The 68,034-nt window shown below is 53.6% G+C and overlaps 3 protein-coding genes, 1 long non-coding RNA gene, 7 other non-coding genes and 2 pseudogenes across 11 annotated transcripts; 8 read left to right on the plus strand and 5 right to left on the minus strand.

Moving 5' to 3' along the window:
• The first annotated feature begins 403 nt into the window (after positions 1 to 403).
• Positions 404 to 522, plus strand: LOC129556049 (5S ribosomal RNA). The gene has a single exon (XR_008685889.1). It is a non-coding gene; the product is annotated as a 5S ribosomal RNA (ribosomal RNA).
• A 1,923-nt stretch (positions 523 to 2,445) lies between these two features.
• LOC129536191 (5S ribosomal RNA) lies at positions 2,446 to 2,564 on the plus strand. Its single transcript, XR_008681773.1, has one exon. It is a non-coding gene; the product is annotated as a 5S ribosomal RNA (ribosomal RNA).
• A 1,925-nt stretch (positions 2,565 to 4,489) lies between these two features.
• Positions 4,490 to 4,608, plus strand: LOC129556083 (5S ribosomal RNA). The gene has a single exon (XR_008685917.1). It is a non-coding gene; the product is annotated as a 5S ribosomal RNA (ribosomal RNA).
• A 1,938-nt stretch (positions 4,609 to 6,546) lies between these two features.
• On the plus strand, positions 6,547 to 6,665 carry LOC129536091 (5S ribosomal RNA). Its single transcript, XR_008681759.2, has one exon. It is a non-coding gene; the product is annotated as a 5S ribosomal RNA (ribosomal RNA).
• A 1,938-nt stretch (positions 6,666 to 8,603) lies between these two features.
• On the plus strand, positions 8,604 to 8,722 carry LOC129536099 (5S ribosomal RNA). Its single transcript, XR_008681760.2, has one exon. It is a non-coding gene; the product is annotated as a 5S ribosomal RNA (ribosomal RNA).
• Positions 8,723 to 10,639: 1,917 nt separating this feature from the next.
• On the plus strand, positions 10,640 to 10,758 carry LOC129536107 (5S ribosomal RNA). Its single transcript, XR_008681761.2, has one exon. It is a non-coding gene; the product is annotated as a 5S ribosomal RNA (ribosomal RNA).
• A 109-nt stretch (positions 10,759 to 10,867) lies between these two features.
• On the plus strand, positions 10,868 to 12,665 carry LOC148775904 (uncharacterized; annotated as a pseudogene).
• Positions 12,666 to 12,688: 23 nt separating this feature from the next.
• Positions 12,689 to 12,807, plus strand: LOC129536053 (5S ribosomal RNA). Its single transcript, XR_016038840.1, has one exon. It is a non-coding gene; the product is annotated as a 5S ribosomal RNA (ribosomal RNA).
• Positions 12,808 to 13,763: 956 nt separating this feature from the next.
• Positions 13,764 to 15,607, minus strand: LOC148775905 (uncharacterized). Its single transcript, XR_016038711.1, has 2 exons — positions 15,193 to 15,607; positions 13,764 to 14,105 (listed from the first exon to the last, which is right to left on the minus strand). It is a non-coding gene; the product is annotated as an uncharacterized LOC148775905 (long non-coding RNA).
• LOC129555918 (protein tweety homolog 2-like) lies at positions 15,513 to 17,914 on the minus strand. The gene is made up of 4 exons (XM_088842466.1): positions 16,906 to 17,914; positions 16,459 to 16,646; positions 15,901 to 15,993; positions 15,513 to 15,710 (listed from the first exon to the last, which is right to left on the minus strand). Exons 2-4 carry the CDS (start codon positions 16,570 to 16,572, stop codon positions 15,513 to 15,515), a joined length of 405 nt encoding a protein of 134 aa, XP_088698592.1. The 5' UTR covers positions 16,573 to 16,646; positions 16,906 to 17,914.
• Positions 17,915 to 23,129: 5,215 nt separating this feature from the next.
• On the minus strand, positions 23,130 to 29,532 carry LOC129555911 (kinesin-like protein KIF19). The gene is made up of 11 exons (XM_088841804.1): positions 29,367 to 29,532; positions 28,557 to 28,731; positions 28,250 to 28,448; positions 26,891 to 27,161; positions 26,683 to 26,804; positions 26,077 to 26,213; positions 25,721 to 25,826; positions 25,468 to 25,555; positions 24,407 to 24,801; positions 24,046 to 24,253; positions 23,130 to 23,797 (listed from the first exon to the last, which is right to left on the minus strand). Exons 2-11 carry the CDS (start codon positions 28,688 to 28,690, stop codon positions 23,667 to 23,669), a joined length of 1,791 nt encoding a protein of 596 aa, XP_088697930.1. The 5' UTR covers positions 28,691 to 28,731; positions 29,367 to 29,532; the 3' UTR covers positions 23,130 to 23,666.
• LOC148775906 (kinesin-like protein KIF19) lies at positions 29,396 to 35,454 on the minus strand. Its single transcript, XM_088841805.1, has 4 exons — positions 34,931 to 35,454; positions 33,045 to 33,190; positions 31,221 to 31,408; positions 29,396 to 29,532 (listed from the first exon to the last, which is right to left on the minus strand). The coding sequence occupies exons 1-2, from the start codon at positions 35,168 to 35,170 to the stop codon at positions 33,047 to 33,049; spliced, it is 384 nt and encodes a 127-aa protein (XP_088697931.1). The 5' UTR covers positions 35,171 to 35,454; the 3' UTR covers positions 29,396 to 29,532; positions 31,221 to 31,408; positions 33,045 to 33,046.
• A 5,171-nt stretch (positions 35,455 to 40,625) lies between these two features.
• Positions 40,626 to 47,294, minus strand: LOC129555216 (dolichyl-diphosphooligosaccharide--protein glycosyltransferase subunit STT3B-like; annotated as a pseudogene).
• Between the last annotated feature and the right edge of the window lie 20,740 nt (positions 47,295 to 68,034).

The raw sequence follows: 68,034 nt of genomic DNA on the forward strand, positions 1-68,034 counted from the left end.
GGGGCACTTGGCCCTGAGCAGCGAAGGCGATGGGGGTTGGGGCGGGGGCGGCAGCCGCCGGGCTGGGGCGGGAGTGGAGGGTCCCAGGGTGGGATGGCGACGAGACATCCCACAGCCCACACCCCCACCCCACCCCACGCCCCTGTCCCGCACGCCCCGCTGGCCGCTCCGGGTCCCTGAAGCCCTGTGGGCCCCGGGCCGGGCCGGGCGGGTGCTGGCCGGGGGTGGGGGTGTGCGTGGGGGCGGGGCGGCCTCGGCCGGCCCGGAGTCCGGTCGCGGGGGGTGCGGCCCGCGTGCAGCGCGCGCTCGGTGGAGAGCTGTGAGCGGCTGGCCCCACCGGCGGGTCAGAGCGCAAGGCAGGCGCAGCGCAGGCTTCTTAGGGCGCCTGGCGGCAGCCGCCTCCGTCTACGGCCATACCACCCTGAACGCGCCCGATCTCGTCTGATCTCGGAAGCTAAGCAGGGTCGGGCCTGGTTAGTACTTGGATGGGAGACCGCCTGGGAATACCGGGTGCTGTAGGCTTTTTTTTCCTCCCCTCTCCTTCAGCCCCCGGGCCCCTCCCCCGCCCCCACCCCCGCAAGCCCCACCTGCCTCGGGCCCCTGGCATCCCACCGCGCTCAGAGCGGGTCGCATGCCTTCCAGCCCCTCCCCTCCCGGCCTGGGTGGCCGGCGCCCCGACTCCCGCTGCAGACCGGGATTGCCTCCGCGGGGCCGGCGAGCCCCTCCACATTCGCCTGCCAGGAAACCAGAAGACCCGTCGTGGGGGGTTGGGGGGCGCGGGCTCGGTCTGGGGCTCGTTGGCAGGCCTCAGGCAATCCCGGGCGCGGCCCCGCCCCAGCCCCAGCCCCAGCCCCAGCCCCAGCCCCACCCCCACCCCCACCCCCACCCCCCCAGCCCCATCCTCGCAGGCGACCGCGCGGACTCCCGCACGAGCGCTGGCGCGTGCGTCACACACACACACACCCACCCCCCCCACACACACACACACCCGCACCCACACGCAGACACACCCCGCCGCCTACACGGTTCAAGAGCCCGAAACCACAGGTAACGGAGCCGGACGGACAATGAGGGAGAGAGAGACAGCTAGAGGACCACACGGGCTTCCCAACCCCCGGCCCCCACACCCTCCCCCCTCCCTTCCGGGGATCCACCCGGGCCCCAGTCGACCCACCCCACCCTCGCCCACCGAACACTCACACACACCCTCTCCCACTCGCAACCTCTGGCCTGGGGGCGGGGGCTGGGTCTCGCCTTAGGTAGCCAAGGCCAAGGGGACCTCTGAGACCTAGGCTGCGAGGAAGTCTTGGGGACCCACGGGTGACCGCCAGCCCCAGGGCACCGCGTCCAGCCGGGGCCCGCCCCCTCCCTGGGGAAGCACTGCTTCCGCGCGGCCTCTCTCTGGGGTGTGTCAGGGTCTGGGCCAGGGTGTCTGTCTCGGGTCGGATGCCATCCTCTCTCCGCCAGGGTGTCTGTCTCCCGTCTTCCGCCTCTCTGTCCGTCGCTCCGTGGCTCCCTGTCACCGTTGGTGCCTCCCGGTGTGTGCCTGCGCGCGTGTCTGTCAGTCTGTCTGCATCTGCCTCTGGCCGTCTGGCGTCTGTCTCCTTAGCTCCGTCTCTCTTTCTCTGTCTCTCCTGACCCCGGCCTCCCGTCCCTAGCCTTCCTCTGGCGCCGGCCTCTCACGGGTGCTGTGGCTGTGGCTGTGGCTCTGGCTGAGGAACTTGCGCCGGCCGGCTGTCTCACTTGGCGTGGGTGCGTGCGAGGAGGGTCTGTGTGTCTGTCCGTGTGTCTGCCTGTGGCTCGTCTGCTCTCTCGGGAAGGTCGTGGTGGGCTTGGCGGGCGGCGGGTGCGGGGCGACGCGGGCCTGGGGAGGGCGAAGGGGCGGGGCTGAGGCGCTCCGGTCAAGCGCGCCGGGGGCTCCCGGTGGGGTTTGGCACGGGGCAGGTGCAGGGCAGGATGGGCGCTCAGGGCCACGGCTGGGCTGCGCGCCTAGGCCCGCAGGAGGCTCGGAGGACCTCGGGCCGCGGAGCCAGAGACCTCCGGGGCACTTGGCCCTGAGCAGCGAAGGCGATGGGGGTTGGGGCGGGGGCGGCAGCCGCCGGGCTGGGGCGGGAGTGGAGGGTCCCAGGGTGGGATGGCGACGAGACATCCCACAGCCCACACCCCCACCCCACCCCACGCCCCTGTCCCGCACGCCCCGCTGGCCGCTCCGGGTCCCTGAAGCCCTGTGGGCCCCCGGGCCGGGCCGGGCGGGTGCTGGCCGGGGGTGGGGGTGTGCGTGGGGGCGGGGCGGCCTCGGCCGGCCCGGAGTCCGGTCGCGGGGGGTGCGGCCCGCGTGCAGCGCGCGCTCGGTGGAGAGCTGTGAGCGGCTGGCCCCACCGGCGGGTCAGAGCGCAAGGCAGGCGCAGCGCAGGCTTCTTAGGGCGCCTGGCGGCAGCCGCCTCCGTCTACGGCCATACCACCCTGAACGCGCCCGATCTCGTCTGATCTCGGAAGCTAAGCAGGGTCGGGCCTGGTTAGTACTTGGATGGGAGACCGCCTGGGAATACCGGGTGCTGTAGGCTTTTTTTTCCTCCCCTCTCCTTCAGCCCCCGGGCCCCTCCCCCGCCCCCACCCCCGCAAGCCCCACCTGCCTCGGGCCCCTGGCATCCCACCGCGCTCAGAGCGGGTCGCATGCCTTCCAGCCCCTCCCCTCCCGGCCTGGGTGGCCGGCGCCCCGACTCCCGCTGCAGACCGGGATTGCCTCCGCGGGGCCGGCGAGCCCCTCCACATTCGCCTGCCAGGAAACCAGAAGACCCGTCGTGGGGGGTTGGGGGGCGCGGGCTCGGTCTGGGGCTCGTTGGCAGGCCTCAGGCAATCCCGGGCGCGGCCCCGCCCCAGCCCCAGCCCCAGCCCCAGCCCCAGCCCCACCCCCACCCCCACCCCCACCCCCCCAGCCCCATCCTCGCAGGCGACCGCGCGGACTCCCGCACGAGCGCTGGCGCGTGCGTCACACACACACACACCCACCCCCCCCCCCACACACACACACCCGCACCCACACGCAGACACACCCCGCCGCCTACACGGTTCAAGAGCCCGAAACCACAGGTAACGGAGCCGGACGGACAATGAGGGAGAGAGAGACAGCTAGAGGACCACACGGGCTTCCCAACCCCCGGCCCCCACACCCTCCCCCCTCCCTTCCGGGGATCCACCCGGGCCCCAGTCGACCCACCCCACCCTCGCCCACCGAACACTCACACACACCCTCTCCCACTCGCAACCTCTGGCCTGGGGGCGGGGGCTGGGTCTCGCCTTAGGTAGCCAAGGCCAAGGGGACCTCTGAGACCTAGGCTGCGAGGAAGTCTTGGGGACCCACGGGTGACCGCCAGCCCCAGGGCACCGCGTCCAGCCGGGGCCCGCCCCCTCCCCTGGGGAAGCACTGCTTCCGCGCGGCCTCTCTCTGGGGTGTGTCAGGGTCTGGGCCAGGGTGTCTGTCTCGGGTCGGATGCCATCCTCTCTCCGCCAGGGTGTCTGTCTCCCGTCTTCCGCCTCTCTGTCCGTCGCTCCGTGGCTCCCTGTCACCGTTGGTGCCTCCCGGTGTGTGCCTGCGCGCGTGTCTGTCAGTCTGTCTGCATCTGCCTCTGGCCGTCTGGCGTCTGTCTCCTTAGCTCCGTCTCTCTTTCTCTGTCTCTCCTGACCCCGGCCTCCCGTCCCTAGCCTTCCTCTGGCGCCGGCCTCTCACGGGTGCTGTGGCTGTGGCTGTGGCTCTGGCTGAGGAACTTGCGCCGGCCGGCTGTCTCACTTGGCGTGGGTGCGTGCGAGGAGGGTCTGTGTGTCTGTCCGTGTGTCTGCCTGTGGCTCGTCTGCTCTCTCGGGAAGGTCGTGGTGGGCTTGGCGGGCGGCGGGTGCGGGGCGACGCGGGCCTGGGGAGGGCGAAGGGGCGGGGCTGAGGCGCTCCGGTCAAGCGCGCCGGGGGCTCCCGGTGGGGTTTGGCACGGGGCAGGTGCAGGGCAGGATGGGCGCTCAGGGCCACGGCTGGGCTGCGCGCCTAGGCCCGCAGGAGGCTCGGAGGACCTCGGGCCGCGGAGCCAGAGACCTCCGGGGCACTTGGCCCTGAGCAGCGAAGGCGATGGGGGTTGGGGCGGGGGCGGCAGCCGCCGGGCTGGGGCGGGAGTGGAGGGTCCCAGGGTGGGATGGCGACGAGACATCCCACAGCCCACACCCCCACCCCACCCCACGCCCCTGTCCCGCACGCCCCGCTGGCCGCTCCGGGTCCCTGAAGCCCTGTGGGCCCCCGGGCCGGGCCGGGCGGGTGCTGGCCGGGGGTGGGGGTGTGCGTGGGGGCGGGGCGGCCTCGGCCGGCCCGGAGTCCGGTCGCGGGGGGTGCGGCCCGCGTGCAGCGCGCGCTCGGTGGAGAGCTGTGAGCGGCTGGCCCCACCGGCGGGTCAGAGCGCAAGGCAGGCGCAGCGCAGGCTTCTTAGGGCGCCTGGCGGCAGCCGCCTCCGTCTACGGCCATACCACCCTGAACGCGCCCGATCTCGTCTGATCTCGGAAGCTAAGCAGGGTCGGGCCTGGTTAGTACTTGGATGGGAGACCGCCTGGGAATACCGGGTGCTGTAGGCTTTTTTTTCCTCCCCTCTCCTTCAGCCCCCGGGCCCCTCCCCCGCCCCCACCCCCGCAAGCCCCACCTGCCTCGGGCCCCTGGCATCCCACCGCGCTCAGAGCGGGTCGCATGCCTTCCAGCCCCTCCCCTCCCGGCCTGGGTGGCCGGCGCCCCGACTCCCGCTGCAGACCGGGATTGCCTCCGCGGGGCCGGCGAGCCCCTCCACATTCGCCTTCCAGGAAACCAGAAGACCCGTCGTGGGGGGTTGGGGGGCGCGGGCTCGGTCTGGGGCTCGTTGGCAGGCCTCAGGCAATCCCGGGCGCGGCCCCGCCCCAGCCCCAGCCCCAGCCCCAGCCCCAGCCCCACCCCCACCCCCACCCCCACCCCCCCAGCCCTATCCTCGCAGGCGACCGCGCGGACTCCCGCACGAGCGCTGGCGCGTGCGTCACACACACACACACCCACCCCCCCCCCACACACACACACACCCGCACCCACACGCAGACACACCCCGCCGCCTACACGGTTCAAGAGCCCGAAACCACAGGTAACGGAGCCGGACGGACAATGAGGGAGAGAGAGACAGCTAGAGGACCACACGGGCTTCCCAACCCCCGGCCCCCACACCCTCCCCCCTCCCTTCCGGGGATCCACCCGGGCCCCAGTCGACCCACCCCACCCTCGCCCACCGAACACTCACACACACCCTCTCCCACTCGCAACCTCTGGCCTGGGGGCGGGGGCTGGGTCTCGCCTTAGGTAGCCAAGGCCAAGGGGACCTCTGAGACCTAGGCTGCGAGGAAGTCTTGGGGACCCACGGGTGACCGCCAGCCCCAGGGCACCGCGTCCAGCCGGGGCCCGCCCCCTCCCCTGGGGAAGCACTGCTTCCGCGCGGCCTCTCTCTGGGGTGTGTCAGGGTCTGGGCCAGGGTGTCTGTCTCGGGTCGGATGCCATCCTCTCTCCGCCAGGGTGTCTGTCTCCCGTCTTCCGCCTCTCTGTCCGTCGCTCCGTGGCTCCCTGTCACCGTTGGTGCCTCCCGGTGTGTGCCTGCGCGCGTGTCTGTCAGTCTGTCTGCATCTGCCTCTGGCCGTCTGGCGTCTGTCTCCTTAGCTCCGTCTCTCTTTCTCTGTCTCTCCTGACCCCGGCCTCCCGTCCCTAGCCTTCCTCTGGCGCCGGCCTCTCACGGGTGCTGTGGCTGTGGTTGTGGCTGTGGCTGTGGCTCTGGCTGAGGAACTTGCGCCGGCCGGCTGTCTCACTTGGCGTGGGTGCGTGCGAGGAGGGTCTGTGTGTCTGTCCGTGTGTCTGCCTGTGGCTCGTCTGCTCTCTCGGGAAGGTCGTGGTGGGCTTGGCGGGCGGCGGGTGCGGGGCGACGCGGGCCTGGGGAGGGCGAAGGGGCGGGGCTGAGGCGCTCCGGTCAAGCGCGCCGGGGGCTCCCGGTGGGGTTTGGCACGGGGCAGGTGCAGGGCAGGATGGGCGCTCAGGGCCACGGCTGGGCTGCGCGCCTAGGCCCGCAGGAGGCTCGGAGGACCTCGGGCCGCGGAGCCAGAGACCTCCGGGGCACTTGGCCCTGAGCAGCGAAGGCGATGGGGGTTGGGGCGGGGGCGGCAGCCGCCGGGCTGGGGCGGGAGTGGAGGGTCCCAGGGTGGGATGGCGACGAGACATCCCACAGCCCACACCCCCACCCCACCCCACGCCCCTGTCCCGCACGCCCCGCTGGCCGCTCCGGGTCCCTGAAGCCCTGTGGGCCCCCGGGCCGGGCCGGGCGGGTGCTGGCCGGGGGTGGGGGTGTGCGTGGGGGCGGGGCGGCCTCGGCCGGCCCGGAGTCCGGTCGCGGGGGGTGCGGCCCGCGTGCAGCGCGCGCTCGGTGGAGAGCTGTGAGCGGCTGGCCCCACCGGCGGGTCAGAGCGCAAGGCAGGCGCAGCGCAGGCTTCTTAGGGCGCCTGGCGGCAGCCGCCTCCGTCTACGGCCATACCACCCTGAACGCGCCCGATCTCGTCTGATCTCGGAAGCTAAGCAGGGTCGGGCCTGGTTAGTACTTGGATGGGAGACCGCCTGGGAATACCGGGTGCTGTAGGCTTTTTTTTTCCTCCCCTCTCCTTCAGCCCCCGGGCCCCTCCCCCGCCCCCACCCCCGCAAGCCCCACCTGCCTCGGGCCCCTGGCATCCCACCGCGCTCAGAGCGGGTCGCATGCCTTCCAGCCCCTCCCCTCCCGGCCTGGGTGGCCGGCGCCCCGACTCCCGCTGCAGACCGGGATTGCCTCCGCGGGGCCGGCGAGCCCCTCCACATTCGCCTTCCAGGAAACCAGAAGACCCGTCGTGGGGGGTTGGGGGGCGCGGGCTCGGTCTGGGGCTCGTTGGCAGGCCTCAGGCAATCCCGGGCGCGGCCCCGCCCCAGCCCCAGCCCCAGCCCCAGCCCCAGCCCCACCCCCACCCCCACCCCCACCCCCCCAGCCCCATCCTCGCAGGCGACCGCGCGGACTCCCGCACGAGCGCTGGCGCGTGCGTCACACACACACACACCCACCCCCCCCCACACACACACACACCCGCACCCACACGCAGACACACCCCGCCGCCTACACGGTTCAAGAGCCCGAAACCACAGGTAACGGAGCCGGACGGACAATGAGGGAGAGAGAGACAGCTAGAGGACCACACGGGCTTCCCAACCCCCGGCCCCCACACCCTCCCCCCTCCCTTCCGGGGATCCACCCGGGCCCCAGTCGACCCACCCCACCCTCGCCCACCGAACACTCACACACACCCTCTCCCACTCGCAACCTCTGGCCTGGGGGCGGGGGCTGGGTCTCGCCTTAGGTAGCCAAGGCCAAGGGGACCTCTGAGACCTAGGCTGCGAGGAAGTCTTGGGGACCCACGGGTGACCGCCAGCCCCAGGGCACCGCGTCCAGCCGGGGCCCGCCCCCTCCCCTGGGGAAGCACTGCTTCCGCGCGGCCTCTCTCTGGGGTGTGTCAGGGTCTGGGCCAGGGTGTCTGTCTCGGGTCGGATGCCATCCTCTCTCCGCCAAGGTGTCTGTCTCCCGTCTTCCGCCTCTCTGTCCGTCGCTCCGTGGCTCCCTGTCACCGTTGGTGCCTCCCGGTGTGTGCCTGCGCGCGTGTCTGTCAGTCTGTCTGCATCTGCCTCTGGCCGTCTGGCGTCTGTCTCCTTAGCTCCGTCTCTCTTTCTCTGTCTCTCCTGACCCCGGCCTCCCGTCCCTAGCCTTCCTCTGGCGCCGGCCTCTCACGGGTGCTGTGGCTGTGGTTGTGGCTGTGGCTGTGGCTCTGGCTGAGGAACTTGCGCCGGCCGGCTGTCTCACTTGGCGTGGGTGCGTGCGAGGAGGGTCTGTGTGTCTGTCCGTGTGTCTGCCTGTGGCTCGTCTGCTCTCTCGGGAAGGTCGTGGTGGGCTTGGCGGGCGGCGGGTGCGGGGCGACGCGGGCCTGGGGAGGGCGAAGGGGCGGGGCTGAGGCGCTCCGGTCAAGCGCGCCGGGGGCTCCCGGTGGGGTTTGGCACGGGGCAGGTGCAGGGCAGGATGGGCGCTCAGGGCCACGGCTGGGCTGCGCGCCTAGGCCCGCAGGAGGCTCGGAGGACCTCGGGCCGCGGAGCCAGAGACCTCCGGGGCACTTGGCCCTGAGCAGCGAAGGCGATGGGGGTTGGGGCGGGGGCGGCAGCCGCCGGGCTGGGGCGGGAGTGGAGGGTCCCAGGGTGGGATGGCGACGAGACATCCCACAGCCCACACCCCCACCCCACCCCACGCCCCTGTCCCGCACGCCCCGCTGGCCGCTCCGGGTCCCTGAAGCCCTGTGGGCCCCCGGGCCGGGCCGGGCGGGTGCTGGCCGGGGGTGGGGGTGTGCGTGGGGGCGGGGCGGCCTCGGCCGGCCCGGAGTCCGGTCGCGGGGGGTGCGGCCCGCGTGCAGCGCGCGCTCGGTGGAGAGCTGTGAGCGGCTGGCCCCACCGGCGGGTCAGAGCGCAAGGCAGGCGCAGCGCAGGCTTCTTAGGGCGCCTGGCGGCAGCCGCCTCCGTCTACGGCCATACCACCCTGAACGCGCCCGATCTCGTCTGATCTCGGAAGCTAAGCAGGGTCGGGCCTGGTTAGTACTTGGATGGGAGACCGCCTGGGAATACCGGGTGCTGTAGGCTTTTTTTTCCTCCCCTCTCCTTCAGCCCCCGGGCCCCTCCCCCGCCCCCACCCCCGCAAGCCCCACCTGCCTCGGGCCCCTGGCATCCCACCGCGCTCAGAGCGGGTCGCATGCCTTCCAGCCCCTCCCCTCCCGGCCTGGGTGGCCGGCGCCCCGACTCCCGCTGCAGACCGGGATTGCCTCCGCGGGGCCGGCGAGCCCCTCCACATTCGCCTTCCAGGAAACCAGAAGACCCGTCGTGGGGGGTTGGGGGGCGCGGGCTCGGTCTGGGGCTCGTTGGCAGGCCTCAGGCAATCCCGGGCGCGGCCCCGCCCCAGCCCCAGCCCCAGCCCCACCCCCACCCCCACCCCCCCAGCCCCATCCTCGCAGGCGACCGCGCGGACTCCCGCACGAGCGCTGGCGCGTGCGTCACACACACACACACCCACCCCCCCACACACACACACACCCGCACCCACACGCAGACACACCCCGCCGCCTACACGGTTCAAGAGCCCGAAACCACAGGTAACGGAGCCGGACGGACAATGAGGGAGAGAGAGACAGCTAGAGGACCACACGGGCTTCCCAACCCCCGGCCCCCACACCCTCCCCCCTCCCTTCCGGGGATCCACCCGGGCCCCAGTCGACCCACCCCACCCTCGCCCACCGAACACTCACACACACCCTCTCCCACTCGCAACCTCTGGCCTGGGGGCGGGGGCTGGGTCTCGCCTTAGGTAGCCAAGGCCAAGGGGACCTCTGAGACCTAGGCTGCGAGGAAGTCTTGGGGACCCACGGGTGACCGCCAGCCCCAGGGCACCGCGTCCAGCCGGGGCCCGCCCCCTCCCCTGGGGAAGCACTGCTTCCGCGCGGCCTCTCTCTGGGGTGTGTCAGGGTCTGGGCCAGGGTGTCTGTCTCGGGTCGGATGCCATCCTCTCTCCGCCAGGGTGTCTGTCTCCCGTCTTCCGCCTCTCTGTCCGTCGCTCCGTGGCTCCCTGTCACCGTTGGTGCCTCCCGGTGTGTGCCTGCGCGCGTGTCTGTCAGTCTGTCTGCATCTGCCTCTGGCCGTCTGGCGTCTGTCTCCTTAGCTCCGTCTCTCTTTCTCTGTCTCTCCTGACCCCGGCCTCCCGTCCCTAGCCTTCCTCTGGCGCCGGCCTCTCACGGGTGCTGTGGCTGTGGTTGTGGCTGTGGCTGTGGCTCTGGCTGAGGAACTTGCGCCGGCCGGCTGTCTCACTTGGCGTGGGTGCGTGCGAGGAGGGTCTGTGTGTCTGTCCGTGTGTCTGCCTGTGGCTCGTCTGCTCTCTCGGGAAGGTCGTGGTGGGCTTGGCGGGCGGCGGGTGCGGGGCGACGCGGGCCTGGGGAGGGCGAAGGGGCGGGGCTGAGGCGCTCCGGTCAAGCGCGCCGGGGGCTCCCGGTGGGGTTTGGCACGGGGCAGGTGCAGGGCAGGATGGGCGCTCAGGGCCACGGCTGGGCTGCGCGCCTAGGCCCGCAGGAGGCTCGGAGGACCTCGGGCCGCGGAGCCAGAGACCTCCGGGGCACTTGGCCCTGAGCAGCGAAGGCGATGGGGGTTGGGGCGGGGGCGGCAGCCGCCGGGCTGGGGCGGGAGTGGAGGGTCCCAGGGTGGGATGGCGACGAGACATCCCACAGCCCACACCCCCACCCCACCCCACGCCCCTGTCCCGCACGCCCCGCTGGCCGCTCCGGGTCCCTGAAGCCCTGTGGGCCCCCGGGCCGGGCCGGGCGGGTGCTGGCCGGGGGTGGGGGTGTGCGTGGGGGCGGGGCGGCCTCGGCCGGCCCGGAGTCCGGTCGCGGGGGGTGCGGCCCGCGTGCAGCGCGCGCTCGGTGGAGAGCTGTGAGCGGCTGGCCCCACCGGCGGGTCAGAGCGCAAGGCAGGCGCAGCGCAGGCTTCTTAGGGCGCCTGGCGGCAGCCGCCTCCGTCTACGGCCATACCACCCTGAACGCGCCCGATCTCGTCTGATCTCGGAAGCTAAGCAGGGTCGGGCCTGGTTAGTACTTGGATGGGAGACCGCCTGGGAATACCGGGTGCTGTAGGCTTTTTTTTCCTCCCCTCTCCTTCAGCCCCCGGGCCCCTCCCCCGCCCCCACCCCCGCAAGCCCCACCTGCCTCGGGCCCCTGGCATCCCACCGCGCTCAGAGCGGGTCGCATGCCTTCCAGCCCCTCCCCTCCCGGCCTGGGTGGCCGGCGCCCCGACTCCCGCTGCAGACCGGGATTGCCTCCGCGGGGCCGGCGAGCCCCTCCACATTCGCCTTCCAGGAAACCAGAAGACCCGTCGTGGGGGGTTGGGGGGCGCGGGCTCGGTCTGGGGCTCGTTGGCAGGCCTCAGGCAATCCCGGGCGCGGCCCCGCCCCAGCCCCAGCCCCAGCCCCAGCCCCAGCCCCACCCCCACCCCCACCCCCCCAGCCCCATCCTCGCAGGCGACCGCGCGGACTCCCGCACGAGCGCTGGCGCGTGCGTCACACACACACACACCCACCCCCCCCACACACACACACACCCGCACCCACACGCAGACACACCCCGCCGCCTACACGGTTCAAGAGCCCGAAACCACAGGTAACGGAGCCGGACGGACAATGAGGGAGAGAGAGACAGCTAGAGGACCACACGGGCTTCCCAACCCCCGGCCCCCACACCCTCCCCCCTCCCTTCCGGGGATCCACCCGGGCCCCAGTCGACCCACCCCACCCTCGCCCACCGAACACTCACACACACCCTCTCCCACTCGCAACCTCTGGCCTGGGGGCGGGGGCTGGGTCTCGCCTTAGGTAGCCAAGGCCAAGGGGACCTCTGAGACCTAGGCTGCGAGGAAGTCTTGGGGACCCACGGGTGACCGCCAGCCCCAGGGCGCCGCGTCCAGCCGGGGCCCGCCCCCTCCCCTGGGGAAGCACTGCTTCCGCGCGGCCTCTCTCTGGGGTGTGTCAGGGTCTGGGCCAGGGTGTCTGTCTCGGGTCGGATGCCATCCTCTCTCCGCCAGGGTGTCTGTCTCCCGTCTTCCGCCTCTCTGTCCGTCGCTCCGTGGCTCCCTGTCACCGTTGGTGCCTCCCGGTGTGTGCCTGCGCGCGTGTCTGTCAGTCTGTCTGCATCTGCCTCTGGCCGTCTGGCGTCTGTCTCCTTAGCTCCGTCTCTCTTTCTCTGTCTCTCCTGACCCCGGCCTCCCGTCCCTAGCCTTCCTCTGGCGCCGGCCTCTCACGGGTGCTGTGGCTGTGGTTGTGGCTGTGGCTGTGGCTCTGGCTGAGGAACTTGCGCCGGCCGGCTGTCTCACTTGGCGTGGGTGCGTGCGAGGAGGGTCTGTGTGTCTGTCCGTGTGTCTGCCTGTGGCTCGTCTGCTCTCTCGGGAAGGTCGTGGTGGGCTTGGCGGGCGGCGGGTGCGGGGCGACGCGGGCCTGGGGAGGGCGAAGGGGCGGGGCTGAGGCGCTCCGGTCAAGCGCGCCGGGGGCTCCCGGTGGGGTTTGGCACGGGGCAGGTGCAGGGCAGGATGGGCGCTCAGGGCCACGGCTGGGCTGCGCGCCTAGGCCCGCAGGAGGCTCGGAGGACCTCGGGCCGCGGAGCCAGAGACCTCCGGGGCACTTGGCCCTGAGCAGCGAAGGCGATGGGGGTTGGGGCGGGGGCGGCAGCCGCCGGGCTGGGGCGGGAGTGGAGGGTCCCAGGGTGGGATGGCGACGAGACATCCCACAGCCCACACCCCCACCCCACCCCACGCCCCTGTCCCGCACGCCCCGCTGGCCGCTCCGGGTCCCTGAAGCCCTGTGGGCCCCCGGGCCGGGCCGGGCGGGTGCTGGCCGGGGGTGGGGGTGTGCGTGGGGGCGGGGCGGCCTCGGCCGGCCCGGAGTCCGGTCGCGGGGGGTGCGGCCCGCGTGCAGCGCGCGCTCGGTGGAGAGCTGTGAGCGGCTGGCCCCACCGGCGGGTCAGAGCGCAAGGCAGGCGCAGCGCAGGCTTCTTAGGGCGCCTGGCGGCAGCCGCCTGCGTCTACGGCCATACCACCCTGAACGCGCCCGATCTCGTCTGATCTCGGAAGCTAAGCAGGGTCGGGCCTGGTTAGTACTTGGATGGGAGACCGCCTGGGAATACCGGGTGCTGTAGGCTTTTTTTTCCTCCCCTCTCCTTCAGCCCCCGGGCCCCTCCCCCGCCCCCACCCCCGCAAGCCCCACCTGCCTCGGGCCCCTGGCATCCCACCGCGCTCAGAGCGGGTCGCATGCCTTCCAGCCCCTCCCCTCCCGGCCTGGGTGGCCGGCGCCCCGACTCCCGCTGCAGACCGGGATTGCCTCCGCGGGGCCGGCGAGCCCCTCCACATTCGCCTTCCAGGAAACCAGAAGACCCGTCGTGGGGGGTTGGGGGGCGCGGGCTCGGTCTGGGGCTCGTTGGCAGGCCTCAGGCAATCCCGGGCGCGGCCCCGCCCCAGCCCCAGCCCCAGCCCCAGCCCCAGCCCCACCCCCACCCCCACCCCCACCCCCCCAGCCCCATCCTCGCAGGCGACCGCGCGGACTCCCGCACGAGCGCTGGCGCGTGCGTCACACACACACACCCACCCCCCCCCCACACACACACACCCGCACCCACACGCAGACACACCCTGCCGCCTACACGGTTCAAGAGCCCGAAACCACAGGTAACGGAGACGGACGGACAACGAGGGAGAGAGAGACAGCAAGAGGACCACACGGGCTTCCCAACCCCCGGCCCCCACACCCTCCCCCGTCCCTTCCGGGGATCCACCCGGGCCCCAGTCGACCCACCCCACCCTCGCCCACCGAACACTCATACACACCCTCTCCCACTCGCAACCTCTGGCCTTCGGGCGGGGGCTGTGTCTCGCCTTAGGTAGCCAATGTGAAGGGGACCTCTGAGACCTAGGCTGCGAGGAAGTTTGGGGTCTCATGTCTGTCTCCTCTGTGAGACTATAGGTGCCCTGGCAACAGCGCTACAATCTGTTCCTTCCGGTATTCTGGGGGCACCCCTCAATACAGCAGCATCACCCCGCGAACTCCTGCAGAGGAAGAGAGGACAAGCTAAGGAGGTCAGGCTGTGGCACGATGCCCTCATCATCCTTGGCCCTGCTCTGGGCCTCTCCAACCTCCTTCTGGAGTCCTGCCTGGACTTTCAGGGACACTGCAGCAGAAACCCAGCCAGCCTGTTGGGGTTGAATGCCCGGTCCCCCTGCTGCCCTTCTCCACCCCAGGCTTTCAGTTCTCAGCTCAGCCGGAGAGCAGAGCCTCCCGCCTCCTTCCCCAGGAAGCCCACCTGGTGGCACAGTGCTTCCGTGCCCCCAGTCCCAGGCAGATCATGATGGAAAAGGCCAGGGCAGCCAGGAGGGAGAAGAGGCCGAGGTACAGCAGGCCCTCGAGGCCGTCGTAGCAGATGCCGGCGAGGGCGTCCAGGTAGTCCTGGAGGAGGAAGAGGGACACGCAGCTGCAGGGGGAGAGCGGCAGTGCCGGGGGTCCCAGCTGGTCTCTGGAAGCCCCTCTCTCCCAGCCTGGGCTCCCCTCCCCCATCCCAGGCACAGTGTATACCCACGAAGGGCCCACGTTCGGGACCCCAACACAACGGGGCGCTTCTTGGTTCTCTCTCTACGCATTTGCTGAAAATACCGACTGTGTGCTGGGCTCGGAACAGGACAGATGACGAGCTTGCGGGTGGGGGAGTCAGACGGCAGAGGGCATTTAATCTGAGGCCAGGACAGCAGGGAAGCGGAGCGAGCCTGCAGCCTCTGAGGCAAAGGGGCCAGGCTCGGCGTGTTCAGGAAGGACGGAGAGGTCAGGTGAAGACACACAAGACGGCGCCAGGTCATGCTGGACCTCACAGTGCAGGCGAGGAGAAGCTTGAATATAACGCAAGGTGATGGGAAGGCATGGGTGGACTTGGGGACGGAACGCTGTGATCCAATCCGGTTTTTAAAAGGCTGCTCTGGCTGCCGTGTATGAAAGGTGGTGAGAGGGTGGGAGACAGTGGGGAGTGGTTAGGAGGCCACGGCTGTCACCCAGGGGAGCAGGGAGGTGCTTGGACCAAGGCGGGGGCTGTGGAGGGGACAGAAGTGGATGGAGCAGGGTGGATCCGAGGGTACAGTTGTGAGCACTCGCTGAGGGATGGGGAGTGGAGATGGGGGAGGAAGGAAGGGTACTGGGGCCACCCCCTGCTCTCAGCTCTCAAGTCAGGCTGCCGGGGTTGGAAACCCAAGGCCTCGACTCGACAGCTCTGGAATCTTCGGTAAGCTACTTCATAGATAAAAAGATATATACATCTGTCCATCTGTCTATCCATCCATCCATCCAAATTCACACACAAATTGCTACCTATAACATTTCTCATGAAATATCAGGTATTTCACCGTCTGACAGTGAGGACTAAACGACATATCGGATGTACAGTGCGCAGAACGAGGTGGAAGACAGGGACCCAGTAAATTGCAGCCGTGATCTTTATCATGACTGTTCGCGCGAAATCCACGTGGGATGTGAGAGCTTGTCCACATACACTGGCTTCCTGCTTTGGAGGCGAGGAGGGCTCACGTGCGCCCAGCATGCTCCCGGCATGGATGTCTGATACTGCAGATTCCTAGAGACGACCCTGGCAATGAGAGCGGTGTGTCCACTGGTGACTCAGGAACGGGATGGGCTGACCAGATGGCTGGGGGTCTGTGCGCCAGGGAACAGCCCTCCTCATGCAGCTCAGGGTGCCCCGAAACAGACCCAACTCTCCGTATCCCCACCCCCTGGTACCGTTCTCTGCGTCTCCCCGGCTCAGCCACTGGAGAGAATCTAGAAGCCAGACACTCTCCCACCCCATCCCCTGAGTCAGGCAATCACTCTCCCAGCCTCTGCTGGCTTCTCCCTGGGACGATGTGGCCTGCTGGGGTGAGCCCTCTCGCCCTCCGCCTGCCCCCCAGGGCCACCCCCCACCTTGTGCCACCCCCGGCAGTCCAACAAGACGGTCAGCTGGTGGAGGCCGGACTCGGATGAGTTGAGCAGGAGCTGGATTTCAAGCGGATCTTTCTGAAGCAGGAAGAGGCGGACATGCGGACAGACCGAGAGGCAGAGAGTGAGCGCGGGCAGCGGGGAGGTCTCAGGAGGAAACCGCATAAGGCAGCTTCGGCAGAGAGGCCTCTAAAGCCACAGGGAGGGGCTAGACGGCACAGGGAGGGGACCCGCTTTCCCTCCCCAGCCCGCCCCGAGGCCGCCTCACCTCTGCGGTGGGGAAGCGCGGCACGGCAAACAGCGGCACTCCTGCCACCTGGATCTGCATGGCGCTCAGCGAGCGCTGGAAGACGGCCAGGGCCTGGGGCCTGCGCCGGGAGAGACCGCAGCCCCACATGAGGTTTACTCCCAGGAGCCCCCTGCTGCCTGCTTCCCCTGCGGCCCCCCGATCGTCTGCAGCTGCAGTCACATCCCTGATCGGGGACGGCCCTTCCTGCTGGCAGGAGACTTTCCCTCAGCCCTCAGCCTTCCTGAGAGCTACACCGTCCACCTGCTTCCTGCTACTCGCAGAGTCCTGCTGGGACAGCCTGGTCGGGAAGCTTGTGAGAAATGTAGAATCTGGGGCCCGCCCCAGACTTAAGCACAACCTCTGCACGGAAACCAGCATCCAGGGTGATGGATGGGCATGCAAGCTGACCAAGAGCCCCCTGCAGAGGACCCCAAAGCAGCACGGAACTGCCAGGCACCTCCACCTTCCTGGTCAGTGCTGCGGCTGACCACTGGGGGGCGCTGGGGGCAGGGTTAGAGCTAGGCCGGGGAGCAGTACCTGCAGGAAGGGGCTGCTTGTGCTCTGACTGCAGTACAGGTAGTATCGGTCACCTCTGCAAGGCACAGACACTGGAGTCAGGCAGAAGCTCACACGTGACCCGTGCTCATCCATCCTCCGTGGCCAGACCCGTCCCCGAGCTCCCGAAGGAGGCAGCTTCTAAGACGCGGCCCTTAGTTCGGCGGGACCTGAAGGACAGTGATGGGGTGGCTCTGGGTGACTACAGGACTGACAGGGAAAGTAGGGCACCGTCTGGGGCCTCCCTGGTGGCTCAGACGGCAACGAATCCGCCTGCAGTGTGGGAGACCCCTGGGTGGGGAAGATGCCCCGGAGAAGGGAATGGCTACCCACTCCAGGATTCCTGCCTGGAGAATCCCATGGACAGAGGAGTCTGGTGGGCTACAGGCCACGGGGTCCCAAAGAGTCGGACATGACTGAGTGACTCACGCTTTCACTTTTTCTCAGGGGCACAGTCTGGCTGACCGCGGGCCTGGACCGAGCATCCCAGGGGGCTCTGACAACAGCAGCTGAGATCCTTACTGGGGCGGACCTGGCCCTCTGTGATGTTCAGGATGAAGGTGTCTGGAGATGCGCAGAAGTCACTGGTGCCCTGAGCCAGGGAGAAACAGGAGAGGTGGAGGAAAGTCACACACTCCCAGGAGCTCAAGCATGGGGACCCCACGGCTCAGACCCGGCTGGGGAAGAACTGTCAATGGCCAACCTCCCTAGGGTGGGTCCTGGCTTTGCCCCTGCCTGGCTCTCTTAACTTTAGAGACAAGGGCTTAGCCTGGGTCTCAGCGTCTTCATCAATCACACAGGAGATACGCCCTTCTCCTAATGAATCAATCCACGCAGCGTACTCAGAAAAGTGACGGGCAGACAGACAGCAGGCACTCTGTGCTGTTACCTTTGATTTCTGAATGCCTCTCCTGGGAGGGACGCAGGTGAGGGAAGGGGATGCTACGGGATACTTTCTGGAGTTATCTGCTCCACCACCTTGTCTGCCAGTTTCTCAAGCCCGCCCCCACTCCGGGGGGTGTCCATCTTTGAAGCTTGCGCCAGAATCTCTTCCTAAAGAGTTACAGAGGTGCTGAGTCCATCTCTGAGCTTTTGGGTCCGGGTCTTGTTGTGATAAGATGGGAGGTCAGGACGAGCACAGGGCTGAGAGGGGACGCAGGCTCCAGGCTCTGCTGTGGCCACGCTGGGGCACCACCAAGGGCCCACGGGGCCGAGTGGCAGAAGGTCTGGGCCCTGGAAGAGGTGGCTGCGAGGACGCCGCCCTCTGAGCCAGGCCCTCCGCAGATCTGGCCTGGGGGGTGCGGCGGGACACTGGGATGAGGGGCGCTCCCACCTTTCAGGTCACCCCATGACCCTCCTAGAAAGGGAATAAACGTGCAGGAAACCAATGGACCAGTGGGAAAGGTTGAAGGCAAAAGGAGAAGATGGCGGCAGAGGATGGGACGGTCAGATAGCATCACCGACTCAACAGACATGAACTTGGGCGAACTCCAGGAGATGGTGAGGGGCAGGGAGGCCTGGCGCGTCGCAGTCCGTGGGGTCGCAAAGAGTCGGACATGACTGAGCGACTAAACGACAAAAACAAACCGATGGACACTGACCACACACCTCCCAGGGGCCCACCGATCCGTCTTGCCCCATCACCAAGCCTTCGCGGAAAGTGCCGCTCTTCTGCCCATCCTACACAGGAGGAAATGCGGCCTGGGGAACTTCAGGAACGTTCCTGGGGGCCCCTGCTGAGCAGGGGGCATGCTCGGTGGCCAGAGCACCGGGGTGACCTGCCATCCTCTCCCAGAGGCCACTTCTCCCCGCTCCTTCTCCTTGGGCGCTGGCTTTCCTCTCTGCCGCACAGTCCGGACTGTACAGCGGGGTGGCCGAGCAGGCAGGCCTAGTTCCCCGGCTCCCACCTGCCTCCTCATCACGTTCTTTCTAAAAAAAATTCATTTGACTGTGCGGGGTCTCAGTTGCGGTTCACGGAATCTTTAGCTGGGGCTCGGGGACTCCAAGTTGCAGTGTGTGGGCTCTAGTTCCCTGACCAGGGATCAAACCCAGGTCCCCTGCACTGGGAGCTCGGAGTCTCAGCCACTGGACCACCAGGGAAGCCCCCCGGCACATTCTTGGGGGGCAGTGCTCCTTCCTGGAGACCCTTTCTGGGGGGACAGGAGAGGGAGGGGGTGAGGCCACAGTGGTGGCGCTCTTCCCCACAGCTCTAAAAAACAAAAACAAGAGCAGCCCCAGAAAAACAGGCTGGGCGGGCAGGGGCAGGGGCAGTGGCCGCACCAAAGTTCCCCACAACAGCCTCGGAGAGCCTGGCTCCTTCTGCCCCACTTCCTATTAAAATGCAGCAGGAGCTGCAGCCCCGTCAAAGGCCCATTCACTGCCTCACCCTCGCCCTCTCTCACACAAGGGCCTGATTAATCGAATTAGGGAGATGAATTTTCTCTGCAGCTCCCTGGCCACCCGGGGGCCCTCGGCTGGGAGCTGCAAACAGAAGCCTGGTGAGAGGGAGGAGAGCCCGCTGGGAAGGAGCCGGCTCCCGAAGGGGCGCCCGCGGTGGCCAGCTGGAAGCGCCCGGGGAGGGCCCGCCGTGTGCAAGCTTCCCTGGGCCCACTCTTGTCCCCGGAGAAGTGGGGCTGTCTGCCAGGCAGCTGTGCGTGTGGCCTCGGCCAGCAGCCACCCTCCCTGGACCCTGTTCAGCCCGCCTAGCTCCAGATGACGTCAGGATGCGTTTGACCGTGACCTGGGCCCTCCCAGTGGCTCAGACGGTAAAGAATCCACCTGCCATTCGGGAGAGCTGGATTCAATCCCTGGGTTGGGAAAAGCCCCTGGAGAAGGGAATGCTACCCACTCCAATATCCTGGCCTGGAGAATCCCATGGACGGAGGAACCTGGCGGGCTACAGTTGTCCACAGGGTTGCAAAGAGCCGGACATGACTGAGCGACTTTCACTTGGGCCCTCTTACTCTGCTCTTCCCTGTACCTGGAGGGGCCCCAGCCCTGGGGATGTAGGCTCCTGCCTGCCCAGGGCTCGCTCACTGTGTGATGTGGGGAGGGGGGACAAAGCAGCAGAGGCCCACCTCCTCCCTCTTCCGGACAAGCTCTGCCCAGAGCTACTCAGACAAGCAGCACCAGGGTCCATGCATTCTGGGGGCATCGTGGAGGCCAGAGTCACCAGCCGGCCCCATCACTGGGCCAGGCACGCGTTTGGGTAGAGGGCTTCCCGTGGGAGCCCAGCCTCCCCCCACCCCCCGCTTTTTTTCTCCCAGATCGAAAGGGCAGAATGGACGCAGGTCACAGGTTTGCTCTGTGGCCCTTAAGTCAGCTAAGGGGTTCTCTGAAATCCCCGTAAATCTGCCCCTCTGTCACAAACACACACACATACAGACACGCAGCCTGTACCACCATTGTGTCGATCCACATGGGGCTGTGATGATCTGCCTATGAGCTGAAACTTAAGAGGAAACGTCCCGTTCTTCTGATTCTTCCATCTCCAGGCACCCACACCCCCGAGAGCCACGGAGCCGAACGTCGAATGAATGAATGAACGCTGTGCACACAGCTCCTCTGGAGCGTTTGGTCCACCAGAGACCAAGCGTACCTGCCTAGCTGGCTTCCGCCCACACTCCAGACACCCTGTGTGTGTGTCTGTTTCTCTTTGTTCTTTTAACATTTCATGGTGCCACAACTGGAAACACACCACTGTGAACCGGACAGTGTGTGTGAGTCCAAGCGCAGGGGACGGGAGGCCACCTTCCACTTTCCGGACGCTGGGGAGGAGGGCCTGGGAGTGCGCGCTGAGGCCTGAGGGCGCTTCCAGGACGGGGTTGGAGCCCCACCCAGTCCCACCATCTGGAGTCAGCGCTTCACACCCAGAGGAGGCGCAGCCGCACAGGCCGTGGCGGGTGGGTAAAGGATCAGGCTTCAGCCCTCTTATCTTGGCTCTGCCCCCAAATGCCTCATGACCCTGGGGCAAGCCTCTTCCCTTCCCGGGGCCTGTGTCCCCATCAAAAGGGATGAGCCAAGCCCCTTTCGGACCCAGACTCTCGGATTCTTGGTTAGGGACTGAGACCAGAAGCTGGCCCTGCCCTGGGGACACTGGACGGGACACATCGACGCACCACCAGACCGAAGACCACCTGGGCGGACCAGCCGGCACCCCCACGGCTCTCAACTCACCACGGCTGTGAAAGCGTCAGCAGCCAGGGACGTCCAGCTGAGGAGCAGGGCCAGCACCCCGCAGCAGAGCATCCTAGAGGAGAAGCAGCCGCCGGTGGGGTCTCAGCAGAGGCTGGCAGGTGGGGGCCCCGTGGTGGCTGCCCGCCCCCAGCCTTCAGGGCCCTTCCTCTCGGCTACGACCTTGGCCCCCCTGGTTCTCAGTGGCCCCGAGGGCAGCCCCAGCCTGAGCCCTGACACCGCCCCACTGACTGCTGGCAGAGGGAAATGGACCGATGTCCGGGGCACAGGTCGCCAAGGGAAGAGATGGCAGCAAGGGCGCGAGCTGAGCGGCTCTAACGGCTCAGCTGCAGGACAGTCAGGCCCAGGAGGCAGGGGCTGGAGCGGGGAAACCTGCCCCTGGCTTGGTGTCCAGATGGCAGGATGGTGGCTGCTGCCCCCAACCCCACCCCGGGCCGGGTGCTGAGGAGGGGGAGGGAGGGGGCGTCAGGCTGCCCCTGCTGCCCACATGCCCCCGGCCCCCCAGGCCCTCATCCCTCTGGACGGCGGCACCGTCACTCCCCACGCTTGGCCAGCTCTTCCCCCAGACCCAGAGGCAGGCTACTCACAAGGCCAGGAGGCACCTGGAGCGCTTGGCCAGACCCAGGCAGGTGAGGAGGCACAGGACCAGGTCCAGGATGAACAGCAGGAGGTAGGAGAGGGAGCGGGAGTGGCGGTCAGGGAAGCACTGCCCGCCCGGGGCCCCTGGCCCGCTGGCCTGATCGTGGGACTAACTGCCCATAGCCGGTGGCTACACTGATGAGACCGGGGGCCAGCCCTGACCCGGACAGCAAGAACCCAGTGTGCACGGTGGACAGCCCTTGGGGTTCAGGGGGCTGCACCGCGGCCTGTGCCTGGCCAAAGGAGTCACCCTCCCTCCCCCGGCTGTGTCTGAACCAGCACTGTCTCCTAGAACTTTCTGCAGCGATGGACACGGACCACCTACACACTGACCACTCTCTGCCGCTACCTACGCGTGGCTGAGAACGTGAAACATGGCTGATACAACCGAGGAAGTTAATTTCTCCTTTTACTTTCTTTTCTCCCTTTAGAATTGAAGCATAGTTGCAATACAATATTATGTAAGTCACAGGCGTATAAAAATGAGTCACAATTTTTAAAGGTTATACTCCATCTATAGTTACTATAAAAGACTGGCTATACTCATGTTGTACAGTATGTATCCTTTTCCTTAGTTTTTGATTTACTGTTTACTGTGCACGGGAGTATAGCTGCTCTGCAACGATGTGACAGTTTCGGGGGAACAGTAAAGCCACGCAGTTATACACATACATGTGCCCACCCTTTCAGTTACTTTACCTTTTGCTGTGGGCCATGCGGGATCTTCCTCAACCAGGGGTTGAACCCGCGCCCCCTGCAGCAAAAGTGCAGAGTCTGAACCACTGGACCGCCAGGGAAGTCCCTCATAGCCTTTGTTCCAACAGCCACACGTGACCAGTGGCCACGCCATGGACGGAGCAGGTCTAAGCCATCTCTCGGCAGCCTCCTGGGAGGCATGTATTTGGACCCTGGTTCCCGTTGCTTCTAGAAGACACACACAGTGTCAGACCAGGCGAGGTCTGACGGATCTATGCCACGGATCATAGTTTTGAGGGATCATAGCCACGGATCTAAGAAAGCGCCTAAGAGGCCTGCGTCTTTAACAATGGCGCAACGCAAGAAGAGTAGCTCCTGTTCTTCACAACGAGAGAAATTCCAAACCCAGCACTGCGTGGGAAGCCAATGCTCTTGGTAGAGTAAACCAGTGCTCGGAGTGGCAAGGGGATGATTAAACCACCCAGTTCTGGGGGTAAAAACAGTCCAAGGAGGGCTCCACAGGTCAGGACTCCCCATCGTTCACTAGCTTTCCAAGGGCCCCGTCCCCACAGGGCAGGGAAAGCATCGGGATGGTCAGGTGCACCTCGGGGAGCTTTCTCACCTGAGACTGAGGGGCGCAGCTGAGCAGTTTCTGAGCCCTGACTTCCTGGGGTGGGAGGGGTAAGCACAACCCTGTCTCTGACCTCTCCTGAGAGGGGCTCTGGGCAGAGACCTCAGGGTCCAGAGGAAAAGCGCTTTCCCTCCGGAGTTTGTTGACTGGTGTCAACCAGCCGGAGAGGAAGAGGGTGTGGTGGGAGGAGGGGACTTGGGTTGAATCTTAATCAGTGATGCGCTCATTCGCTCAGTCGTGTCCGGCCCTCTGCGGCCCCGTGGACTGCAGCCTGCCAGTCCTTTACCCGTGGGATTCCTCAGGCGAGAATCCTAGAGTGGGTTGCCATTTCCTCCTCCAGGGGATCTTCCTGACCCAGGGATCGAACCCACATCTCCTGCACTGCAGGCAGGTTCTTTACCATTAGCGCCACCCGGGAAGGGAAGCCCAGTCTGTCAGGATCACCCCACCTTTCAGACAAGGTCTAGTTTCCGCAACAGCCAACAAAACTCAAATGCCATTTTTATTGTTTAAAAGGAGTTGGGGGGCGGGAAGCGACTACTCAGTAACAAAATTAGATTCCTTCCCACCCCCCAGCCACAGTAGGGGGAATGCCCATCGGCCCCTTCCCCAACCATCCAGCATGCCCTTGTCCCGGATGTGGGCCCAGGAGCCCTATCCCACTAACAGTCCCTCCCTGCTCCACCCCCGCCCCCCACTCCTCAGGCCAAGTCTGACTGCAGATCTTAGAGTAGAGTTTCGGCAACAGAGGTCTCTGCCCAGGCAGCCTTGGGATCCAGGGCTGGGAAGCCAGGGAGTCCTGCCATCCAGGCCATGCCTCCTGGGCTCAGTTCCCCTTCCCGGTAGCACTGAAGGCACGGAAGTGGGGGGGCAGGCGCCCCCATGATTCCTGGGTCCCAGGGGCCCCAGCTTTCTGAGATCCCGCGCTCCTGATGCCAGGTCTCCCACATCTGCCCAGCCTCCGTCTCCCTTTCCTGCCACACCCTATCAAGCCTTGGCGGGCAGGAGGGCCGGATCCAAGCAGGGCCCCTCAGTTGTGCTGGAAGCGTCCATCTTTGCCTTGGGTATTTGTGCCATAGGGCAGGCGGCGCATCCGACTAACCCGTCCGGAAACACCCAGTGGGTTGGAGGGGACAGCGAGGGGGGAGGGGTCCTCGGGGCCTGCAACGGGGAGGGGCCAGGAGCTGTGCTTTAAGGCATGCCTCTCCATGCCTCGGTCATGACCCACAGTGGCTCTGAACTCCCTCGGGGCACCCCCCAAGAGGCCAGTCCCACCAACAGTCTTCAGGAACCCTGTTTCCAGCAAGGGGCAGTCATAGGGGCAGGGAGCTCAACCAGCCTCCTCCCTGGCCTGGCTAAGGGCTCCCCTCTCCCCACTGCTATTCCCCCCTACACTTGCTGGTACTTACCCAAGTTCTGGCACGGAGGGAGTTTGACCGTGGCCATAGGCAGCGTGGCCTTTCCCAGGGGCCGGATGGTAGGGGTTAGGTGCCCAATCACTGGCATCCTCTGGTCTGAGATGTGATTCTCCACAGGACGGAGCCCAGCAACGTGCATCTTGGGGCGGGAGAGCAGTGCTGGCTGGAGAGCCGGATGAGCTGGGATCTGCGTGGGGGTCTGAAACAAGGAGATGTTAGCTTCACTTGGGGGACACTCCATGGAGAGTGGTGCACAGCCAGGGTTACCCTGAGGCCTCTGGAGCAGCCCAGGCTTCAGAACCCGGCAAGGAGGGGGCCCTGACACCCCCAGCTCCTGTCCCCCTAGGCTCACCCCTTGTCCTGTGACTTCAAAGGACTGGGACTTCCGCTTCCTCTTTGCCTCCAGGGACTCCTCTCGTTTCTTGCTTAGGCTTTTCTTCTGGCCTTGCGGTGTGGGACAAGGGCCATCGCCATGACGCTCGACCGCCTGGGATGGCGCCTCGCCCGTGCTGCTGGACAGGCTGTCCTCGCTGGCAGTGTGCTGGAGGGTGGGGCTGGGCGGCCGCTTGCAGGCCAGCAGTCCGGGCAGCTGCATGTCATCAGTCTCGCCCAGCGAGTACAGGGACAGGCTGCTGTGCCTCATGGTGGGTGCCAGCAGTTGGCGCCCCTCGGCCCCCAGGGCCTGCAAGCGGTACGGGGCGGCCTTCACGGAGATGCCCTTGGTGTCGGTCGGGGTCTCCTTCTTCCCTACGGCAGGACAGAGGGGCACCCAGCCCGGGATCAAGGCCACATTTTCCTCCCCCTCCTGCACCTCCAACACCCCTTTCTTTGCTGTAGCTCACCCCAACTTGCTTGCTGTTTGAGAAACTTTGGGCAAGTTTCTGAGCCTTCTTTTCATCTGTAAACTGACAATGGTAAAACTAACCCCAGAGGGTTGTGGAGATTGTTTTTTTTTGGACCATGACACATGGCATACGGGATCTTAGTTCCCCGACTGGGGATCGAACCTTCACCCGCTGCAGTGGAAGTGCTGAGTCTTAACCACTGGACCGCCAGGGAAGTCCCAGGTTCTGAGGATGGATTGCTAAGATAATGGGGGTCGCCTGTGGCCACAGGGTAGGGAGGACTCGGACTCTATTTGCCATTACAACTATTTCCCAGTGGCAAGTGGAGGGGGCGTGATCCCAAGTGCCATGTGTTCCCCATTCTGGTTTCCGACTGTGTCCCCTGCTCTGTGTGGACAGAGCAGGTGGGTACTCTTCTCTGGGCACCGGTGCCTGTCTTTCTAGAATGATGCCTGGGTGTGTTCAGCAGCGGAGAGGGAAGGAAGGGGCTTCGTGCTGGGTGCTCTGAGCTGTTGGGATGATTCCAGGCTCAGGCTGATGAGGGGGTGGGGGGAGGCAGGGGACACACCTTTGCGGGTCAAGGGGATCTCCGCAAGATTCTCCATGCTTTCAGGGGAGAAGTTGATCTGGCCGTTCAGAGCAACCTGAGTGGTGGCCTGTGAGATGAATGGGTTGGGAAGAGAAGCCACTGGACCCAGCAGGGACCCTACGTCCTCAGAGGGCTGTTTTGGAAAAGTTCCATCCCAACCATTGGGTGTCCCCCCCGGGTACTCCCACCCACATCAGGGGAGCCCGGGGGGCCCGTGGGGCCTGCTGCTCACCTCCTGTGTCACCAGGTTGCTGGCCGGGATAGGGGGTGGGGTGGGCACAAAGGAGCCCTTCGCTTGCCAGGCCCGGGAGCTGGCCTTTAACAGGTGGTTGGCTTCACTGAGGTCAGCAGAGGAGGACGGGCAGCTGTTGCCCAGGCTGGCACCACAGGAGTCCCACGCCCACCCCTCCTGAGAACTGTTGCATTGTGGGAACGAGGACCCCAAAGTACGGCTCCAGACATGTGCCCCCTCCCCGCCTTCCGTTCCTGCTCCATCCTCCCTGGGGAGCCAGGTCTGGGATGGCATCTCTGAGACACGGCCCGGTGTCTCAGGTGGGTTGGACGGCCGGAAGTGGTCCTCAGGCTCACCTCTCAGTGCTGAGTAGAGGAAGGAAGCTTCTGTGCTGGTGGGGGGACTCGGAGTTCGGCATCTTGACGTTCTCTAGGTCAGACTCCTCCGGGGTTGGCACGGTTCCTGGGGGGCTAATCTTGGGCAAGGTGCTGTCCTGGGGAGGGGAAAGGAGCAAGAGGGGAGTCGGAAGACTTGGTCTCGGACTGAGTAAACAGCCTGCCTAACACAGGCACACAGTGTGTCTGTGGCTGTAATCTGGGCTGGGAGCCCCAGAAGACAGGGGGGCTCGTGTTCTGAGTCCCAGGGTCCAGCCGTGGTCTGCTAGGCATCCCCAGTGGCACCGCCTGGTGGCCTGGTCTCCTGGGAGGGCATCTGGGGCCCTTAGTGCTATCTCAGATGGCCAACCCTGATCCTTAGACCCTGGATGGAGACGCGTGCCGGAGAAGAACACCACAGGAGGGGAGCCTGGGGAGGCTTTGGGTCGAATAACAAGCAGAAGGAGAAGCCAGCTTTCTGGGGACCAGCCAGCCGGGTCCCGAGGCCACCCTAGGTGCTGGCAGGCGCTGCCCTGGTCCTCAGCCCCGCCCTTAGTCATGTGCGCATGGTCCGGCCCGGGCACCCGCCTGCAGGGCCTGAGAGGCAAGGCGGTCCATCATGGTGGCGCGCTCCAGGCTGCCCTCCTCCTGCTCCCGCAGGTACACTTCGTACAGCTCCTTCAGGTGCTGCGGGACGGCCAGGTTGCAGTCTGCGGCGGGGGAGCGGAGAGGCAGGGCTCAGCGCGCGCCCCGGGACCCTCGGCGGCGGGCCGGACGCGCGGGGCGGGGCCCCTACCCTGGATGAGCTGCCGCTGGGCGCGGATGATCTCCTCGCAGAGGCTGCGGCGCTGCTCCAGGTGGCGCAGGACCTCGCGGCAGTGGCGGAGCGCCCCGGCGTGGCGCAGGGCGTGCGGCTGCATCTCGGCGTTCCGCAGCTCCAGCTCATGCACGCGGCAGAGCAGGCCGAGCGCCTCGCGCTGCTGCTCTGACCTGACGCGCTGCGGCAGCGTCTCCTCCAGGCGGCGGGCCCGCGCGCGCAGCTCTCGGCACCGCTGCTCCAGCGCCAGCTGGGGAGCCGAGCGGGCCGTCAACACCAGGTGGCTGGAGAGCGGCCGCCCGCGCCCGCCGCTGAGCGGGTCCTCGGCCCTCCAAGGCCCCGGACGCTGGGCGGCCGGCTGAAGCCCCACTCCGAGGCCCGCTTTTCGAACCCGTGTCTTGAACTCTGCAACTGGGGACTGCTCCTGGGTGACCCCTCTGTGCCACCTTCTTGCAACCCAGCCCTGAAACAGGCTCCGTGCAGGGAAGTCGCTCAGTTCTGCCCAACTCTGTGTGGTCCCATGGACCGCAGCCCGCCAGGCTCCTTCTCCCATGGGATTCTCCAGGCAAGGATACTGGAGTGGGCTGCCATTTCCTTCTCCAAGGGATCTTCCCGACCCAGGGATCGAACCTCGGTCTCCCGCATTGGCAGGCAGACCCTTTACCATCTGAGCCACCAGGGAATCCAGGGAAATGAGCTCTGTGGACCAGCTCAACCCCAGCTCACCTGATGCCCTCTGGACTGGTGGACCCAAGCCCCCTGGTATGGCTATGCTCCAGAACAGAGAAGGGCGATCTGGAAAATCCTAATTAGAATGTTGGCTACCCGTTTCCTGAGTCTTTAATATGTGAAAGGATGTATTTACTCTTCTCATCAACCCCACTAGGGTTGACCACTCCCATTTTAAAGATGAGTTCTTGCCTGGAGAAGCCCATGGACAGAGGAAGCTGGTGGGCTATATAGCCCATGGGATAGCAAAGAGTCAGACCCAACTGAGCACACACACAAAGCGTTAGTCCCTCACTGGTGTCCGACTCTGTGACCCGCCAGGCTCCTCTGTCCATAGGGATTCTCCAGGCAAGACTACTGGAGTGGGTAGCCATTTCCTACTCCAGGGGATCTTCCCGACCCAGGGATCAAACCGGCATCTCCCACATTGCAGGCGGATTCTTTACCATCTGAGCCACCAGGGAAGCCCTCAGATGCGAAAGAGAGACTCAAAGTCACACGGGATTTGTGGCCTGAGAGCCCAGGTTTCACGCCTCCCACAAGCCTCCCCCAGCCCCTTCCTGCTGAGTCTCTCAACCACCCTTGCCCAGCCCCCCGAGCCCCAGGGACCTTCTGCTTTCGCAGCTTCTTCTGCTCAGTCATGAATGTGGCGATGCTTTTGCGGGCGGACACCACCTCGGCAGGCTCCTTGATGTCTGGCTGGCCGTCCCCGGTGTCCAAGTCCTTCCCGGTGTCATCCTTAGTGAAGGACTCCTTCCGACGCTCCTCCCGCCACTTGAGTGCCTGGCGTGACTTCTTGCGCTTCCAGCTGCCGCAGCCCCAACCCCAAAGGAGACGGGGGATTCAGGCCATGGGGTTGGGGGGCACAAGGTGCAGCTCCAGCTCCCGGCTCCCATCCCAGGCCAGCGGTGCTTACCCGGTGATGGTGAGCAGGTGGCAGGAGGAGTCCATCTGCAGCTCCATGCCGCGGTTCTCCAGCTCCAGCAGGCGTCTCCGAATGTCCATTTGCTCCTGGAAGGTGCTGATCAGCTGCTCACGAAGGTGTTCCATCGCAGCCTGTTCACCCCGCCCGCTGTGCAGCTGGACCTCGGCTGCCCGTTGAATGGGAAGTGGGAGAGGTCAGCGGAGGAGGAACAGTCAGGCCAGGAAAGTCTGGGTCCGCCTGGGCCCTCCCCTCTCTCTTTCTCCCCACAAGACTTCCGTGCAACCACCTCCTCCAGGAAGACCTCCTAGATTACCCCCTGCCACATCCCATTTCTACACTGTCTTCAGGCGGTGACCCAAAGGTGACTCCCAGCCTCCCTGTATGAAGTGGGCTTCCGCCAGCCTTTAGAGCGCCTTTCTGTCAGCTAGTAAAAGGCACCCCTTAGACACTCTACTGCCATGTGCTGCAAAATCGTCAAAGCAAGTACAGAAAATCTGTAAGGGAACCGTATCCCTTCTGGTGATGCCGGGCGCAGTCTCACAGCCCTCACTGCAGTCCCCAGAGTGAAGCCCGCACACAGCTAAACGCCCAGGTGGCTCTCACTCTGATACCACCGAATTCTGGGGTCAGGTCTGTGAGGCAGAGATCGCGATTCTGTTTGACAGCTGAAGGACAGAAAGCTTAAAGGCTGCTCAGTCAGAAAGAGCCCGGCTTTGAAGCCAGCGCTGTCTGACCACAGAGCACCCCGAGGCAGCCTGGAAGGGCTTCGGGAGACGGGCTCCCCCTCACGCACGCACGCACCCTGGATGTGGCGCGTGTCGCCCCGCTCCAGCTGGGCTCGGTCTGGGCTCCGCCCGCCCTGCTTCTCGATCTTGCACTTGAGCCTCTGGATCTCGCCCCGGAGGTCAGCGATGATGTTCGTGTACTGGGCGATGTGGTAGGAGACGCTGAGCAGGTTCTGCTTCACCTGGGGAGGGGGCGGGGTACAGTCACCCGGAGGCCAGGGCCTGCCCTCGGGGACCCCCTTTTCCTTTCTCCTGGGTGACAGCAATGACCTCTCCGCCTCCGACTGTGTGCTGTGCTTAGTCGCTCAGTTGTGTCTGACTCTTTGCGACCCCATGGACTATGGCCTGCCAGGCTCCTCCGTCCATGGGAATTCTCCAGGCAAGAATGCTGGAGTGGGTTGCCATGCCCTCCTTCAGAGGATCTTCCCAACCCAGGGGTGGAACCCAGGTCTCCCTCTCTGTGGGAGTCTTCTTTACCATCTGAGCCAGCAGGGAAGCCCAATACTGGAGTGGGTTGCCATGCCCTTCTCGGGGGATCGTTCCCACCCAGAGATTGAGCCCAGGTCTCCCGCATTGCAGGCAGATTCTTTACCACTTGAGCCACCAGGGAAGCCCTGCCTCCAACCCTACAACCTATCAAACTACATGCCTCCACCAGAGGCATACTCCTAAAATCGTGCCCCGCCCCAGCCCTGGCCCCTGCGCCACTCAACCTTCATTGGCTCCCGACTGCGGGGAACGCCCTGATTCCTCATCTGGGGCTGAGGGCGCACTGCTCTCTCTGGTTTCATTCAGCTCACTCAGCCGAGGAACCGGTCCCCTCGCCCCCTCCGCGCGGACACCTCCTCCTCCCTGCCTTGGGAGCCTCCGTCCTTACTGCTCCCTCCCTTCGGGAGTCCCCTCTTCATCCTTCAGAGTCCCACTCACCGGCTCTAAAGAGGTTCGTGGGAATCCCACTGGCCTCCCTGCTGTTGGTGTGATTTCCTGCTATTAATAATACTCTGAACTATCAATTCGCTCTTTTAAGGGTCTCTTCCCACCATTAAGTTCCTTAATGGAGAGAGCAGAGAGAACGCATCCAGCTCCTGAAACAGTCACCGGACAACTCAAGTGTTAGGAGAATGCTGGTTAGGTTCTTAGACTCTTGACACGGGTGGGCCCAGATGACCTCATAGAGAGCCAGGATTCTAACACACTGACCAGAAAAGGTGACGGGGCAGACCTCAGTGCCACTCCTACCCAACTGGGAAGCCACTTAGCTCCCTCCAGCCTCACTTTCCTCAACTGTAAAGTGAGGACAGAAGTAACGGCTGCCTCGTCTGAGGATCACACGAGATGAACTGATAAGGGGTTCACAGTAGAAGCACTCATAAGTCACCAACACTGTCACTGTTGGGAGTAAAGGTCTGAACGATCACCTCTTAAGAGGAAACAGGAAGGGGCTGGGGGCCAGACCTCGGGGATGAGCACAGACTCTGAACCGGAGGAGCACAGGGACTTCCCTGGTGGTCCGACGGTCAAGCGTCTGCCTGCCCATGCAGGGCACGTGGGTCCAGTGTCTGGTCTGGGACGCTCTCACATGCCACGGGGCAACTAAGCCCGTACAGCCACCCTTACGGAGCCCACACTCCCCAGAGCCCGTGTCGCACAAGAGAATCCATCAGTCACCACTGTGAACTTGGGGGGAGCCCCCGGTTCGCCGCAAACAGAGAAAGCCCGCACCCAACAATAAGGGCTGATCACAGCCAGATCAAGTTAGAAAAGAGAAGGGGACCCTCGGAAGCTGTGGGCTCCCTGGCAAGTTACGGGGGGCCAGAGCAGGGTGGCTCGGTCCAGTGTGTGTGTTCGGGGGGCTGGGGGGTGGCAGGACCTGGAATCAGTCCAGGGGGCTTGAATCTTGGCCCAGAAAGGCGAGTCCTGGGGGCACACAGCAGGGGCCCCCTCACCCGGGTCTTGATGTTCTTGGCCCGGCCGGCGTAGGTCAGGGTGTTCCGGGACTCCTCGGAGGCGCTGCTCGCAGGGCGATCATCACGTGCGGCTGTTTCCCCCCAGGGAGTCCTGGACGGGCCGGGGGAGGGCGGTGGTCAGCAGGGGGCCGCCTCCCTGGACCTGCTCCCGCCCGTGATGCCCTCGTGGGTGTGCTCTCTCTCACACACGCACGGGTGCTGGAGCCGAGTCCCCGCGGCCCCTCCCCGCCCCCTCTGCCGTCTCCCCACTTCTTCCCTCTCCCAGTTTCTTCTCCAAAGTTCGTGTTTGAAAATTTCCAGCATCTGAGTCAGGGTCTCCCAGCTCTCCTTCTCCCCGCCTCATATCCATGAGGATGAGGAAACGTTGGTGGGAACCAGAGCGGGAAGAGCTCTGAGGGGTCCTGGGCTTCTCCATCTCCTTGGGCCTTCCAGGTCACCCCCTTTGCTGACAGGAAGGCGCCTTTGTCTTGGCCGGAGAGAGGCTGGTGATGGAGTGAACTGGGCCTGTGGCCGCCGCCTCCCTTGCCCCGGGCTTGCTCTGCCCTCTTCAACGGAGAGAGTATGGGGCTACCGGGGCCTGGGGGCAAAGCCCTCGGGTGCGGCAGTGACCAGCTGAGTGACTTCAAGCAAGCTCCTTCACCTCCCTAACCCTCGGCTCCCTCGGGTTTCTAGGTGGCAGGAGCCGGCTCTCGTACCCCCAGCCTGTAGGTGCAGTGATGCTGGCGGGCTGATGCCCAGCGTCAGGTCACCTGCAGCTCTGCCATCAGTCCAGCCAGACCTCTGCTGGGGCCCCACGTCCAGCACTTACTGCCGTGAGCCCTTGGGGAGGTTACTTAGCCTCCCAGTGCCTCAGTTTCCTTGTCTGCAAATGGAAATAATGACCCCCTAACTAAGATACGCTGACCCGATAGAAACAACTGCGGAGAATTCCCTGACTGTCCAGCGGTTAGGACTCCATGCTTTCACTGCTGAGGGTCCGAGGTTCAATCCCTGGTTGGGAAATTAAGATCCCACAAGTCATGCAGAATGGCTCCCTCCTCTCCAAAAAGGAGCTGGGTGTGGCGGGGGGTGAAGCACTGCATTCAGAGCCCAGCCAGGAGCGTGCCCTAACCCCACAAAGGCAGCCTCTGGGAGCCACGAGACTGACTGTCCACCTGAACCCCCAAATCCAGATGACTCCCAGTTCCCTCAAACCCACAGCCCTGGGGCTGGCGGGAGGGCGACGGTCAGATGCTCAGATGCAAACTCTTTCCCTCCCTGTTGTTCACAAACAGGGGCCTGCGAGCGCGTGCTCAGTCGCTTCAGCCATGTGTGACTCTTCCAGACCCCGTGGACTGGCTCCTCTGTCCATGGCATTCTCCAGGCAAGAGTTCCGGCATGCGTTGCCACGCCCTCCTCCAGGGGATCATCCCCAACCCAGGAATCAAACCCACGTCTCCAGCATCTCCTGCATTGCAGGCAGATTTTTTTTTTTTACCCACTGAACCACCTGGGAAGCCCTAACACACAGGACACCCAGTTTAGATCTGAAATTTGGATAAATGAGTGGGCTTTTCTTAAAGCATAAGCATGTCCCAAAGATGGCATGGGACATACACAGTGACACCCAAACCGGATGCTGTTATTTATCTACTATTCACATGCAGCTGGGTGTCCTGTATTTTCGTCTGCGAAGCTGGCAGCCCCACCCCGGGTGCCCAGGGCCCAGGCCCGGTGGCAGCTGGTACCGTCAGGAGGCGGTGAGCTTGCTGTCGCGATAGTTGATGTACTTCTTGGTACCCTTGTCGCTCAGCGCGTTGATGCAGCTGCCCAGGGCCAGCAGCGAGCGGTTGATGTGGGCCCCCTCTTTCATGCGCTGCCCACGGTTCCATGTCTGGGGGGGCGAGCAGCAGGTATGACTGCCCACCCCAGGCCATCCTGGCTTGTAAACTCCCTCCCCGTCCCCCAGGGCCCTGCAAGGAAGAGACGCTGAGGACCTGGTCTGCCCTCTGCCCAGGGAGGGCATTCCAGAAGGTCAGAGAACGAGAAGGTCTCTGGACAACAGTGGGGCTTCCTAGGTGGGCGCTGGTGGTAAAGAACCTGCCTGGCAACGCAGGAGACACAGGAAACGCCGGTTCGATCCCTGGGTCTAGAAGATTCTCTGGAGGAGGGCATGGCAACCCACTCCAGTACCCTTGCCTGGAAAATCTCATGGACAGAGGAGCCTGCAGGCTACACTCCATGGGGTCACAGGGTTGGACACGACTGAAGCAACTGAGCGTGCACGCTGGACAAGAGCGGGGGACAGGAGGCTCCCAAGGAGGGCTGAGAGCCTGGCTCTTCGTCTCCCTGGGGACCGATCCGCTGGCACAGTTAAGGGCAGCGCCGAGGGCGAGATGGAGGGAGGTCGAGACTTCCCAGGCAGCTCAGCTGGGAGCCGGCACGGCCGTGGGCTCCCCGCTCTAGAGAGAGAGCCAGGCTCCGGAGGGGAAGGACGGAAGTTTGTGTGTATGCGGGGAAGGGCGTGTGAGCATGTGTGAATTGCATGTGTACATGGGACAGCGTGTACATGTGTGTAAGAAGGTGTGTGAGGAACCCCCTGGTGGTCCAGGGGCTAAGACTCCGCGCTCCCCATGCAGGGGGCCTGTGTTCGATCCCTGGTTAGGGAACTAGGTCCCACATGCCACAGTTAAGAGTTTGCATGCTGCAACTAAAGATTCCATGTGCCATAACTAAGACCCAAAGCAGCTAATACATAAATAAATAAATAATAAGGAAATATATATATAAAAAGAAGCCTGTGCGTTAGGAAATGCATGAATTTGTGTGTGAATGGATGTGAGAACAGGACAGGACCGAGTCCCAGGAGGCTCTGCCACCCTCGGGAGACGTCTCTGCCCAGCCTGGTGAAGCTGGGACCCGGCGGCTGCAGGGCACACCCTCTCCCCACTGGCTGCTGCCCACCCCCTTCCTCCAGGGAGCCCTCAGGCCTTTATGGAAAGAGAATGTGTTTCTCCCACTCCACCCTGTTGAAACCAACCCCACATATTCCAGCACGAAGCCCTTGTGACTTCTCCCTGGTGCTTGCATTTGCCTTAGTGCTAATGGTGAGATGCCCATGGATGCAGGAGACCACGAAACTCCTGAATTTGCCCACAAGAGGGGGCCTGCACCCAGGTCTGGGTGGCAGGGCCGGGCAGACGGCGATGGAGGGCGACGAACACTGACAAGTGGGTGGCGGGCCCTTTTCTCTCCCTGACGTGGTGGGCAGGGTCCCCCCCATCAGGGGACATCGTCTCCGTGGGGCCCCAGCTCCTCACCGGGCCCATTCATTCTCTTAGCTGTTTCCCCACATCCTCCGGGACATGCACTGTCTCCTTCCCTGGAGAGACCCTCACACTCCCTGGCCCCTTCCCACAAACAGCCCCTGGGGGGTCTCCCTGGGGTACCCCAGCCCAGCCCAGCCATCCTTCCTGTCCTCTGTGCCATCCCTCACTGCCCTCCCCTCCGGAGCACCCCCACTCCCACCCTCCCTGAGACAGTCCCCACTCCTCCCCTTGGGGAGCAGAGTGGGCCAGCCTCCCTGCCCGGCCCCCCAAGCTCTGCCCCCAGCCCCAGGGGGAGCCGGCCTCACCTGGGAGGCCGGCTCAGAGCCAGCCAGGTCGCTCATGAAGAGGCGGCCCTGCCGCACCTCCTGCAGGACGTCCCTGACCCAGCTGCGCTGACGCACTGCCACCTGGAGCACAGCGTGGTAGCGCGAGGACGCCTGGTTGGCGGCCGTGGGCTCCTGGGTCCTCTGCCGGTTCCCCCTCATCAGCAGCTGCAGGATCTGGGTGGGTGGGGCAGAGCAGGGAAGCCACTCCTGGGGGCCCATGGGCACGCTCCCCAGTCCTGCTTCTGCGAGGTTGGGAAGGGGCCCAAGGCAGGGCCGGGTCAGCCCCCCGTGTGCTGTGGGGGCCGAGAGGTCAGGGCCTGTCTGTCAACTGGAAGGCGGGGTGCCTGGCCGGTCCCCAGGGTCGGCGTGGCCGCGGGCGTGTCATCCAGGTCCTCTGTGCCTGCCCCAGCTCCAGCCCAGCTGAGCCGCAGCGGCTCCCTGGGTGCAGAGCCCTGCTGCCTCTGGTCACACCCCAAACACACACACAGAGGTTACTGTCCTCCACTACCCTGCTGGTTGCACAAGACTCACCTCTTTGGCATTGATGGTGGAGACCTGGGTGATTCCGGCGGTGACTCCGGCCACCGGGATCACTCCCTTGGAGTCTTCCCTCAGCTCCAGGTACCCCAAGGCAGGGTTCAGCAGGTCCCGGATCATCTCATTGTAGATCTGATGGGACCGGTTAGAAGGGGCAGGGGACAGACATTAACGGGAGACCAAGAGCAGGAGGTTCAGGCAACGGCTGGGCTCTCCATCCCTCCCGAGAGCTCCAGGCTCCTCTCAGGAAACCCGGGGTTAAGGAGATGATCGCTTTCCTTCCTTCCTATGGGGTGGGCGTAAGGGGGCTTCAGCATCCAGCGGGGAAACACGGGGCTGCCAGAGCCAACAGCACAGAAGGCAGCAGGCCGGCCAGGCACCGGGCAGAGGATGGGACCTAACCCATGGCCAAGCCCTGGTGGTTACCAGGCAACCCTTATGGTACCTTCACCCAGCCTCACCAACCACGGCCCCCGAAGTGCATCTTGCTGGCTAAGTCAACACGACGCTGGCTGGAGCAGGTGCTGGCAGCAATGCCTCGCTGCCCCTCCTGAGCTGTCACCCAGAAGATTATCAGCTTCCAGAGGGAGCCAGGGAGGCCAGGAGCCAGATGGAGCCTAGCCCAGTGGCTCTCCCGCCGCTTCTGGCCTCTGTGGGTCCCCACCCCCGCTGATCTGCTATTGCCCAGTGATAGCACTCCCACAGGTGGGCATCGGGGGCTGTGTCAAGGTGGAGAAGGCTGGCAGGTCTAAGCTGTCCGTGTATGTAACGTTCTCACCTGAACCTACATACACAGAGTGCCTGCATGTAGCCTGGCAAAGCAAACAGGGTCGGCTCAGTCGTGTCCGACTCTCTGCGACCCCATGGACCATAGCCTGCCAGGCTCCTCTGTCCATGGGATTCTCCAGGCAAGAATGGAGTGGGTTGCCATTTCCTTCTCCAGGGCATCTTCCCAAGCCAGGGATCGAACCTGGGTCTCCTGCATTGCAGGCAGATTCTTTACCATTTGAGCCACCAGGGAAGCGAAGGAGTGGGTCCAGAGGATGGCCTCTGGGAGGGTGGCGGAGGTGCTCAGTGACCAGGTCACTTTGGAGTAGCCAAGTGGGCAGGGCTCGACTCTAAAGCCCCAGGGTCGTGAGTTTGAATTCCTGTTCCCCCACTTGCTGTGTGACCTCGGGACTGTGACTGTCTAGTTGCCTAAGCTCTCTGAACCTGAGTTTTTATAAAATGAGGCCGACCACACGCACATGGGAGAGCAGCGGTGATGAGCACCCCCAGGAGACTGCCCCCTGACCTCACCCCCGGGAGGCAAACCAGCCGGTCCTGTGGACCTCCTGGCCCAAGCCCACAGGACAGGGAGGACCGAGGGCTCACCTCCAGGTAGGACACGGACACCTCGTCTTCCATGTCGTCGCTGGTCTCCTCGATGGCACGGAAGTGGTCGTTGAGGGTCCGAACGTGGATGCCGGGCTCGTGGTCTGTGCCCAGCATGGTGGAGGTTTTCCCGCAGCCTGGGGCAGAGCAGGGGGAGGGGGTGAGCAGGATGGAGACTGGGAGTGTGGGGACCCCTGGCAACCCTGGGTCTGTCCTCAAGGCTGGAGCCTCCCAGGAGGCCAGGAGGTGGGGGGAGGGGAGAAGATGGCATCCTTGGCTGGGGGTGGGGCTTTGGGTCCAAAGGGCTCTGGGAGAGGGCAGTTTCAATCGGCCACATCCTTGGTTCCTGCTCCGGCCTGGGCCAGATGAGCTCGGAGGCGGAGGGTGAGGAGCTTGATTCTCGGGGGCACTCGCCCTCACCTGTGGGACTGTAGGCAAAGACGGTGGCATTGTAGCCTGAGATGACGCCTTCAATGAGGCTCCTAGCGCCCGGGGCACGGCCAGGGCAGAGCCCACAGGCCCACAGGACCACCCTGACCCCCAACAGAGGCAGTTTCCTCCCTGGAGCCCTTGGGCCCTGAGAAGAGGGGATGGGAAGGGGGGATGGGTATCTCCGCTTTCCCCCCACGAGTTGGGGGGTGGGGAATGCCAGCCTGCAAGAATGCTCAGGACACCTGAGACCCTCCCCACCGGCAGCTGGCTCCCGGCCCCCAGCCCAGAGGATGCCTCACACCTGCTTCTTGGAGCGTCGGCAGATGGGTGAGACGGGGTCCCTGGGAGGGTGTCAGCTTCCCCGAGGTGCCCCTCCCAGCACCAGGTGGGCTTCAAGCACCTTTCTGCAGCTCCCCTAGGGGCCACCTGTGGGGAGGGCTGTGTGGGACCCCGTGGAGGGTGGCATCTGTGTGCTGACCGCGGTGTGTCCATGCAGAAGGCTCTGTATGCGCCACGCAGGCTCACACACGCGTATGCATGTGGGGACACGGCAGGGAGAGAGTGAGTGATGGAGGGACGCCTGGGGCTCGGGACCGGGGTCCCCTAAGGGCTCCCTCCTAAGTCAGTCAGAGGGCAGAGAGGGGATCCTGTGTGTCCCTAGGCCCAGGCGCCCCCTCACCTGGGTGACAGTGAAGTCAAAGGCCATGTCGAAAAGGTAGGACTTCTCCCGGGAGCGGTGCGCCCGCAGGATGTCATCGGGATCCTCCATTGGGTCCATGAGAACCACCATCTGCAAAGGTCCCAAGGGGAGGCAGCCAGTCACCCGGGAGCCCCAGGCCCGCCCCGATGCCCACACTGACCACTGGCCTCACCCCCAACTCAGGATGCGGGGGGGAGCGGGAGGGGCCAGAGGAGACTCGGCGTCTGGGAGTGCCAGGGTCAAGGCCAAGCAAATCCCACCATAGGACAAGACGCTGAGCGGATGGGCTGCCCTGGGAGCACCCCCCAGGTCTCAGAGCTCCTTTCCGGGGTCAGCAGGGGAGTCAGGCCCAGTGACGGTCCAAAGAGAGCTTGAGAGGAGACAAGGCAAGAGGGTGGCCACTGGGGGGCAGACAGAGGAGGCTGATTTGGGAGCCCGGTCCAGTACCATGGACTCAGGAGATGTATAGGGTTCCCTCTTGCACCCCCATCTGGCACCAGCATGCAGGAGCCCCTGGTGCTGGGAGGACCTAAGCTTTGGGGCTCCCACCAGGCTCCTCCCAGTAGGTACATACCGGTGCTCACTGCATCTAAACTGGTCCAAGACCCCCACTACCACCCCTGCTTCCCCAGGTCCCAGCAGGGCCCTCCTCTGAGATCTTCAGTGGAGGGAAGAAGGAAGAGGCGTGTGTGTGTGGTGTGTGTGTGGTGTGTGTGTGGTGTGTGTGTGGTGTGTGTGTGGTGTGTGTTTGTGTGTGTGTGGTGTGTGTATGGTGTGTGTGTGTGTGTGTGGTGTGTGGTGTGTGTGTGGTGTGTGTGTGTTCTGTGGGGTGTGTGTGTGTGGTTTTTTTTGGGTGTGTGGTGTATGTGTACTGTGTATGTGTGCTGTGTGTGGTGTGTGTTTGGTGTGTGTGGTGTGTGTGTGTGTGTGTGGTGTATGTCTGTGGTGTATGTCTGTGGTGTGTGTGTGTGTGCGTGGTTTGTGTGTGGTTTGTGTGTGTGTGCGTGGTTTGTGTGTGTGGTGTGTGTGTGTTCTGTGGGGTGTGTGTGTGTGGTTTTTTTTGGGTGTGTGGTGTATGTGTACTGTGTATGTGTGCTGTGTGTGGTGTGTGTTTGGTGTGTGGTGTGTGTGTGTGTGTGTGGTGTATGTCTGTGGTGTGTGTGTGTGTGCGTGGTTTGTGTGTGGTTTGTGTGTGTGTGCGTGGTTTGTGTGTGTGGTGTGTGTGTGTGGTGTGTTTATGTGTGTGTTGTCTGTGGTGTGTTTGTGTGTGTGTGTGGTATGTGTGGTGTGTGTGTGTGTGGTCTGTGTGTGGTGGGTGTGCGTGGAGTGTGGTGTGTGTGTGTGTGTGTGGTGTTAGTGGAGTGTGTGTGTGGTGTCTGTGTGTGTTGTGTGTGGTGTGTATGTGTGTGGTGTGTCTGTGTGTTGTGTGTATTTGTGGTGTGTGTGTGGTTTGTGTGTGGTTTGTGTGTGTGGAGTGTGTGTGGTGTGTGTGGTTTGTGTGTGGTTTGTGTGTGTGGTGTGTGTGTGTTTTGTGTGTGTGTGTGGTGTGTATGTTGTGTATGTGTGTTGTGTATGTGTGTGGTGTGTGTGTGTGTAGGTTGTGTGTATGGTGTGTTTGTGTTGTTTGTGGTGTGTGTGTGTTGTATGTGTTGTTTGAGTGGTTGTGTGTGTGGTGTGTGTGTGGTGTGTGTGTGGTGTGTGTTTGTGGTGTGTGTTTGGTATCTATGTATGTGTATGTTGTGTGTGTGTGGTGTGTGTGTGATGCGTGTGTGTTTGGTGTGTGGTGTGTGTGGTGTGTGTGTGGTGTATGTGGTATGTGTGTGATGCGTGTGTGTTTGGTGTGTGGTGTGTGTGTGGTGTGTGTGTGGGGATGTGTGGTGTATGTGTGGTGTGTATGTGTATGTTGTGTGTGTGTGGTGTGTGTGTGGTGTGTGTGTGATGCGTGTGTGTGTGGTGTGTGGTGTGTGTGTGTTCTGTGGTATGTGTGTCTGTTCTGCGGTGTGTACTTTTTCATGACAATTATACTTCATAATTATCTAAAGGTACATTTTTTGCGGATTCAGGACTCAATTCAACTTGAGCTTTTTTAAATTCAGTGAATAATATAGTAACACTGTATTGAGACTAGAGTGTGAAAATGCTGTATAAATTTGTGTTGACCAAACGATCATGAATGAATCATACTGTTACTGAGTGTCTGGCATTTTCACTTTCACAAGGTTCAGAAACTGCTGGCCACAGACACATCTTACTTTACGAACTAGTCTTTGTAATTAAAGCTAGAATGTCTCTGAAAAATCTTGGCTCAGTTCACTGATAACCACTCTTCCCATGAAGAACTCTCCAGAAACAGCTGCTTCCTGGGGTAGCTTAAGTGCTCAGTTTGTAAGGACTGCCCTCAGCAGGTTGGCACTTGATATCTACTTTGTATATAAGCCTTGGTCTTTACAAATCTGGCAAATGAAAACCTATTAGCAATTTTTAATAATTTTTCAGACAAACCGACCAATCTTGAGTTACTCTTTTATAGACCTGACTTCATGTGGTACCCACCTTCTTTGACAAATACTTCTGTTTGGGGAAAATGTTGGTTACTCGAGGTTTGTGGTCTAGTGTCTCCCTGATATATTGTCATATCCTTACAAGCCAGTGCTCTGACGTGAAGGCCTCCTCCAAATGCTTGAATTTAATGTCCTTGTTTCCAATTTCAGCATTACGTGTCCGATCAAAACCTGAAGGTGTACGGAAATCCAGCTGCAAAAGTGATATGAGTACTGGATGTTAAACATACTGGAAAACATTCAGTATTGGAAGGGAGTGTTATCACCAGAGTACAACTCTCTGCTTTTAAACTAGGGAAACAGAATCAGAGTGATATACTGTTAACAGTCCTCATATGCGGCTAACCAGACAGGAAGAAATCAGCAAGAGAGAGACTCAATGCATAAAAATTAGAGTTTCACTGAACCCTTAGAGTGGACGAGCGGCCTGCAGGCACAAAAAACCCAAAACAACAAAATGAAATCCATGAAAGCCCTTCTTACGGGTTTTCAGAGCAAACACACAGAAGGTCCCTGCCTGGACCTTGCACTATCAGATTACTTTGTCAGCCTCAAAGTTCTTCATCTGGCAATTCTGCATGACCGGCTCCTTTCTATTCTCTGGTCTCAGCCCAAATACCATCACTTCCGGGAAATATTTTCTTGAGATTGATGACTGAGAAGTCTCCTCCACTGATTCTTTTACTCTATCGTGTTTGCTGCTAAAATTTTTATTTATTTTCAAAATTACCTGCATCCTCCACTAGGAGGTAAGGTGCACGATGACTTTACCTTATTCACTGTGGCTCTATCTCACCAGTGCTACTTGTGAAATCAGAGCACAAGTAAGCCTGATGCTAACCATCCTGAAAGTGGCAACTACAAAGGACATCAAACCAAGGGAAGATTAACCAGGGACGAGAAGAGCAAAAAATGGAGGGAAGGGAGAGGATTCTAAGAAACTCTCAGAGTAGGTTTATGCTGTCACATAGAACCTAAGTGAATTCAATTTAAAAATAAGACCAGAAAACAAATAATGCCCAATGAGGGAATAACTTGTTATTACATATCTCACAAGAGGAAAGTGATACTTCATGTCTTGAACATATTCTTGAGTAGGGAAAGGCATCAAAGTGAATGCATGCTAGATGCATGGCTTAGAGCTCTCGATCAGACAGGAAAAACAAAGGCCCTTCAATGCTATCCTTAGTGAACAGAGAAACTCATCTTTCACCCATTTTCTGGAGTAGCTGATTATCGTGCCCTTAGTAATTCTCTCTTAACAGAGCATGAGTTGAGAGACCAGGCAGTTCGCCTTCAAAAGAAATCAAAACACAAACTTAAACCTAGTAGTAAAATTATTATTTTTTAAAGCTACTTGCAGAGTAATTCCAAATGAGTAATGCAGAAGCGTTACCTTGATCTGTGGTATTTGTACAAAATTAAACAAGCAATTTTTCCTCTGCCTTCTAGTATCAACCAGAAAGCAGCATGGAACCAGAAAGTTTTCAATATAACCTTAGTATGAAGGTGTAACTTGGTATGATAGTCATGCAATATGAAAGTTAGGAAGAATATCAGAGGCCACCAGGAGCCCCATTATATACAGATAAGGAAAAAACCAAACCCAGGGAGAATGTGACTCATCCAAGGATTACATGATACGAGAGAGCCCGATCAGGACCCCAGGTTTGTGACAGTCTGCTGTTCGTTCCTTTTGCCTGGACAATGTTTCCCTGTCCATTCATTCCTTTCGTTGACTAAATCTTTTGTAGCACATCATTCTAATTTTCTGGGAAACGCTGACCTAGAGAGTCCCAGCTATTTGAGGTAATGGAGAACAGGGAGAGAATAAATGCGTGAAGTGACTAAATAGTCCAACACTTTAATTTCCGGCTTTCCGTCACCAGGCTATAGAGTAAGCTACTTAAGATCACACTGCTTCCCAACTGGAAGACCTCTCCCAGGGAAAGCAATGTTTGATGGCAGGCAAGGGTTAGATTTAAGCCTCTGTTAATTAACATTTTGGAAAGAAACCTCTGCTCTAAAAAATATTTCTTCATTTTTCACACAGAAGTTTCAGAAAGTAAATTTAATAGAGTAGACAAAATTTTAGATGAGCACATTTTTCTTTAGAGCACAACCAAATATTATCCTGCTTTTTAGAGTCAAACAAGACTACTGTTAAAATATTCCCATGAATAAAGATTACAGAAAAAATCTAGAATAAAGTTTATAAAGATTATAGAAAAAAACAAAAGATTATAACTAACCTGCATTTCTCCAAATCTGTAGTATGACATTTTATACATAAGGCAATTTAACAAAGTAGGGGATCCTGCTTTGTCTACACAGAATTCTCCTTGTGAGGTGAAACAGTCACTTTCCTATAGGAAAGAATCCAGAAGTTTCTGTGTCAGTTTAATATAACATATTCACAACTACAGATTCTCCTTTTCATTTCCCCATAAGAGCTAGCTTTTGAGGTTATCTTCATAAATCCATATTTAGTTAAATCTCAAAAAAACACAGTATCAGAAGACAAATTTATAAATTTAATGTGATCTCTTAAAAACCCACAAAACTATCATGGGTGTTTAACACTCAGTCCAGAAATTATTTATTAAAAGAAAAAAATTTCCAAGAAAACATAAAGAGAACCATAGTTTGCTGGATGAAGGAGAGCAATTAATTCTACCAGATTTTAAACCATGTTACAACAAAACCTCAATAATTATATAAAAAAAAAAAAGGTACCCACACCATGAATTAATACTAGGTATGCTGACTCTCTCCAACTGTTTCCCCTTCCCCAGCCATTATTCCTTTTCAGAGTTTTCCTAAATTTGTTTTATTTTTCCATATGAACATCAAAACCATTTTTTTAGCTGCGAGGTGAACATTTAGAAAACTCTTACAGCAATTTTTATTGTGAGCTCATCAAATTTATAAATTAACCTCTGAAAGGGCCTTCTGATAATATTGACATAAATGTCTTTTCTAGGAATTTATCCTACAGAGATACTAAAATGTGGGCAAAATGATAAGTGTAGCAAGTTACTTATTGCACCACAAAAAACTTGAAAAACCCTAATATCCATCAACAGGGACAGGTTAAATAAATCATAGTGCACACATGAAATGAAACACACTATACAGATGTAAAAAAACAGAAATGAAGAAGGATACCCATATTTTAATATGTAAAGATCTCCATAGAATATTGTGAAGTAAAAAAAGCAAGAACAATGTGTATTTTCCTATTAGTTATCTGCTTCAATTAGAATAAGAAAATAACAAGTGATTACCATGGACTTTTTTCTTTTTCTGGGGACTTTTTTCTTTTACTATCTTTTACTATCTGTCCCTATATATTTCATTTTTTGAACCATGTGAATGTGTAAATTACCTCCTCACAAAGCACAGAAAATTAGGATTTTTCTCTACATAAATGTTCAAAATATATCTCTATCTATCATGTCACAATTTTAACACTGCTAAAAGCAAATCCACAAGTGAAAACCCGCATACTTGAAGATTAAGACCAATGTAAACACAAGGAAATACTATATATTAATGTAATGGCAGTTAAGGGATAATGTCAGGTGGTTAAGCATTTATGTTTAAACAGGAAATCTGGGGCTTTACTCAACTTTACCCCTGGTCACACAAAACATATTTCCACGATTTCCCAAAGGTTCTTTTATTCTGGATCAGCAGTGACTCCTACTGTCCTCTTTTATGCTTTCATCATGTAACCTCACTGCCGGGTGCCCATCCTCTCTGAGCTCATAGCTGAGTGGGAGGGTACAACAGAGTCTACCTACAAAACAGGCTGGACATGACCTGATGAGTAGAGACGTGGATGTACCTCAGAAGGACCTCTGCCAAGGGGACAGAACTGTTGTAGGGAGGGGACCCCAAGAAGAAACGACTATAACATGCATGTCAGATGAGCCAAAGAAAGAAAACACAAAACAAGAGTCATGGGCTAGGGGAGAGTGACAGAGTAGAAAACACTGATAGAAGGACAAGAGGCCAGCAAAGGGAAGTATTAAGAGGTTGCATTCTGAGTTAAGTGGTTTTGATTTTGTACCAGTGCTTTACTATTTCAATCATCATTCTGATTATTCTAAACCAGTCATGAGGCTGAGGGTTCATCTACATTACCAGAAAATCTCATAACAGCACTACAAGTGAATTATTCCCGGCATCTCTATTAGTTATCAACCGAAATGGCCCTGATCACCACCGTTAACACTGGAACCTAGAACAAGACCTACTGCTCGAAGCATAGAATGCTGACCGGCTGCAAAACAACCTGACCACAGCACCAAGTTCACAGCGGCAGGGTTTGGTTGCAACTCTTATCTGTCTGCTTTTTTTCCGAGGCTCCTTTCCTTAAACTAATGGAGGCTTTAAAAAAAAAGCTGTAAAGTAACATGATCAGTGTCACGTTAGACTGGGAGAGCAAACAGACTAAGGCAAAGACAGCAATTTGAAGGCTACTGTCCTATTTCAGGTTTATGAACACTGGGGTCAAGACCACAGTGGAAGCAACAAAGACGGAAGGAAAGGGCAAATGTGAGCAGCTGTAGGACTAAAATCAAGAATCTCGAAAAGAAATTGTTTCCTAGAGGAGAATGGAAGTACCAGATTTCAAAAGTTTTAAACCTGGGAAAATGCTTATGCTGTCTTTAGTAGAGTGAGGGACTGCTCTGGAGACAGGATGATGGTAACAAATAGAATGCAGTCAGAAAGGGAAGTGGGTTACCTGGACTCTGGGAATGGTCCTTTACACACCAAGAACGACCTAGTTTCTTACCCGAATATCTTTTGGATGTTCCCCTTCAGCTATCCTAACCATCCAGAGAAACTTGTTGATGTCATCACCAGAATAGCCAATAACCCCTCCAAAAATAATCAAAACATAATCTATGTCCAGACTCCTCATGGTTTTATAGGCTGCTGTTTCATTTGAAGACATAGCTTTTCCCACCTACAGAATTTTTAAAAAGTGAGAATATGTGTTCTTAGTCCCAAAATAACACTAAAAATAAACAAGAATGCACATTTTTACCTTAAAATAGAATGCATCTCAAAAGTTTGATTTACATGGAATTCCTTTTACAGAAACAATCTGCTATGAATTCAACAAATTCGCGAGATTTATAAGCACCCCCTTACTATAACCAACTACAGCATAAATGTCAAAATCAGAATACATGCTCTTATATTTTCCTAATAATTTGGTCGCATTAAATTAACATTTTAATATGAAAGCAAATAAGCTTAAAAGAAGTAGAATTTCTCAAACTCCCAGGCTGGGGATGACCATCCATCTAGCTAGAACAAATATATCCTTTCCTTCAGCCTACCAAACATCTAATGATTAGCCACAACACTGATATAAACCAAATTCATTTGGCTAACACCCAGCTATTTAAAATCTTTAGAAAACAGAGAGGTGATTACTTTAATTAATGTAATTAGTTATTTAATAGCTAGAGTGAACATAATTTGCATGTTCATAAAACACAGTGCACTTGCTTTACACATCTGCAACTAATTTTAACATACGAAATGGAAAATATAAGACAAATACAGTAAGTTTCAGATTTTGCCTCATTCTCCAGCATAGAGCCTCTGATTCTGAATGATATGTAAACAAATTATAGTCTTAAAAACTAAACAAGTAAGCATACCTTGAATCACTTTACTGAACAAATATGTAGAGAAGTAGAAAATTCAGCAAGCAAAAAGTACTTTCCCCCAGTTTTCCTACTTAATCACAAGTGAAGTCTGATGTCTAAGTAGTGAATAAAGGTTTGTAACTTTTGGTCTTTTGTTGGTCAAGTTCTTACCAGTGCTATGTGGCTGTTATTCCAGGTGCTGTTATCCACCAGAGTGGTTCTATTAGCCATCCCAGCAATCTGATCGCCGTAATCCCACCAAGACATCACTCAGGCATGCTCATCTGTATTCTGCCTTAGCCAAAAGTAAGCTTCTCTGAAATCATTTAAAATATTCCTGGTTCTGAAAGGAATCACAATATTCATTTAAATAAGACCTTATAAATGTGAAGATGGTTTCTTAACATCTTGGGGTGCCAGGCCACTAAATAATTTCATATTTTAAGGATGGTAGTTAAAAAGCCTCCAGGGTAGGGAAGAAGAAAAAAAAAAGAGCTAGACTAGGGCTTCTTCGACTTCAATAGGCAAACAAACCACCAGGCTATCATGTGAAAAAAAGAATTCCGATTCAGTAGTTCTGAAATGGAGCCTGGTGGCGCACAAGTCTGAAGAGCACCCACGGGAAGCAGAGGCTGGGGCGGGAATGTGGGGCAGCACAGAAACCATCCGCTGTTAAACTTCAGCTGCAGCAGAGCCCCCGGGGCTCCTTAAACCAGATCCCCAAGCCTCGCCCCCAGGTTTCTGACTCTTCATACTAAGGGGGGTCAAGAACCTGCATGTCTAACGGGTTTCCTGATGATGATGACGCTGTGTCCAAGCACGACACTTTGAGAAAGACTAATGTGTATGTTACACACGCAAAGATATTCAGATAGACCTCTGAATTCTATCTTTTGAGACAAGAGAAAAGAGCAGGTGTAGAATCCTTTCGTATCAAGCCATCTTCTTACCCGTCATGATTGTAAGAGGCCAGGACCACACTTGGGCTGGAGTAGGCATTGCTTGTGACCCAGGTGCAGTGGACTGCAAACATCATCAACAGCACCAACATCAACATGGTAACAATGCTTTTTATATTAGGACCTAATCCCTCTTCCGTTTTTTCCTGCTCAGTTACGTGCTTCCTCACTTTGCCTGCCTGAAAATACAGAAAATTGATGAGACAAATTCATCATCTGACTTGCTTTCATTAAGACATTACATGGAGAAGTTGGGAGAATGTCATCTATTAATTTAATTCTTTCAAGAGGAGAATGTATAACCATCAGGAATTCTTGTGTGGGTCATACAATGTTTTCTAAAAATTATCAAGGTAGATTCTCAAGTCAGCTGTCAATGAGAAGACTTCCTGGAACTAAGCCCAATCCAGGAACTGGTTGCAGAGCAAAATATCTCCAGGAAGAAGTTGCTTCAGAACTCAGCTGACCTTATGTTTACATAAATACGAAGGGGAGAACCAAATGGTCTCATCCTGGCAACCTTTCCTTATAAAAAAATTGAATTCCTCATCCTGAAAAAGAAATGTTCAGTCATAATCCAGGACTTTGCAGGACTTTAGTACAGGAAAAAAAAACGCATTATCAGAATGAGTTTTCCAATTTCCAAACCCTAAATCAATAGGTTTGTTAACATCAAGATTGTATTTTTGAAAACAAGCCAATAAACCTCATCAAAAACCAGGAGAGAACAGGAGTCAGAGGTTCTAAACTGCAAGGTTAATTATTAAGAAACCATAAAGCAAAAATAAACACAAAAGCAGGCATGTGCTTTAATAGACTAATCTGTATGAATGATATTGGACCTATCATAGTAAGGACAGAAAATTTTTAAACTGCTACTTAAAAACCTAGTTAATATAGTAAAGTTTAATTTCTTGTTCAAGACAAGTGCTCTAAGTCTTTCCACACTTCCACCAGATATAATTCTGCTCTGTTTCCTGAGATCTTAAAAGTGAATTACATTATAAGGGCCCAGCACCTAGTACTAATCAACTGAAGACTTTTTTTGAAAAAAGGCATGTAATACCCTTCATATGGGGTTTCCTAGGTGGCGCAGTGGGTAAAGAATCCACCTGCCAATGCAGGAGACGTGGGAAGATGCCCTGGAGGAGGAAGTGGCGACCCACTCCGGTACTCCTGCCTGAAAAATCCCATGGACCGAGGAGCCTGGTGGGCTACAGTTGATGGGGTCGCAAAGTGTCTGACACGACTGAGCACACACAATGTCCTTCATTCACTATTCAGTCTACCAGATATTTTAAAAGTTTACACTCAATATGGGCTTCAAGGATAAACCCTTGGGCACATGGTTTCAGAAAGATTTACAGTGTTAAATTTTATGTAATTTAGTAAGAGCATCAGCTTTTTGCTCTCGAAATTGGGTTTTAGTTTATAAAACCTGACCCAAAAGGTGATTATATACTCTGATGACATTGTTTTATTTATTTATTTTTTTATTGGAGGCTAATTATGGTAACCCACTCCAGTATTCTTGCCTGGAGAATCCCATGGACGGAGAAGCCTGGTAGGCTACAGTCCACGGGGTCGCAAAGAGTCGGACACGACTGAGCGACAGAACGGAACAGAACGGAATTATTTTACAATATTATATTGGTTGGTTTTGCCATGTTTTCTTATTCTGAGTGAAAAGACGAACTAGAAGTGTCAGTCTGTCTAGAATCTTGTTTAATCACGCTTCTTAATATATACGGTTCTTACTATGGTGGAAACACAAAACACATAAAACTTTTAAAGGCCTTACTTTAGATTTCCCACCTTATCATACAAATTTCCTGGGTTTCTCTTGTCATCCTCATCACTGCTGTCCTCCACAGGCGGGTTTTCCCTTTTCCTGTCGTCCCCCAAATAGTGCTCAAAAACATTTGAGAAGGCAATTGCAGACAGCATGCAGATGACTGGAGTCAAGGTCAGCATCAGCCGCACCATCACGCCCGCAAAGTAGACGGCACTGATGGCGTACAGTGCAACTGCAAAGACAAGCTCTCTCGTAATACTTCAGGAAAGAAAGGGTCCCAGGAAGACCCAGTGAATATTCAAAACTACTTGAAAGAACAATCGAAACACAAACATCTCATAAAAGAGCTAACTTTTTAAACTGATAATCTGAACCAATTTCAAAGTCATATTTAGAGACTATAACTAGTATTGACCAAATAAACACTGCGTATCAATGGTTGAGAGAAACGTATCAGGATTCAAATTAATTATAGCTATTATGGGGAATGAGACAATTTGTTATTTGTCAACAGCATCACGTATTAGAAAAATCCATAACAGAGGAAAATGTGTTTGGTGAATTATATTATTAGTCAGAGTAAGTTTATAGAATCAAATAGAGTCTATGAAAAGCTCGTGCCAATATTTGGCATAAAGCCTGCTTTAAAGTAAGAATAGGGTGAGAAGAAAATAATTTATTAACCAAAGGAGGAACTTATGAAGTTATTGCCAAGAAACCTAAAGAATCGGGAAGTACTTTCCAACAGTCAAACCGTTCCAGATAATGTGCTCACCATGGGGAAAGGCTCTATTCGTTTCTGGCTAGAGGTTGTGACTTCACAAAGTTACTGAGTCATCTGAGCGCCCATCTCACTTGAAACGAATTCATATATTTTTCCTGACTAAAAAATACATTCACTATACAAAATTGTTTATCTCAGTGAATTTTTATATGCACACACCTATGTAATTGCCACCCATATCAAAATACGGAACATCTGTATCCCTCCTCAGGAGAAGCCCTCATGCCTCTTCCTGGTCAATAAGCACTACCCTCTCCCATAAAACAGGTAATCACTATTTGAACTTTTAAAGCAATAATTTAACTTTCCTTATTCTTAGTTCAATTGCTCAGTCGTGTCTGACTCTTTGTGACCTCATGGACCGCAGCAAGCCAGGCTTCCCTATCCATCACCACCTCCCGCAGCTTGCTGAAACTCCTGTCCATCAAGTCAGTGACACCATCCAACCTTCTCATCCTCTGTCATCTCCTTTTCCTCCTGCCTTCAATCTTTCCCAGCATCAGGGTCTTTTCCAATGAGTCAGTCCTTCACATCCTGTGGCCAAAGTATTGGAGCTGCAGCTTCAGCATCAGTCCTTCCATTGAATATTCAAGATTATTTCCTTTAAGGATTGACTGGTTTGATCTCCTTGCAGTCCAAAGGACTTTCAGGAGTCTTCTCCAACCCCTCAGCTTGAAAGCATCAATTCTTCAACACTCAGCTTTCTTTATGGTCCAACTCTCACATCCATACATGACTACCGGAAGAACCATAGCTTTGACTGGATGGGCCTTTTTCAGCAAAGGAATGTCTCTGCTGTTTAATATGCTGTCTAGGTTTGTCACAGCTTTCCTTCCAAGGAGCAAGTGCCTTTTACTTTCATGGCTGAAGCCACCATCTGCAGAGATTTTGAAGTCCACTGTTTCCCCATCTATTTCACATGAAGTGATGGGTCCGGATGCCATGATCTTTGTTTTCTGAATGTTGAGTTTTAAGCCACATTTTTCGCTCTCCTTTTTCACTTTCATCAAGAGGCTCTTTAGTTCTTCACTTTCTGCCATAAGGGTGGTGTCATCTGCCTCTCTGAGGTTATTGATATTTTTCCCAGCAATCTTGATTCTAGCTTGTGCTTCATCCAGTCTGGCATTTCTCATTATGTACTTTGCATATAAGTTAAATAAGCAAAGTGACAATATACACCCTTGACATACTCCTTTCCCAATTTGGAACCCATCGTTCCACATCTGGTTCTAAGTGTTGCTTCTTGACCTGCATACAGATTTCTCAGGAGGCAGGTCAGGTGGTCTGGTATTCCCATCTCTTGAAGAATTTTCCAGTTTGTTATAATCCACACAGTCAAAGGTTTGCACGAAGTCAATGAAGCAGATATTTTTCTGGGATTCTCTTGCTTTTTCTATGATCCAACAGATGTTGGCAATTTGATCTCTGGTTGTGCCTTTTCTAAATTCAGCTTGAATATCTGGAAGTTCTCAGTTCATGTTCTGCTAAAGCCTATCTTGGAGAATTTTGTGCATGACTTTGCCAGTGTGTGAGATGAGTGCAACTGTGTGGTAGGTGGAGCATTGCCTTTCTTTGGGATTCGAATGAAAACTGACCTTTTCCAGTCCTGTGGCCACTGCTGGGTTTTCCAAATTTGCTGGCATACTGAGTGCAGCACTTTAACAGCATCATCTTTTAGGGTTTGAAATAGCTCAGCTAGAATTCCATCACATCCACAAGCTTTGTTTGTAGTGATGCTTCCTTATTCTTAAACTTCATAGAAATAAAATTACATAAAAATGTTCTCTTTTGTACTGACTTCTTTTGTTTACCTACACCATTCTTGTATTAATTGTTGTGCTGTACTCCACTCTACAAATGCTTAAGAATCTCTTTTTTCTACTGCTGATCACCTTTGGAATGTTTCTAATTAGGGGCTATTATGGATAAAGTTGCTATGTACATTCTCAGTCTGTCCTTTATCAGACACACACACTGTCTTCTCTTAGTATCTATCTAGGATTGGGACTGCTAAATCATGAATGGGCAATATGTTAAGCTAATTCTTCTTGAGTGATACAGTATTAACATGGCTTTTTCCAAAGTCCACTGACCTATATAAATCAGAAAAGAATGAGTGCCATTCTTTGGTTAGCACCTATGCAGATGCTTTTTTCTCTCTCCTGAGTTCACTCTGAAACTCTAACTTTTGAGTGTCATGCATGGTCCAGGCCACGTACAAGATAGTTGCTTTTGTGACCCTGTGCATATTACAAAGCATTTTCAGTTTCAAGTTTTATCTTAAAGACTGGCTTTAAAATAGTTTGTAATTCTGTCTTGTTGGTTGAAAATTACACAAATCTATCAGCCAAGAGAATATTTACTTACAGGTGATTCTTACTCTACTGGAAAATGTACTTTCCACTGAAATTTTTTTGGATCATGGATGCCCCTGCAAAAGTCTTCCTACTTAGTCAGAATTAACTGAGAAAACATAGTCAAGTCTATTCTGTCGACAAAGTGAAAATTTCCAATTCTCAGCCACAGACTAGCATTGCATTAACCTCTCAGGAAACAATAAATTGAATGAAAAGCTTACATACTAGTCCAAAATTTAAACAGTTAATAATTAAGACTATATATAATGCAAACTCACTTAATTTTTCTTGGTTAAGCACTTATGCAAAGTAAGAGAGGAAAGTTTATCTTTATGCAAAGTCGAGCAATGACAAACAAAACTTTAAGGTGGAATGATAATCTCAATAACAAAAATAAATCAAAGTATTTATTAAAAACCTCTTACCAAATACTCTTTCATCGTTGATATTTTTATTTTTATTTTATTTTATTTTTTTTTATACTTTATTTTATTTTATTTTTTTACATGTAAAACTGACAAAATTTTAATATTAGATGTTTCTACATAGTGGAATTACATGAATTTTTTTTTTTTTTACAGTTCATAACTTTTATAAATAAAATAAATTAAATGTACAGTGAATAAGTTCTCTGAAATATTTCAATATTTCTGCAGGTTTAGTAACATCGTAAAATACATTTCAACTAAAATTCACAAATCTAAAAATCTGTTAGGCATTTTTAGGCGTTTTAAGATGGAAATGAAGACCAATGTTACATCGTAATATGCCAATTACAAATAGTACTTCAAATAGCAAATACTACAGTTTGTCCCAAACTTTAAAAACTATTCATGAACTCAACACTGAACTATTGATGGCTATGAGAATTGTTTCCTAGCCTTTTTGAAAATTTCAACCCATTTACGTTTAAGGTAATTATTGATAAGTACGATCCCGTAGCCATTTTCTTTATTGCTTTGGGTTCAAGTTTATACACTCTTTCTGTGTTTCCTGTCTATAGAAGATCCTTTAGCATTTGTTGGAGAGCTGGTTTGGTGATGCTGAATTCCCTCAGCTTTTGCTTGTCTGTAAAGCTTTTGATTTCTCCTTCATATTTGAATGAGATCCTTGCTGGGTATAGTAATCTGGGCTGTAGGGTATTTTCTTTCATCACTTTAAGTATGTCTTGCCACTCCCTTCTGGCCTGAAGAGTTTCTGTTGAAAGATCAGCTGTTATCCTTATGGGAATCCCCTTATGTGTTATTTGCTGCTTTTCCCTTGCTGCTTTTAATATTTGTTCTTTGTGTTTGATCTTTGTTAATTTGATTAATATGTGTCTTGGAGTATTTCGCCTTGGGTTTATCCTGTTGGGGACTCTCTGGGTTTCTTGGACTTGGGTGATTATTTCTTTCCCCATTTTAGGGAAGTTTTCAACTATTATCTCCTCAAGTATTCTCTCATGGTCTTTCTTTTTGTCTTCTTCTTCTGGGACTCCTATGATTCGAATGTTGGAGCGTTTCACATTGTCCCAGAGGTCTCTAATATTGTCCTCATTTCTTTTAATTCGTTTTTCTTTTTTCCTCTCTGTTTCATTTATTTCTACAATTCTATCTTCTAGTTCGCTTATCCTGCCTTCTGCCTCTGTTATTCTACTGTTTGTTCCCTCCAGAGTGTTTCTGATCTCATCTATTGCATTATTCATTGTATATTGACTCTTTTTTATTTCTTCTAAGTCCTTATTAAATCTTTCTTCCATCTTCTCAATCCTTTTCTCCAGGTTATTTATCTGTAACTCTATTTTGCTTTCAAGATTTTGAATCATTTTCACCATCAAAATTTGAAATTCTTTATCAGGTAAATTCCCTATATCTTCTTCTTTTGTTTGTGTTGGTGGGCAATTATCTCGTTCCTTTACTTGCTGGGTGTTTCTCTGCCTCTTCATCCTGCTTATATTGCTTTGCTTGGGGTGGCCTTTCCCTCTTCTTGCAGTTTGTGGAGTTCTCTTTATTACGTAGTTTCTTCGCTGTGTGTGGGGTTGGACGGGTGACTTGTCCGGGTTCCCTGGTTAGGGAAGCATGTGTCGGTGTTCTGGTGGGTGGAGCTGGATTTCTTCTCTCTCCTTTAGAAGACAATGGGCTGCTTTTCTGGGAGCCTGATGTCCTCTGCCAGTATTCAGAAGTTGTTTTGTGGACTTTACTCCGCGTTCAAATGTTCTTTTGATGAATTTGTGGGGGAGAAAGTGGTCTTGCCATCTTATCCCTCCGCCATCTTGTTCCTTCCTCCCCAGAACACTGGATTCTTATATTCCACTTGGTCGTGGAGTATCTCTTCCCAGCTGCTCCAGCAAGGCGCAGCCGCTGTACCTTACCTTGGACGAGGGGTATCTCCTCACGGCCGCGCCTCCTGCTTTGAATGTAGATCAGCTCCTCTCGGCCCTCCGGTGCCCAAGCAGCCACCGCCTCCTGAACGTGGTACAGCTCCTCTCGGCCACCACCCTAACCCTGGGCGTGGGGTAGCTCATCTCAGCCACGATTCTCCACGTGGTCGGTTGCGCCGGAGCCGGGCGTCTCCTGCGTCTGCGCCTGCGCCGCCGGAGCCGGGCGTCTCCGTTGATATTTTTAATGCAGAACCACAGGGCTGCTGGGAAGGTACACACAAGAATATGTAGATCAAAGAAGAAAGATACCCAAGTCATAGGTTGATGCTCAGACACTGATGCAATAATTGGAATGTGTATTTTTGCATACATGGCATTAAAGAAGTTAACATTATTTAAAATTAAATGACAAAACAGAAGTTCCTTTTAGGTGAATAAACTTTCTTTGATTGTACTAATAGATATGGTTCCCGTCTCTCCCTCTTCTGGCTTAAAAGTACATTCCAATGTTACCTGCTACAGTGGATATAAATCTGACACAAATTGGTAAAACCAAAATAAACATACTTCCTCCTAAAATTAGAATTATCTAAGGCCAGTTATAAAAGTGTTGGCTCTGACTTCTAACACAAAAATCCTTGCTCAAATAGGAATTTCTTTTGCACTTGGTTCTGATGCTGTAAAGAGCAATATTGCATAGGAACCTGGAATGTCAGGTCCATGAATCAAAGCAAATTGGCAGTGGTCAAAGAGGAGATGGCAAGAGTGAACATCAACATTTTTAGAATCAGTGAACAGATGACCATATATATACTACTGCCGGTAAGAATCCCTAAGAAGAAATGGAGTAGCCATCATAGCAACAGAAGAGTCCAAAAATGTCCTACTTGGATGCAATCTCAAAAACGACAGAATGATCTGTTTCCAAGGCAAACCATTCAACATCACAGTAATCCAAGTCTATGCCCAGACTAGTAATGTTGAAAAAGCTGAAGTTGAATAGTTCTATGAAGACCTACAAGATCTTCTAGAACTAACAGCAAAAAACTACATCCTTTTCATTAATAGGGGACTGGAATGCAAAAGTAGGAAGTCAAGAAACACCTGGAGTAACAGGCAAATTTGGCCTCGGAGTACAGAATGAAGCAGGGCAAAGGCTAATAGAGTTTTGCCAAGAGAACGCACTGGTCATAGCAAACACCCTCTTTCAACAACACAAGAGAAGACTCTACACACGGACATCACCAGATGGTCAACACCGAAATCAGACTGATTATATTCTTTGCAGCCAAAGATGGAGAAGCTGTATACAGTTAGCCTGACTGTGGCTCAGATCATGAACTCCTTATTGCCAAATTCAGACTTAAATTGAAGAAAGTAGGGAAAACCACTAGACCATTCAGATATGACCTAACTCAAATCCCTTATGATTATACACTGGAAGTGAGAAATAGATTTAAGGGACTAAATCTGATAGACAGAATGCCTGATGAACTATGGACAGAGGTTCATGACATTGCATAGGAGGCAGTGATAAGATCATCCCCAAGAAAAAGAAATGCAAAATGGTTGTCTGAAGAGGACTTACAAAGAGCTATGTAAAGAAGAGAAGCAAAAAGCAAAGGAGAAAAGGAAAGATATTCCCATTTGAATTCAGAGTTCCAAAGAATACCAGGGAGAGATAAGAAAGCCTTCCTCAGTGATCAGTGCAAAGAAACAGAGGAAAACAATACAATGGGAAAGACTAGAAATCTCTTCAAGAAAATCAGAGATACTAAGGGAACTTTCCATGCAAAGAGGGGCACAATAAAGGACAGAAACGGTATGGACCTAACAGAAGCAGAAGAAATTAACAACACATGGCAAGAATACACAGAAGAACTATACAAAAAGGATCTTCATGACCCAGATAATCATGATGGTGTGATCTCTCACTTAGAGCCAGACATCCTGGAATGCAAAGTCAAGTGGCCCTTAGGAAGCATCACCACGAACAAAGCTAGTGGAGGGGATGGAATTCCAGTTGAGCTATTTCAAATTCTAAAAGAAGATGCTGTGAAAGTGCTGCACTCAATATGCCAGCAAATTTGGAAAATTCAGCAGTGGTCACAGGACTGGAAAAGGTCAGTTTTCATTTCAATCCCAAAGAAAGGCAATGCCAATGAATGCTCAAACTACTGCACAATTGCACTCTTCTCACACACTAGTAAAGTCATGCTCAAATTTCTCCAAGCCAGGCCTCAACAGTACGTGAACCGTGAAATTCCAGATGTTCAAGCTGGTTTTAGAAAAAGGCAGAGGAACTACAGATCAAATTGCCAACATCCATTGTATCATCGAAAAGCAAGAGAGTTCCAAATCGGGAAAGGAGTATATCAAGGCTGTATATTGTCACCCTGCTTATTTAATTTATATGCAGAGTACATCATGAGAAACACTGGCTTGGAGGAAGCACAAGCTGGAATCAAGATTGCCAGGAGAAATATCACTAACTTCAGATATGCAGATGACACCACCCTTATGGCAGAAAGTAAAGAAGAACTAAAGAGTCCCTTGATGAAAGTGAAAGAGGAGAGTGAAAAAGTTGGCTTAAAACTCAACATTCAGAAAGACGGCATCTGGTCCCATCACTTCATGGCAAATAGATGGGGAAACAGTGGAAACAGGGGCTGACTTTATTTTTCTGGGCTCCAAAATCACTGCAGATGGTGACTGCAGCCATGAAATTAAAAGACGCTTGCTCCTTGGATGAAAAGTTATGAACAACTTAAACAGCATATTAGAAAGCAGAGACATTATTTTGCTGACTAAGGTCTGTCTAGTCAAAGCTATGGTTTTTCCAGTAGTCTTGTATAGATGTGAGAGTTGGATTATAAAGAAAGCTGAGTGCCAAAGAACTGATGCTTTTGAACTGTGGTGTTAGAGAAGACTCTTGAGAGTTCCTTGGAGTACAAGGAGATCCAACCAGTCCATCCAAAAGGAAATCAGTCCTAAATATTCATTGGAAGGACTGATGCTGAAGCTGAAACTGCAATACTTGGGCCATCTGATGCAAAGAGCTGACTCGTTTGAAAAGATCCTGATCTGATGCTGGGGTAAGACTGAACGCAGGTGGAGAAGGGGATGACAGAGGATGAGATGGTTGGATGGTATCACCGACTCAATGGACTGGAGTTTGAGTAAACTCTGGGAGTTGGTGATGGACAGGGAAGCTTGGCGTGCTGCAGTCCATGGGGTTGCAAAGAGTTGGACACAACTGAGGGACTGAACTGAACAAGCACTTCCTAAGTTTGCACCAATGAGTTCGACTACCTTTTTTGGATGTGTGACTAGCAGAATAACTCATCCAATAAGATATCCTATTGCGACAATACCTTTCTTAACACGGAGATGGCACAGAGGTGGTTGGTGAGAGAAATGGAAAGGATAGAACAGACTTACTCTGAAATGTCCTAAGATTTCAAAGTGGGCGAGTAAACTCTTGAAAACAAGAGTAAGTACGACTAATAAATTTTAACCTAAGAATTTTTAACCTAGTCAGAATTAATTAACTTCTACAACTGGGGTTTTTCCCTCAAACTCTCTGGTGATGCAAAGGCTGATCTCTGGGAGTATGTGTCTGTTAGCTTCAGCCACCCATACATCATTTGCTTATGCCCTTTAATTAGGTTTGGCTAGGAAAAGGCAATGGCAAGCCACTCCAGTACTCTTGCCTAGAAAATTCCATGGATGGAGGAGCCTGGTAGGCTGCAGTTCATGGGGTCGCTAAGGGTCAGACACGACTGAGCGACTTCACTTTCACTTTTCACTTTCACACACTGGAGAAGGAAATGGCAACCCACTCCAGTGTTCTTGCCTGGAGAATCCCAGGGACGGGGGAGCCTGGTGGGCTTCCGTCTATGGGGTCACACAGAGTCGGATATGACTGAAGTGACTTAGCAGCAGTAGCAGCAGCAGGGGCCTGTTCAATAAAATGCAGTAGGTTTTTTATTGGTCCACATGGGGAAACAAAAAAGAATAGCGGAATCAAGGGAGAGAGGTCGATTATCACCAAGAGGTATTTTCTTATCCTTAGGAAAACATTTTTAGAGTTAAGAAAAAGTATTGAGCTAATGTAAAACTATTTTTTTTTAATTAACTCATCTCATAAAAGCACTCTTAAAAAACAACAAATATCTTCTAGTATATTTGATGGTTAAAAAACACGAAGAAACTTAGATAAAATTAAATTTTTTCTCATATCTATCGAATATGGATTTATAGAATCTATCCTTAAGCATTAAAAAGTAAATATTACTAACAGATGGAAACTTTGAATACATTGGTAAAAGCAAAAAAGTCAATCATTAAAATGGCATGTGTTACCTGAAATGTTTTGATAAACAAAAATAAGGAGTTGCCCACGAAGTATAGAAATATGACTTACATATCAAACTACAGGTGAATTCCAAACAGATTTTATAACAAAGACAAAATACAACATTTACTAAACTGGTATATGCTAAGTATTTTAGAATGTTGCCCGGTATTGACAGAGATATTAACAATAAAGACAACAAAAGAATATTTAAATAACATGAGGGCGAATTACTTATCTGCACTTACCCAGTGTCCCACAATGAGTAAAACCTGCCACTCCATGGCGCAATGTAACCTTGGAAGGAAAAATGCAAAGGAAATTCATTGGTCGTTTCATTGTTTTTACTGGTTTTATGTTTACTGATTATTTGGACTAATTTTAAGCTACTGTTAAAAGAACTGCCTTAAAAAAATAGGTTATACTGTATTTCACGCAGCTGGTCACCAGATAAAATAACAGTAGTAGTAGTGTTAAGTCACTCAGTCATGTCCAGCTTTTTGTGATCCTACGGATTCTTTGTGATCCTCTGTCCATGGAATTCTCCAGGCAAGAATACTGGAGTGGGTTGCCATTCCCCTCTCCAGGGGGGTCTTTCTGACCCAGGGATCGAACCCAGGTCTTCTGCATTGCTGGCAGGTCTTTACTGTCTGAGCCTTAGGGATCAAATTAAAAAAATACCCATGGACATTACATTTCCAAAGAAATACAACAAGCTGACTGAAAACACCATAGACAGCTTTCCAATTCTTTTAAACCTCTAATTGACTAGCAAAATAAAGATATTAAGATAGCATTGGATAATTTAAAAAAGTGAGAGGTGTCCAGTATGCCAAATTTAGATCAATTACAAAGGTGATTTTAAACATTTGTGCCTTTCACTCCTGTCAATTAATTCTTCACGATTTTAGGAGCTAAGCTGGTACATTAATTTGACATACCTTCAGAAAGAATTTGATTTGTTTCTAGTGACTAGTAAAGTCAGGAAAATAAAGTAACTTAGAATCCAGAAGCTGACTGAAAACTGATCTGGTTGGCTGTTTAGAAGCAGGAGACAGAGTACATACACACTAGGGAGGGTAAACCTACGCCGTTAACACTGGAAACTTTGAATTTTCTACATTTTGGGCCTAATCATCTATCAAGAGAAGGATGCTTGAATGTGGATTTAGCAGAACCTGAAGCAACAAAGATATTGTTTAAAAAAAGAAAGAAATTTGTAGTGCTGTTCAGATTTTAGAACCTCTGATATATTGTTTTCATACTGTTTATAAGGAAACAATAGCTGACCTACTAGGATAAATGGAACTTGTACAAAATTTGCAAAAGAATTTACCTTTTGCAATGACCTAGAGACAAGATTCACATCCGACAGGGGATGACACCTACCTGTATAAGTCAAATAGATGACACTAAGGACACAGCACCTGCGGCTAGTGACACACCCAAAAAGAACAGGGTTTGGCACTCTTGTTTTGTTAACTGGTCTCTCAGATACTGCAAGAAAGCATAAGCTTGCAGCAATGCAAAGACACCTAATTAAAGAGAAGGTTCATATAAGTAATCAATGAAGCATTTTTCCAAGAACATTGAGAAACATTAATTTGGAAGACTTAGAATATCCTGTACAATTCAGTGATCTGACATTTCCTCTGTCAAATGACAGGTAACCAATTAATACATCCAAAAAATTCTGTTACATATTTTTTTTCTAATATATGAACAGAGAAGCCTGGTGTGCTGCAGTCCGTGGGGACATGACTTGGCGACTGAACAGCAATATATGGTTACTGTTCATAGCTGGGGTGGGTGTGTGTGGTTCAAGATTCTCACTGAAAATCTGATGATAAAAGCTATGAACCATCATCTCAGAAAGTTAAATATACTGATATTTATAAAATGCTACAAACAAAATGACTACCCACGGATTTTCTATGGGTCACGGACCTTGTGTGGAAATCTCTGATAAAGTTTTATTCACATGTCTCTCATTATTATCTTGTTATCTGTGACACAGATTAATGACAGCAAAACGCTCTGCTTTAGGGAGAATTATGTGACTCTAGAATCAATATAAAAAGCCCTTAATTCTAGTTAGTAGGGATGGATAAAAAGTAGTGAGATGTAAAGAACATAAAAATGAAATGTTCCATTCCATCTAAATTTGGTAAAATGGCAACTCAGTGGTATAATAACTCAGTATGCAGATACATTACTATTTAATATTAGTTTATACAAAGCAAATGTTATTTAGTGTTGGCAAAAAAGGATGTTCTACCTTCTCAAAACAGCCACTCCTGGCAAGACAGGCACTTTCAGAAGCCCAATATCAGAAAGTCTCAATAAATTCTCCTGTCATATTTTACAGTGGTGATATTCATATTTTACAGCGGTGATGTTTTAGAACTAACACAATGAAAATTAGAAACACCACCACCACCCCAGAAGAACCTTTCATCCCACTGAAGATCAGTCAGTCATACATTCACGGGTCCTTTAGAAGAGAGAACATAGATATTTGTTCTACCTGCAGCTGCCATGTGCTCGCTTGTTCTGATTGGCTGGAACCCCACAAAAGGTATCTGCATGGATAATATGAGGCCCACAATATAGAAGGTGCTATATGCTATAAAGACAAAAGAAGAAACAAGGACGATTCACTATTCCCATTAAGTACTTCAAACATAAATACATACATGATTCATATATTTTTTAAGCAAAGTTTTAACTGAATTAATTTTAATAGAATTTTGAAGTGACTATTCTATTTGATACATATTTGATGATTAATCAATCATACATTATAAAACATATAATTCTTTTCTGCCATTTTAAAAAAGTATTATTTTAAGGAGACTGGTGCCGTTTTCTTCTTCTGAAAATGTAATCAAATTTTTTCAATCTATCATTAACAACTGTTGACATGACCCAAGAAGCATGTAAACACCATTCCTATTAGCATTAACACAAAGTATGCATGAGCAAATGAAAGCTTATCAGTATCCTATGTGAGTAGCTTGCAGTCTTAAAAGCTTTTAAGTATTTCACAACCTTTTTATAATCTCCTAATATTTTTGTACAGTATGGAACCAGTTTAAAGAAACTTTATGTCCATCTACTAGGTTTTCTATGATTAAAGTACAAAAGAACTAAGTACACAGAGGCCAAGTCATAAAACAGACTAGTTACAAATTTATTAGGATCTAATAAAGGAAACTTATTTGCTTTCTGCACTGAATATACTACGTAGTATTCTTGGCTTATATCAACCTAAGTGTGTAGGCAAACTGGGGAGTGGTTACAGCTTGTATAAAGGACTTGTTTTGGCATTAATGTGTTCACAGATCATTACAGTCAGAGTATTTGGAATAGCTATAATTAAAAATTACCTTGAAAAAAGTGAAAACTCTTCTGAAATAAGTAAATGTGAAAAATATTCCATTTATAAAGCTTATTATACACATCACTTCATGAAGGATAGTCAATATTTAGTGCTTGGCAAATAAAGTACTAGGAAGAAAAGACTGCAAGAGAACAGTTCAGCAGATGTGTCTGTATGCTACACACTGCACAGCACAGCATACACGTCTCTTTACCCAACTCAGCTGAGAAAGAATGCTTATTCACTGTTAAAAGAAACCCATCTATATGAAGTAAATTATGGGTTAATATTTCAAATGTTAAGTTGCCTTCCAAGCTGTCTGATTGGAGATGACTACAGTACTAGGAAAAGGCTAAGAAGCTTAAGTAAATGTAATAGGAAGGACCAATGTATAAAGTTTCTGATGACCTCAAGCTAACAGAGAACTGGTTGCCAAGAGGATCCTGTGGAGCAAACTCATCCAACAATGTACTTTCCAGACACATTAGTGTTGGACTAGAACTACTCTCAATGACATGCTGCTGCTGCTGCTGCTAAGTCGCTTCAGTTGTGTCCGACTCTGTGCGACCCCATAGACGGAAGCCCACCAGGCTCCGCCGTCCCTGGGATTCTCCAGGCAAGAACACTGGAGTGGGTTGCCATTTCCTTCTCCAATGCATGAAAGTGAAAAGCGAAAGGGAAATTGCTCAGTCGTGTCCGACTCTTAGAGACCCCATGGACTGCAGCCCACCAGGCTCCTCTGCCGATGGGATTTTCCAGGCAAGAGCACCGGAGTGGGACATACGTGAACGCAAATGCAACAAAAGTAAATATGAACAAGAAATTCTATGTCACATGTATTTGAACTGCCAATCATTTTGGTTGACGGTGTTTAAATACCAGTATGTTTCTGTTACAAATCAGTCTGTGTAGATGCACAAAGAGTCAAGGAGTCAGAATTAGGGGAAAAAAATGGGAACATGGTCATTTTGTGACCTTGAAGAACTGTTGTTGTTTGTTATTCAATCACTAAGTCCTGTCCAACTCTTTGTGACTCCATGCACTACAATGTGCCAGGCTTCCCTGTTCTTCACTATTTCCTTCAGTTTGCTCAAATTCATGTTCATTGAGTTGGTGAAGCTATCCAACCATCTCACCCCCTGCTGCCCTCTTCTCCTTTTGCCTTCAATCTTTCCCAGCATCAAGGTCTTTCCCAATGAGCTGGCTCTTCACGTCAGGTGGTAAAATTATCGAGGCTTCAGTTTCAGTATGAGTCCCTCCAATGAACATTCAGGATTGATTTTCTTTTAGGATTGACTGCTTGCTCTCCCTGCAGCCCAAGGGACTCTCAAGAGTCTTCTCCAACACCACAGTTCAAAAGCATCAATTCTTCGGTGCTCAGCTTTCTTTATGGTCCAACTCTCACATCCACACATGACTAACTGGAAAAACCATAGCTTCGACCAGACAGACTTTTGTCAGCAAAGTGATATCTCTGGTTTTTAATACACTGTCTAGGTTTGTCATAGCTTTCCTTCCAAAGAACAAGCGTCTTTCATTTCATGGCTGCAGTCACTATCCACAGTGATTTTGGAGCCCAAGAAAATCTGTTACTGTTTCCACTTTTCCAGGTATATTCAAAAAGAGACAAAATTCAACTGAATGAATTTTAAGTATCTAATTGGCTTTATTAATGATTCACAAGTTGGGCCGCATCACTAATCTAGCCAAGTAGAAAGGAGCTCCAAAGAACCACAGTAAGGGAAAGATTTTTATAGGCAAGACAAGGAGTTCGTAACCAAAAAAGCCTTTCAGGCTTAGGTAACCTACCTGGGGGGGAGGGAAAGAGTCTTTGTGGCAGATTCCCTCCTCTTTCTTCGGGCAGTGGGGCTTAAATCTGCTAATATTCTCATTTCAGTGGTTTCATGCAGCTACACAGGCATTCACTGCCATTAGGTAAAGAAAACTCTTTATAAAGAAGTGGTACACTAGAGTTCAAGTTAATAAAAAAAGTGATGGAGATGGGTTCAAGAAAAAGAAACTCAGTCTCAAGAAACATAAAGAAGGCCAGGTGGGACTTTAACTTGCAAACTCATTACTTTGTAAATATGAGTTAGTGTCAAACAAATCTCAACTAACAGACAAGTTCTCAACAATATTTTACCTATAAATATTCCTCTATCCAAACTAACCTCATTTATACCTACTTACGTGCACTGATGATTCAAAGCTAATAAACGTGATACATGCAATAATCCGAAGATAACCATTTTTTTAGGAGAACTTGATTCATGTCTACTGTTTTTATCTTTTTTGGATCAGTGATACTGAGATGTTTACATACAGGGATGCATGTTCTACTTCATAGTACTCTTTAACACACAAATATTTCCACTGTTAAAGGCCCCAAATGGAGTCAGCAGTGCTGAAATTCAAGACTCAATACCTACTCCTAACTGCAGTCACAACCTTCCCCAGGAATACTATTCTACTAGGTCAGCATGGAATGTTCTGTCAGCACAAATGAGGTAATTCTTTCTAACCCCCACTGCCCAAACAAAGAGGGAATCTGCCACAAAGACCCTTTCCCTCCCCCACAGGTAGGTTACCTAAGCCTGAAAGGCTTTTTGGTTATGAACTCCTTGTCTTGCCTATAAAAATCTTTCCCTTACTGTGGTTCTTTGGAGCTCCTTTCTACTTGGCTAGATTAGTGATGCGGCCCAACTTATGAATCATTAATAAAGCCAATTAGATACTTAAAATTCACTCAGTTGAATTTTGTTAAAAAAAAAGATTCCAAGTTCATCTTGCTTAATACTGCCCTTCTTCCTGAACTTGTAAAATTAGACATACATCACCATACCTCAACTTAAATCCCATTTACAAACCCATGTTTTAAAACACAGAAAATAAGAATTAGAAATACGTATTAAGAAACAGTTAAACTGGAAAAAATAGTGAAGTAACTCTCAATTCTTAAACCATTCTCCAATGCAAAATGAAAACGTTTTTCCTCGAGTCTTTGTACCGTATGTTTAAAAATTATCTCTTTAATTCATTCAAATATTAAGTTATGGTCTATTATGGTCAAGACATTCTAAAAATACAATCCGACCTTCTAAGAATCAGATATCTAATTTGGAAAATCGAAGATGTACACAAATTACACAAAGATGTACCACAAATTTACAATACAATGGAGCAAGTATATGAGATATTGGTGGAAAAAACCCTGGCTCTGTAAGAACTTAAAGGAGGGCGAGAGCTCTGCTTCTTGACCTAGACATTGAAGAGGCATATAACACCACCTGCACCATTCTCTGACATTCTCAAACCCTCAAAAGCTCACGCACAGAGCAATCATTCTCCACCAGTTCTTCCTCCAGACTCTGAAACCTGACCAAACTATGGTCTACATCTTCACAACCTTCTATCCATCTTAACCTACATTTTTTTTACCCTTTAAACCAGAAGAATAAAGCTTTCTTTCCAACAAAGTAGTAAGTTCTAAGAAAACAAACAAGACCAAAAGTGTGGTAAATCATTCATTACATCATGACAATGTTACCACACTGCCATCCTGTGGAAGTATAGTTAGCAGCAATTTACTCCTGCAGATCAAACTTCCAATGTGTTAGAATTCCCCTCAAATTATCATTAGGAAGATATATACAAAGTCTGTTAGCTTATTTTTAAGCAAAGAAAATCTCTTTGATTTGGGACAAATCAAAAGTTCTAAAATAGAACCTAAACATCTTTCCACTTTTATAGTACTTTTTTTTCCCAAGGGTATTGGGTGGGACTAGATTGACACAGAAAAGAAACAAACCACGGTTCTTGGCTTATGGTGCACAAATGAGCTGGTCTGTAAAATACAAGGCACCAAAAGGCCTGATTCGAGTACCAAAGAAATGCCCAGTTTTCAAGAAGCTCTTGTTGTTCCCCAAAGTAACCTTCAAGTACTTTCTTTCTCCCTGACAAAACATCACAACTTAAGTTGACAGCGCCCTTCATGTTTTTAAAGTACTGCTGTACGTTCCTTTATGTAACTAAAGTTAGAAAAGGTTTTGTGAATATTATATTCCAGTTAACTCTAATATACCATGCAATCACCTTAGCATTCGCTCTATCTCCTGGGTGATATTTAATAGAAAGGGCTGGCAAGACACTCCTTTGCCATTTCTTCTCTCTCAACCACAACAGCACTAACCAAAAGAAACAGAAAATACTTTAAAATTCAACCAGTTTTGCTTTATTATTAATAAATATGATTAATGGCTTACAAGACTGTTGAAATCTTTAACTAATAAAGATATTTCACTGCTTGATTACTGTGAATGCCAATAAAGGGAGTGAAAGATGGGAAGAAACATACATGAAACTATAGCTTACAAGAACGCCCTCCCCCAAAAAACTAAAACAAACAAACAAAAACCCTCCATGGATTCTTCTTGACCAGCAGAGAGAATTATAATGACTAACTTAGCAGACACACAAGAGAAAATATAATTTTTATTTCAAGGATGTGGTTCATTATAAACTGTATTGAATGAATCTTTTAAACTACTATTTTATAAGCTCGATTTGTAAAAGCAGGAAGACGTGACTTGTGCAAAACATCTGAATGGAGACACAATGACAATTTTTAAAAATAAAAAATATACCTAGTACTGATACTTAAAATGAAATCAAAGCATAGGATAGCAGAAAGAACAATGAAGAAATAGAATTTAAAACTGTAAGATGATGCTCCTTGGTAAATTCTAGAGCTAAACAGAAACGAGGAGGGTAGGGAAGTTAGACTTTGCTAATCTAACTTCACTTCCTTTAGCTCTTCTTCCGCTTCCTGATTCAGGGGCATTTCACAAAGGTCTATCCCTTAATCTTCTCCCTAACTCTTTTTAGGGCCCTAAATTTTTTAAATTAAACAAAGAAACTCAGTTCTTCCCCATAACCATTTAATTTAAAACTGTTTTTTCCTTATACCGTTCCAAAACAAAAAGTTCCGAGTTATTGTTTAATCCATCATCTTTTCTGGATTCCAATGCTGGCTTACAGTGTTCAGGATAACGAGATATATATCACATGTTGATATATTTCCACAGTAAGGTATTTATTTATATGGTAGGCAACACAGTTACAGTGGTTTTTTGCATCACAGGGTATGGAGACAAAATACCTACATTTAGGCTTCAGCTCCATTACTAGCTACATGATCCTGAGCAAATTATGTCTTCTCTTGTTTAACAGGACCTATCCTCAAGGTGAGGTTATAAAGAGTAAACGAGTTCAATACATGCAAAGAACTTAGGACAGTTCACGGTGTATAAGAACCACCTGATATATACATATGTACTATTTCAGTGGTGATTGTTATAAAGTATGCTGAAGTGGGTATAAACCTAATTAGCAGATTATAACTTTTTTTTAAGACTGATACATACTAAAAAAAAAACCCACCCTTTTAAAATTTTAGTACCACTGAGTGGTTATTCTAGTCACAAAGTTGTGTGACTATCACCACTATTTAATTCTAGAACATTTCTTCCCCCCCCCGCCAAGAAGAAACCCCGTATCTATAAGCTGTCACTGTAGTCCCCAAACCTTGGCTAAACCAACTTTCTATCTCTAACCTGCTTGCTGTCTTTATGGATTTGCCACCTCTGGACATTTTATACAGAAAGAATCCTACAATATATGGCCTTTTGTGTCTGGTTTATTTTACTTAGCACAATGTTTTCAAGGTTCATGATGCAGCTTGTATCACCTTTATTCCTTTTCACTGCTGAACAACATTCCACTGTATAGATACACCACACTTTATCCACATCGGTT

Source organism: Moschus berezovskii, chromosome 12 (assembly GCF_049115385.1).
Source record: "Moschus berezovskii isolate FMDL1 chromosome 12, NW_MosBer_1.0, whole genome shotgun sequence".
In the NCBI taxonomy this organism is placed as follows: domain Eukaryota; kingdom Metazoa; phylum Chordata; class Mammalia; order Artiodactyla; family Moschidae; genus Moschus; species Moschus berezovskii.

Bases quoted from the DNA above. Each gene is read 5' to 3' on its own strand.
- LOC129555918 (XM_088842466.1), bottom strand. From the start codon at position 16,572: ATGGATGAGCACGGGTCACGTGTGAGCTTCTGCCTGACTCCAGTGTCT. The intron at 15,994-16,458 runs GTACTGCTCCCC...CGCAGGCCCCAG, and splicing joins CAAGCAGCCCCTTCCTGCAG to GCCCTGGCCGTCTTCCAGCG. The intron at 15,711-15,900 runs GTGAGGCGGCCT...TTCCTGCTTCAG, and splicing joins CGCGCTTCCCCACCGCAGAG to AAAGATCCGCTTGAAATCCA.
- LOC129555911 (XM_088841804.1), bottom strand. From the start codon at position 28,690: ATGGAACACCTTCGTGAGCAGCTGATCAGCACCTTCCAGGAGCAAATG. The intron at 28,449-28,556 runs GTAAGCACCGCT...GGGCTGCGGCAG, and splicing joins CACCTGCTCACCATCACCGG to CTGGAAGCGCAAGAAGTCAC. The intron at 25,827-26,076 runs GTGAGCCTGAGG...TGCTGACCTCAG, and splicing joins CCTCTACTCAGCACTGAGAG to TGAAGCCAACCACCTGTTAA.
- LOC148775906 (XM_088841805.1), bottom strand. From the start codon at position 35,170: ATGGGCCCCCAGGAGTGGCTTCCCTGCTCTGCCCCACCCACCCAGATC. The intron at 33,191-34,930 runs GTGAGGCCGGCT...TCGCCCCCCCAG, and splicing joins GCTCTGAGCCGGCCTCCCAG to ACATGGAACCGTGGGCAGCG.